Genomic DNA, 60,948 nt, shown 5'->3' with positions numbered 1-60,948 from the left:
TTTTCGTCTCAAGTGGACTATACTCAAGGAAACAATGGTGGTTGAACACGGTACCATTAAAAACTTTTTAGGGTGCACCTTGATTTTCTCTATATTTTATTAGGCACTTAATTTATTGATAACTTCACGTAAGTTTGAATGAAGAGAAAAAACAATTATCAGCTTGATCTAACCTTTGTGGCCCACTAATGGTCAATCATCATTGTTTCCTATGGTACGGTCCACTTGATTATTGGATCTGCTTCATTTTTTTTTTGAATAATGTCCTAAAATGATATGAAAAAACGGATGGATGGGGTGGATAGTGAATATAGTTGTCATAGTTCAATCACACAGCGCATATCTTAGTACAATATACAAAAGAAACCTATTATGACCATTTCTTTTTTCAGATTTTATGGTTTAAAAGTGTGTATTAGGGTCTTTTAAAATAATCCCTGAAGTTTCATTGAAAAAATCAACAATTATCTTAATGTTTCCCCATGTTTCCCAAAAGTGCGATAAATTATGCGATACAAACGATATATCCCATGCGATAACTGATACATATCTGTATCCCAAGGGTGCGATACATTGTGCGATACCGATATTTCGAACACTGGGTAGACCCATGATCAGAAACCACCCACTGCGGTGTTACCCGAGCAACACTTAATTTGCTCCCGTGTATTCGACGCACATCCCTCGTTTCCTTCCATATCAGTAGCAGTAGATAACAGAGCTACTTCCCTCTCTGCTGCCATGGCCTGCCCAGCTCCTTCCTCTCTCCTCTCTTCAAACCCTACCACCTCACTCTCCCCCGTGGCTTCTCTTCCTCTTCTTCATCCAAAGCCCTTCTCTTCCCAAACCCTCGCCATCCCCAAAGCCTTCAATGGCCTCAGCAGGTCGTCGCTGCCTTGCTCCTCTCGGATTCTCTCCTCCCGCACCAGGCCTTCTTCTTCTAGAAGGAGCTTTTCTGTGAATGCGGTAAGGATAGGAAATTAGACCCATTTGCCCCCTATTTACATTATTCTTGCAGCTGGTTTTTTAACGTAGGCTGAGTCGATTGTGAAATGCGTATGAGAGATCAAGAAATCTACGCGTAGGAGAGATTCAGGAAGAAGAACAAGCAAATCATCAATGGGAAAGAATGTTATGATTCTTTAGTTAACACAAGCCCATGGTGTAAGCTCTGTGTATATAACCCAAAACTCTAAACTGTCATAACACAAAAGAGGCGCGCTCCAGTGGTAATACAGCCCGCCCATCAGATGCATCAGAGCATTTTATGTCCATGGCACAAAATTGAGGCTGATCCATGAATGAGGTGGGCCACACAACAGGGAGCACGTTGAGAGGGGATGCCCAACATCTTGTTTATATGGAATCAAGGCTGTTCAGACCCTTCATATGTTGTGGTTGAAGCTTCTGACCAAACTCAGGCTGGTTTGCAACTTAGCTGGGCCTCGACACAATTCAAAGGTGGGCGTTCCCTCCCAACTTATTCCCTTCTGTTTCCCACCTGAGTTATGGATTGATCTTATTTTCAGCACCTGTTGGTAACTGTGGTCATGCATATTGAAGCGATTAAAACCACTGCCGACCACTCGATGCGACTAAACCACTGCTAACCACTTGATGCGACTAAACCACCGCTAACCACTTGATGCGACTAAACCACCGCTAACCACTTGATGCCACTAAACCACTGCTCAGGCAACACACTACCAAAATCAAACACTCCTTTGATTCCAATGGTACACGGAATATGCGAGGATCGTATGCAATAAATAGAAAGAAGATAATGGAGAAAAGCCCAAAACCACAACCGCACAAGAACGCACGATATACGTGGTTCACCACTTGGGCTACATTTATGGGCAATCCGACAAAGAAAATTCCACTATATCAAGGAGAGACTACAAAGAAACAAGGAACGGAGTTCCTTCTTCAAGAATACAACAAAACCCCCTTGAATTCAAGCTTCAAAGAAAACCTTCCACCATTGCAATGCTTGCAATAAATCTTCTCACCTTGGATACCTTGAGAAGAAAACCTTGAGCACCTCTTGGAAAACCTTGGAGCCTCGAATCAAGCCTTCGAGAAGAAAACCCCATTCTTTCAACCCTCCTTGTGCAAGAGAAAATCCCTCTTTTACTCTCTAAAATTTGTAACTCTCTCAGCCCCCATATAACTTACCCTACAAGCCCCCCTTTGACAAGTGAAATGTCAAAAATACCCCTCCAAGGGTTTACTAACACATGGCCCTTGTTAGCATATAAAACATGGGTTGTATGGGCTCAAGAAAGGGAATAAACCCATAGTGATTTTGACGTCACTATTTTAATACATGATGGGCAAGTCGGATGTGTTGCATGCATCATGTGGGCCCCACGTCTTCCTTGTACCACCATAAGCTTACAGTTGGGCTAGTATGACTGGAGCACACCCCAACACAAAATAGGGAATAACGGTGCCAGTGAGCATATTGGCTATGCTCAGAAACAATACAATATGGGGCGCATATCATACTCATATTGGAAGATAAGATCCTGTTTTGGCCAATTCTTTTGGCTAAAAAATCTTGAAAGATTATTTGGGAAAAAAGGAAAAAATTCAAAACACAAGAATTTATCATTTTTCATGTTTTCGACCTGTATTCAATGGTGTATTGGACTATTCTTTGATAAGAATGTTGATTGTTGACTTGATCTGTTGAAAGTCAATGAAATGGCATAATTGGCCACAAATCAAGCATGATTTAATGGCTCAGGTTAGGGCCCATTACATATATATAACAAAAAGAAGATGAAAAAAATGAAAAAAAAAAGTGATATTTTTCCCTTCCAATATTTATCAAAATGGTCTATTCCACTCCAATTTGTTGAATCCCACTCAAATTTTGTGTTTTGATTCTCAAAATGGGTTTGTATATGGTCCAAAATTAGTTACAAAGTTTCCATGGTTGAAATGAAGAAAGAAGTGGAAACAGAGTACTAGAAATACAAGTTGCAGGTAGTTGACAGAGGTATGGTGGAATCTTTCTGGGGGATAAAATCTTTCAATTGGGTGTCAGTTGATGCTTTAGGGTCTACTGGGAGAATTTACTCTGTTGGAATGCTGATAAATGGAAGAAGGTGGATTTGCTTGCGGGTTCTTTCTCCTTATTTGCTTTGCTGAGGGATGTGTCGAATGGTTTTCAGTGGTTTTTCTCAGCAATGTATGGTCCGTGCTCCTATAGTCTTTGGGATTAGTTTTGGGAAGAACTTGATAGTGTTTGTTAGAGGTGGGTGGATTTGTGGTGCATAGGGGGAGATTTTAATGTGGTTAGAGTTTCTTTTAAGAAATTTAGAGGTGGCAGAGTGACTTGAAGTATGAAGAAATTCTCAGACTGGGTGGCTCGGGATGAGCTGGTTGATTTTCCCCTTGGGGGAGCCAAATACATGTGGTCTAATGGGTAGTTAGAGGTGAGTATGTCAAGTCTAGACAAATTTTTGATTTCTTTAGAATGGCTGGATCGCTTTCCTTTAGCTAGTCAGCGGGGTCTGCCTAGGTTTGCATCGGACCATCACCCAATTGTTCTCAAAGTGCCTAAAGACAATTGGGGCCCCAGACCTTTTAGGTTTGAAGATGCATGGCTTCAGATTGATGGGTTTGTAGATCTTATTGCAGAGTGGTGGTCCTTTTCCGTGGATGGGTTTGCTTGCTTTCGTTTGAGTAGGAAACTTAAGCTTCTCAAAGATAAAGTCAATGGCTGAAGAGATCATGGAACTTGATCTTTTAGAGGAAAGTAGTGGTCTTTCGTCAAAAGGTAGAAGTAGAAGAGAAGAATTGTCTATGAAATACGCTCAACATTCCAAAGAAGAGGAAATCAAGTGGCGGCAAAGATCAAGGGCCGTGTGGCTAAAAGAGGGGGACAAAAATACCCGTTTTTTTCATAGTATTGCCAACGCTAGGGCTTGGGCTAACAAAATTTCTTCTCTTGTAGTTAATGGGTTGAGAATTGAGAATTTCATACAAGAGTCAGATTTGCAAAGCTATTGTTCAATTTTTTTCTGGTCTTCGCATGAGGGAGAACTAGAAGCGATCGATATTGGAGAGTATTGATTTCCTGCAGCTTCCCTTTGCCGATGCTTCTCTTTTAAAAATGACTTTTTTGGATGAAGAGGTTTGTGCAACCTTGCGTTCTATGTGCGGAGATAAAGCGCTAGGTCTCGATGGTTTCCCTATGTTATTCTATCAAAAGTTTTGGCATATTATGTTATGGATTACTTAGCGAAATTCTATCGTTGTGGTCGCCTATATAGAGAGCTCGGGGCGTCGTCTATTGCTCTTGTTCCAAAAGTTGAAGGGCCTGCTCAGCTAAAAGATTTTAGGTCGATTAGCCTTATAAGTGGCCCTTATAAACTTTTGGCCAAGATTCTCGCTCTCTGTTTAAAAGTTGTTCTTGTTAGAGTTATTTCTGACTCTCAGGGTGCTTTTGTAGTGGGAAGACATTTTGGATAGTGCTCTCATCCCATGAATGTATTGATTCAAGATTCAAGGAGAAGAAATGCGGCATAGTGTGTAAGCTAGATGTGGAAAAGGCATATGATCACGTTGATTGAGATTCCTTAGACCATATGCTAAGATGATTGGGATGCAAGAGGTTGGATGAAGGCTTGTGTTTAATTTGCGTCTTTTTTTTTTTTTTGGTCAAAGGCTCGCCGAAAGGCTTTTTCTAGGCATCTAGAGGTCTTAGATAGGGAGATCCTTTATCCCCATATTTGTTCGTAGTTATTGGGGAAGCTGATAGTAGGATGCCTTGGAAGGGAGAGGAAAATGGGCTTTTCAGTGGATTTAAGACATTGGTGAATGGTTATCGTATTAGTCATCTTCAGTATGTTGATGACACGCTTCTTTTCTGTGATGCAGACGATTGCTCTATGGATAATCTTCGAAAATTAAATGTTTGTTTCGAAGCTGTGTCGGGTCTAAAGATTAATGCGGCTGAATATGAGATGTTGGGCATAAATGTTTCTGATGGTGATCTTCACTGTTTAGTGAGTATTTTTGGATGCAAATCAGCGTTGTTCCCGTCGACTTATTTAGGGCTCTCCTTGTGTATCTGGAAGCCGGCTAAGCGCCTTTGGGACCGAGTGTTAGAACGGATATACACGAAGCTTGCTTCTTGGAAATGTCGCTATCTTTCTATGGGGGGTCGTCTGACCCTAATTGAAATATCTTTTTCTAATGTGGTACAGTGCTAGTTCATTTCATGTTGTTGCTTGTTTAAATGTCCCAAGGAGTTGTTGCATGCCGTGTCAGTGCCCTTGGTGTCCATGCAGAGATTAGGTGGAGAGGAGAGCGGGTTAGGTGTGGCCCTAGCCTCGCCCAAGACGGTGCAACCCTTACTGTGGGGCCTGCCTTGATGTATGTATTCTGTATCCACATCGTCCACCCGTTTTTCCATATCATTCTAGGGCATGAGTTCAAAAATAAAGTAGATACAAATCTTAGGAGGACCATACTATAGGAAACAATGGTGATTGAACATCCCACCATTCAAAACTTCCTAGGGCCCGTCGTAATGTTTGTTTGCCATCCAACCTGTTGATAAGGTCAAACTTGGATGAAGGAAAAAAACAAATCCAAAACTTGTGGCCCATTATAAGTTGTTAATGGTCGATCACCACTGTTTCTTTTGATATAGTTCACTTGAGATTTGGATCTGCTTCATTTTTGGGTTCATACCCTAAAATGATCTAGGAAAAATGGATAAACAGCGTGGATATAACATACATGCGTCAAGGGGGGCTAATGGGCCCCACAGTAAGGGTGGCACGGTGGCACCTAATTTGCTCTCGAGGGAGAGGGACTCAATTTCGGTAGTGACCCCTCCAGTACCGAGCTCGGTGCTACTTGATGCTAGAAAAGCGTTGTGGGCCCCACCATGATGTATGTGTTTTATCCACGCCGTTGATCCACATTTCTAGCTCATTTTAGGTCATGATTCCAAAAATGAGGCAGATCCAAATCTCAGGTGGACCACATCACAGGAAACAAAGGTGATTCAACGCCTACCATTAAAAATTTCATAGGGCCCGTTGTGATGTTTATTTGCCATCCAACCTGTTGATTAGGTCACATAGACTTGGATGAAGAGAAAACATAAAGATCAGCTTAATCTAAAATGTTTGTGACCCCCAAGAGGTTTTTAATGGTGCGCGTTCAATTACCATTGTATCTTGTGGTGTGGTCCACCTAAGATTTAGATGTCTCATTTTTGGTATCATGGCATAAAATGAAATGGAAAAAAAAAAATGGATGGACAATGTGGATGAAATACATACATCATGGTGGGGCCCATAGGGAACCTACTAATACCAAGCTCGGTACTGGAGGGGTCACTATAGAATTTGAGTATGATAGGGAGAGGGTTGTCAGTGTCCATCGGTTGGAGGCTAGGTGGGGCCCACCATTGTGTTTGTGATAAATCCACTTGTCCATATGTTTTGCCAGCTCATTTTATGGCAAAGCTTAAGTGGGTTGCGCGAAAGAAAACAATGGAGATTGTACACCCACCATTGAAGCATTCGTGGGGCCACAAAAACTTTAGATCAAGCTAATTTTTTCGTACTTTCGGTTCATCCTAGTGGGAATGATCTTATGAAGGGTTGGGTTGCTTTATGAATTGTTTGGATTGCATATAAACATCGTGGTTTTGCCCATAAAGGTTTAAACAGTAGGTAGCCCCTGTCCATTGTTTCCTGTTGTGTGGCCCACTTGAGTTTTGGATCAGATTGATTTTTGGTCTCATGCCTCGACATGAGCTTCCAAAATGAATAAACAGGGTGGATTTCTCATAAACATCGAGGTGGGCCCCACCTGCAGTGGAGGTTGGCACTCTCAATAGGTCATTTAGGCCTCGACGTCTGTTCAGAGAGAGAGAGAGGGACTGTTAGTGTCCATGGGTTGGAGACTAGGTGGGGTCTACCATTGTGTTTGTGATAAATCCACCAGTCCATATGTCTTGCTAGCTCATTTTATGGAAACAATGGAGATTGTACGCCCAAAGCTCAAGTGGGCCACACAAAATAAAACAATGGAGATTGTACGGCCATCATCGAAACCTTCCTAGTGCCATCATGATGTTAATTTTCCATCCTACTTGTTGATTAGGTCACTCAAACCTCAATGAAGGGAAAACACAAATATCAGCTTGATCCAAAATTTTTGTGGCCCCTAGGAAGTTTTCAATGGTAAGCGTTCAATCCCCACTGCTTCGAGTTTTGTGGTCCACTTGATCCTTATATGTGCTTCATTTTTTTTTTCTCATGCCCTAAAAGGAGTTGCAAAATGGGTGGACGGTGTAGATAAAACATATCCATCATGGTAGGGCCCATAGAGCACCACCCATTTACCAGAGCGTGGGCAATGTCACAATGCAATGGGCGTCCTTAAATCGGGGCATTCTCGCCATTTAGAAAATATCCATAACAGATGGTGGGCATTCATATGACCAACTACTTAAAATCGTAGGCACTGACATGAAAATAGCCCAAAAGCATGCACTTATTTGTCGATAGCCCAAAAGGTAGGCGGCTGTACATCAATAACCCAAAAACAAAAGATGGTTAGGATAAAAAATAATTACAATTTTAAAGTCAACATAACGATGTCCATTTACTGGAATCAAAGATTGTATAACCAATCCAATTTTCAGGTTGTGTCCAATCTAAAATGGTCGTATTGGCAGGGCTAAAAAACAATATGATACGGGGCATTCTGGAACTGTATCAGATGATACAGGCCCAAGTTTTTTTTCTTTGCTCAAGTGATTTGGAAAAATTCTCAGCAAAATAGGGGAATTGTAAAACACTGGACTCTATCATAAAAAAAAATGTTTTTAGCATGTAGTCGTTTGTGTATCATACTATGCTTTGATAAGAATGTTAAGTTCCACCTTGACCTACTGAAAGTCAAGCAAATAGGCCCTACTCAAACATATAGATCAAGCTTGCTTTGATAGATTATGGCACTTTTAGGGCTAGAAGAGCTTTACGATGCGTATTTGAATGGATAGCGAATGGACTGCCGGCAACAAGGAGCTGGACATGTATATCCTGCTAGCCCTTTTAGGGCTGTAGTTCGGCTTCTGTTTTTTGCTTGTCTGTTTTGCTTTTGGTCTTGTATTCTTTTCTGCCTTTAGGCGGCTTCTCAATAAAATCATTGACTTTTTTCTTCTTTTTTTTGATTAATTTTTTGTTAGGGTTCATTCCCCCCTTTTCTGATTAAATTTTTTTTTTTCTCAAAAGGGTTCATTCTACTTCAATTCATCAAATATCACTCAAATCTTGTGTTTTGATCCCAAAAATAAGCCTAGATCTAATATGAAATGAGTTTTTAAGCTTCCTCCATGGTTGAAATGAAGAAACAAGCAAAAAAGCTAGAGAAAGTTGGCTTTTGTGTGTGTGTGTGTGTGTGTGGGGTATGGGCCTTTGTGGCCAAATCTGTGCTGATACGGGGTGCATTGGTTGATGGAACCTTTTTTTTAATTATTTTTTTTACTTTGTTAATGGACCAGTTTACCCCCGTTTCGCATAACAGGGGTGGCCGATATAGTTATGATGTGGGTGTATCATAACCAATTTTCAAAATCATGCTCTCTCTCTCTCTCTCTGTATTCTAGGTTGTGGGGTCACAATGATTTAGGTAACTCTAGCACTCTGGATTGTGGGTTGTGGGGGGTGTATGATAATTTAGGTAAATCGAACTCAAACCAGAAAACACGACCTTTTGTTTCTCACCATCATTAGATCTGTAATGTAGTACTAGTGTTGGATCTCATCATCATGGCCAAAAACTTCGAAGAGGCAAGGAGCGAGTACCCTCAAAATGGAAAGTGGAAAGAAATCCCACCTGCTGTCTCCACTTTTACCTTCCTCATAGAAGCTTCTGAACTCGATCTTCAAAAGAGATGTTTTCCTTTTTCACTTTTAAGCTAAAACAGTCAAGTCTTGGTTGAGTTGATTTGACCAATCTTGATGATTCTAGGCCTAGTCCTTCATCGAGTTACAGTAGGACTATGTTTGAAATATGGTCGAGTCAAGTTGACTAGGCTGATTTTCAAGTCGACTTATGACTCCTAAAACTGTTCCATCATGTCTTCAAGACCTCAACCTTGCTTCCCCTTCCCCCATGAGTATTCCATTACCTGTTCATTCCATTTTTGTGATTCTATGGCACAATCTTATTGCCAATGATTCAAAATGTATCCATGAAATTTCTGTGTTATGAGTCCAAGTAATCAATGAGGGGCATTTCATCTAATACAAAATTAAAATTGAAAACAGGAAACAGTGGTATATCCTATATGAAGGACGCGGAGTCAATTGATCATTTTTTCATTTATTGTCCATTTGCTTCGGGACTGTGGGAGCACTTTTTGGGTCTTTTCAATCCTGCTTGGGTGATGCCGGAGTCAGTGGTGGAGTTCACGTAGGCATGGCATGGGGTTGGAGTTGGCAAAGGCGGTAAAGCTTTGTGGAGATTAATTAGCATGGCCATTTTTTGGGCAATTTGGGGTGCTAGGAACGGATGTTGCTTTTGAAAGAAGAGAGTCAGTGTTGTAGAGGTTATTAGGAAAGTTAAGCTATTGGTTTCATGTTGGGACGTCTATGTTAAGGATATTCCCTCTGTTAGTTGCTTTGTCTAGACTAGCTTGGTTAGGTTGTATTCTTTTCTCGCTTTTGCGAGCTGCTTAATAAGTTTCTGTCATCTCTCTCTCTCAAAAAAAAAAAAAACAAAAAAAAAACAAAAAAAAAAACAATGATATATCCAGAAAATGCACATGTTATCTCATCTACAGGACACTTATCTTTATTGTGATGTTTTCATTATTAATTGTTTCACCTTCCATATTATGTCTTAAAATCCTTAGTAAGTTTTCCTTCATTAAGCCATCGAATTTATATATTTTCCTTCTTTTGTTGTTTTTTTTTTTTTTATAATAAAAATCTTCACAGAGTCAACTTCCATTAGTCGGCAACGAAGCACCGGATTTTGAGGCCGAAGCAGTTTTTGATCAGGAGTTTATTCAGGTAAATAATACGTGTGGCTTCAAATTTAACTTGTAAGCTAAAATGTCATATAGCCTTATTTTGCCTTTTGTTATGTGCCCTATCTTATTTTTAATGATAATAAGCTGTGTATTAAAAGAACTATGGATTCTTTCCCTGCTGTATATGTTGCCATATCACTAGATGGAATGGATTTTTCTTTGCTGTATGTGTTGCCATTTCATTGCAACTATGGAGCATGTTGTCAGTTAGTTGACATTTCTTTATGCATGTTTGAAGCAGCTATGGAACATGTTGTCAGTTAAATTGACACTGTGTGCGTGCATGCTCTCTCTCTCTCATGACTAGTGACCAATGAATTGTTCATCCAAGTGTCAGTTCAAAATGTTTGGTTCTTTACATGATAAAATCTAATCTGGATTGGAAGGTTGGGGAGGGAGAGGATGCTATGTTGACCCTTAACTTTCACTCTTATGTCAAATTATACTGCTGCTCTTGTTGTATGATGCAAGGAGCTTGTCATCTGCACACAACTTGTTGACATACAACTCTGTTGTTTTTAGCTACCTGAGAAGCGGGGAGCCAACTAATTTGACTGGGAGTCGGGAAGCCAACCATCTCTTCCCAGCGATTCTCCCTGCAACTTGGGGTTGGCTTTTGAGTGCTAAATTGGCAAAAGTTTTACCAGTGGCTGCTCACTGGAGATCAGACTTCCTCTTTTACCAGGGTTCTTGGGACTGGCTGTGGCAGAGGTTCTTGTTCCCTCCCAGTATTGGCGCCCTGCCCAACTATGGCATGCATGCCCCAAAGGGTGGGCAGTAATCTTTAGTTTATAAATATAAAAAGAAAAATAGAAAAGTGGGAAAAGCTTATTGATGTAGCCTAGAGTGGGAGAGTCAAACATAAAATGGAATCTTCTTCTAGAAATTGAGGTTTTGTAATTATTCATTCACACTCCATTCAGAAATGACAATAGTTCACAAGACTTCCAACATGTTCACTGGTGTGTTAATGATGGGATGTACTGAACTATCAACTCAAGAAATCCATAGCAAATTGAAAGTCCAACCATCAACCAACCAAACTAATTTAAATTAAACATAAGAAGGAAAAAAAAAAGAAGAAAAGAAATGGTGAAAAGGAAAAGTAGAAAAGAGTACATCAATAAGAACTTACTAAAGAAAAAGATGTGTATTGGTTGCAATGAAACTCAACAACTAATCGAAAGAAATCAATGGAACTGAGTAGAGTTTGAAGGAAACAACAAAAGAAGAACGAATGGTCTTCCATCTTTTTCGGAAATATGTTTTCTATGTGCAAACAGTGGAATTGTAGTTTCCTGTGGAAAACTATTTTCATCAAAATGGTTCCCTGGTTCCTGTGCAGGCCCAGGAAAATTCTCTGAGAACTAAATGCGAAGAAATCCTGTACTAACTAGGGCCCTACCCACAATGGAACCTTACTTAAATGCCTTTTGCAATGGAGCAGTTCTATCATCCAATTTGCGTCACTTTTTAGCTCACCTAAGGGAGGTATTGTAAGTTGCCTGAGATGGAGCTTACATAAGTAATTGGGAATAAGCCCTATGTTATCATGCCCCACAATTACCATGGAAGTGGTTGTAAGTTGCATCTTTTTTAATGATATTCTGCCAAATGTTAGAGATAATAATATATTGGATTAGTTGCATGATCTTTCTAACTGGGTGCGCTCTCACATCAAATTGCGCTTCAGACTGCCGCTCCTGCTCCTGCTTCTGCTTCCGCTTTCTACCAGTGTATACTTGAAACAGATGCTTACCCACTTCTGTACCTGAATCTATTGCCGCTTCACTTCATGCTTCACGTAATGATAGGACAGCCTTACTCGTTTTCCTCTGCCTAAATTGAAAAGTAAAATAAAAATTGTGTGGCTACTTTACTACTTTAATATTGGAGTGATCAACAAAATCACAGTTCTGTCTCAACTTCTCTGCCCAGTATTCCTCACTCATCGAGTTAACGGGGTATAATGATTTTGCACTGGGCATTGACCTTTTCACTAATTTCAGATGCCTATCCATTTTGCCTTCAAACTTTTAATATGCAGATATTTATCCTTTTTTGTAGTTTCCTGCCCGGTATTCGCTTTAAATGTAATGCCATTTATTCACTCTTTTGGATGATGTGTTGTTTCACTAAATCACTTGTTTGCTTTGTTCTGTACCTTCTTGGATGCATCTATTTGATGTTGACCGGTGTCCATGTTTGTACATATACTTCATCCAAGAAAATTATCCCAATTATGTGAAATATATAAAAATGAGGTTGTAATTATGTTTGTTGTAAATCTACTCGACTGAGTCGCAAACTGTCTTTCAAAAATGTTATACCTGTAAATTGGAGAAGGGTATATTTCGAATTTCATTCTCTGAACCCTGGTAGATGCATTTAAAAGTTCTCTTGGAATCTGATTGTAATGCTAATCAACAGCCTCTTGCTACAGGTCAAGCTCTCTGATTACATTGGAAAGAAATATGTGATTCTGTTTTTCTATCCACTGGATTTTACATTTGTTTGTCCCACTGGTAAGATGAAGATAAACTTGGTCACTAATACTGAATAAATGATAGTTCAAAGAACAAATGTACTTAAATTCTGACATTCTTTTTTTCCTTTGCAGAGATAACTGCTTTCAGTGACCGATATGCAGATTTTGAGAAGTTAAACACAGAAATATTGGGTGTTTCAATTGACAGTGTGGTTAGTGATTCTTCCTTTTCACTTTTTGTATGGAGTTTGGTGCCATCACCCTTTTGAACTAAATGTTTTCTGGGCACATTGGACATTGTGTTAGCTTGACAGCTTCTTATTGCAAACAATTAGAAACTGACCTGTATATCTTGTAGCATTCACCCAAGGTATACAACAACAGTCACGTAAATGCGATACAGGGTCTCCTTTTGGGGGTCTTTTTCATTTTCCCCTCATTTTTCCTTCTCTTTTTTATTTTAATTTTATTTTATTTGCCTCTTGAGACTATTTTTAACCAATTTTCGACAAGATATGTGCAATTGATAATTAAAATACAAGATTTAACCCATTTTCAAAGAATCGAAGATTCGGGGTTGAATTTGGGGAAAATTACCTTTTTCTTGTTTTCTCTTTGCTACAAATGCATTGATTCAACATTATATTACTAAATCAACAAAATCTTGCTAGATTTGTGTTCGATTTGGTCATGTTTGTATAATTTTTCAATTTTTTGTATTTTTCTAGTTTTTATATTATTTCTATCAATTGTAGTTTATATATATATATAATGTGTAGATTGTTCAAATGCATTAATGGAGTTTAGATCTACACATGCATGCACTAAATCAATGTGTTTTATCCTTTTTTTTTTTTTTTTAGTATTTTTGTAATTTCGAGTCATTTTTGGGATGAATAGTAGTGTGGATTTTTATTTTTATTTTGAAAAATTTTTCTTCAAATTTCATGAAGGGAATGATGTCAAATGCTTAGGGATATGTATTAGTGAGTATACAAGGGTTTACATGAAATTTGGCCCATTTTGAGGGATTTCGAGTGGTCCTTAATTCGCCTGGCACAATTCATACGAATGTAATTTTAATTTTTCCTCAAATTTCTTGACGGAAGTGGTGTCAACTGCCAAATGGAAATGGTTAGACATATGTATTAGTGGGATAAGTTCCACATATTGTATGAATTTTGGCCTGTTTTGGGTCATTTTTGTGTACCCAAATTGGCCTAAACACTATTCATCCAAATTTAATTTTTAAATTTCCCCCCAAAAGAATAATTATTTAATATTAGATATCTAAAGTATTAAATATAGGAGTTTGGAAGTCGGTCTAAGCTTCCCAAGTTAATAATATCATCAAGTAGCCCAAGACAACATTCTTACCAAAGAATGGACAGTTATACAATCATAAACTTGTTCAAAACTAGAAAAGAATACATATTTGGAATCCTCTCATTTTCTGAATGTTTCTAGTATTTTTTCACAAATTTCTTTAAATTAAAAAAATAAAAAAATCAACCATTATAGCGTTTAGGAGGCCATATAGCTTGTAGCATAACGGTCCAACAGTCGGCCCTTACCGTTATTGAATACCTTGCATTCATCTCTTTCTCTACAAGTCGTGACTTCTAGAAATCATCATCATCATCATCTAGGCCTTATTAGGGTTGTACATCGAGTCGAATCGAGTCGAGTTGGCCTCAGCTCGACTTGGCTCGGCCACTGGCTGACCTTAGCTCGAACTCGGCTTGGCTCGGTCCTCGAGCCTGACTGGCCAACTCGTCTTGGTTCGGTCAGCAGCTCGGGCCAGCTCGGGCTGAGTTCGAGCCAAGATCGAGCCGAGTTCGCCATTGAGGCATTTCCACAAACACCTGAACTGCAACTTCAAAATCCTACTGTTTTACAAACAGATGCAATGATTTTACAGGTATTTTATCAAACACCATCTAAGCAACATAAAAGCCAAGAACAACAAAGAGAAAAAGGGTATTTGTTTCATGTACATACCTTCCTTGCCACCAGCCACATTTCGTTGAGTCATTTTATCAAACAGTTGGTGAGCAACATCAATGGCAAAGTAACTGAGTCACCAAACTGGTTCGATCCGAGCTGGATTCGATCCGAGTCGAGTTGAGCTAGGGCCTGCTCAAACTCATTTTCTTGCTCAAAAAATCATCTCGACTCGGCTCGAACTCAGCTTCGAACCGAGTTGAATCGAGCCTTTTCGAGTCGAGTCAAGCGAGCTAACTGAGCTAGCTCGGTTCGTGTACACCCCTAGGCCTTATCCCAACTAATTGGGGTCGATTTCATGAATCCTTTTATGCCTTTCCACTTTATCAAGGGCCATAACTTTAGTTAGACCATAGATCATCTAGTCTTCTCTATCTCCATCCATGTCCTTTTGGGCCTTCTCCTTGCCCTTTTGATAGCCTTCAACTCGTAGCAACTCACTCCTAACCAGCGTGATTATTGGCCTCCATTGTACATGACCATGCCACCAAAGTCTACTTTCCCTTATCTTATACCTATTGGTTCTACTCCTAAGTTCCATCGAATGCGTTCATTTCTAATTCTACCGTCTTGTCACTCATGCATCTCAACATCCTCATTTTAGCTCCTCTCATCCTATGAACATGATGTTCCTTAATTGCCCAACATTTTGTCCCATAAAGCATGGCCAATCTTATGGCTATCCTATAAAATTTCGCTTGCAGTTTAAGTGGTACGTGACAATCACAAAAAACTTTGGAGGAAACTCAAAGGAACATCTCCATTTCTTCCACTCCCCCTGAATTTTATGGGCAAAATATCCTTCTCAATCTAAGAAAAAAAAAAAAAAATCCTTCTCAATCTCTTTATTCTCATCAATTATCGACCTAAGATATCAACTATGGTCATTTTAGGAAACTTCTGGGTCAACCAACTTAAACAAATTCCCCGTTCCCACTCCTATTCTTACTAAAATGACACTCCATATACTGTCTTAGTCCAATTAATTTTTAAATCCTTATGATTCTAAAGCACCCCTTCATAAATCTAGCTTTGTGTTTATCCCTTGTCTTGTCAATCAAAGTTATGTCATATGCATACGACATACACCATAGGATCTCTTCCTACAAATGCCTCGTTTACTCATCCATAACCAATGCAAAAAGGTATATAGGCTCAACGACGACCCTGATGTAAGCTAGAGTAACTGGGAACTCACTTGTCTCTCTGCAAGTTGTCCTCACATTTGTTATCGCTCCCTCGTACACATATTTAATCATGTCAATACCCACAAAATTAACTCTTTGGGGATCCTATCTTATGCTTTCTCTAAGTCAATAAAGACTTTGTGGAGATCTTTCCTCTCCCTATATTTCTCAATCAAATTTCTTAAGTAGGAAAATAACTTTGGTGGTAGACCTCCTAGGCATGAAACCAAATTGATTTTTTGATGCTTTCGTTTCATGCCTTTCTTTGCTCAGTCATTCTCTTCCAAAGTTTTATAGTATGGCTCATAAGTTTAATCCAACGATAGTTAGTGCAGCTCCACACGTCTCCTTTATTCTTATAAATAGGTACCACGGTACTTTTCCTCTATTCGTCTGGCATTTTCTTTGATATTAAAATCTTGTCGAACAACTTTGTTAGCTAAAATTACTTGGTATCTCCCAGACACTTTCAAAACTCTATTGGTATACCATCTAGTCTAAGGACCTTTTCTATTTCATCTCTATCAAAGCTTCTTTTATTTTAGATTTCCAAATCCTAAGAACATTTATGGTCTTCGACGTCATTTGAGTTTATGGTTCCTTCGATGTTTGTGATCTTAGAGTGGTTGTCATTTAATAAGTTTTTCATTGATCTCATTGCCTTTCAGTAATACCCTCTTCTCATTGCTCTTAATGCATCTAACATGACCTAGGTCCCTACCCTTTCTCTCTCTCATTTTTACAAGTTTGAAGACATCTTTTTCACCTTCTCCTCCTGTATCTAATGTAAAGTTCATTATAAGCCTTACGATTAGCTTCACTTCTTTCTTAACAGCCTTTTTGGCATTTTTATATTGTTCAAAATTTTCACCATTTCCAGTCTCTTGCTAGGCTTTGAAACATGAACATTTCTCGTGAATATTGTTAGAAATATGTTTCGTTATTCTCCTTTTATCCTTTTGCAATCTAACATGCATTTTGAAGTACCCCAAATCAACATTTGGTTGAACATGTTAGTGGAGTCACTTATTTTGAACTCGCTGAGCATTCAAGACTGTGCAGTTCAACTTACAAGTTTTTTGCTTTCTGCTCGAAATAACAATATGCTCATTCATTCATCAGTTGAATGAAATGAAATATGCCTTTGGACTTCATGTCTATATTTAAGTACCCCAGTTCAGTGTTGGAAAGGATGGAAAAATTGAGAAGGAACTTTTGGAAAGGAAATATGGAAGGTAAAAAGTTCCATCTTCTCAGTTGGGGGGAGGTTTATAAACCTATTTCTAAAGGGGGAGCTGGAATAAAAAATTTGGGGCTCATGAATATCTCTCTTTTGGGGAAGTGGATCTGGAAGTATGGAAATGAAGAATTGAAGAGGGCAAACTTTGGAGGGAAATTATTGCCAGCAAGTACGGGTCCCAAGGGGAAGGTTGGTTTGTGAAAAGAACCTCTCTTTGCCAAGCATTTGCTTTATGGAAAGCTAGCATCAACAAAACATTTGGTTCGTAGAAATATAGCCTTTGTCTTGGGAAATGGTAATGGGATCAGATTTTGGACTAATGTGTGGTGTGGAGAGAGACCCCTTCAAGAGGAATTCCCTAGAATTGCCGCCCTTGCCCCGGATCGTGCCATTATTGTTTCTTAATGCTTTTCTCTTTGCGGTATTCAGATTGTGTGGTGTCCTCCTTGTCGTAGGAATCTTTATGACGAGGAGGCCTCGGAGTTCATCGGTTTGTTGGATCATCTCAAGCTTCTTATTCCTTCAACCTAAGACGACGATTCTATGATTTGGAAAGGAAGTCGATCAGGGAAAATGTTTGTTCATTCTTTCTTCAAACTTCTGTCATCTCCAGATAGAGACTCCGTTCCTCCACATCCGTTAATGAAGCCGAAGTCCCCCAAGTGGCAGTGCTTTCGAAATGGCGGGACTTCCGTGGAGAGAGTGATGTGTTATTAAAGATCTTGTTAAGAGTTGCGCTCCTTATGCTAATGTAGTCAACACTGAGTCTATTTCTTCCTTTTTGGCTTGTTAGTGTTTTTGTTTTGTTTTATTCTTTTCCTGCCTTGTGGCGGGCTTCTTGATAAAGTTACTATTGCCTTTAAAAAAAAAACAGAATGAAATATCAAATTAGTGGGAATTGATTCTGCATCTGATTCCTATGGTAATTCTAAATGAACCCCTACCTATGGGGTCTGTTTTTCTCTTATTATCTCTTACTATCTTTAATCTCTCTTCTTTGAATATGTTCCAACCTTTCATTTTGAGTTTATGAGATCTAAAAAGTTTGTTTAACAAGCTATGCAAGAAGGGTTGCACGTTATGGTCGTTATGTACCGGTACCGGTAACGGTAACGGTAACGGTGGGCACCGTTACACATTAGGAGGTTGTACTGGCCATTACGGAAAAATGACCCATCACGGTCGTTATAGCCTTATAGGTTGAATTTTTGAAAAAGTGTAATGGTCGTTGCAGGTGTTGTAATCGTAATGGTAACGGCGGTGGCCGTTATGGCTTCCCTTACCATTATTGAATGCCTTGATGTGTAACAAGTAATATTAACAGAAAAAAGGAGGGGGAAATTTAGTTGAAATTTGGTATATATAATTAAAAAATCGTGTCAATAAAATGGTTAATTGAAGCAATCTAAAACAAATCAAGATTAAAATTAAAAAAATAAATAATGCAAGAAAAATAGGGTGTTGTATAAAAGCAAACTTAATGGGAATATATTGGAATTGATATGGATAGGTCAGAAGTTGTAAAAGGGGCATAACTTTGAGCTTGAACGTAAGTTTGTAGTGATCTTTAGTCATTTTGACATTTTTTTCGGAGATCTATGACACATTGACACTTTCTTTTAATTTTCTATATTTCAAAATGTGGCCTAAAATTTAGTAATGAAAATAGCAAGAGCTTCAAAGAATTTTGAAATTTTTTTTTAAAGGCAACAAACTAAAAATGCATTGAACGAAAAGAGAACGGAAACAAAGGACGAGAAGAAAGAAAAAACATTTAAAAAAAAAAGAAAAAAGAAAAAAGAGGGGCCCATCTGCTGAGATAGCAGAAGGCACTTAACCACCTAAAAAGCTAAAGTCCACTTCTTTCAGAACCTTTACATTAACAACCCATTCAATCACCAATTTTTTTAGCCCTAGAGCCCACAGACTTAACAGAAGAAGAAGAATTGTTGAAACATCCGTCGTTCCTTTCTTCCCAAACAGCCCACCAAATGGCAAGGATGGCCATATGCCATATGATAGTCTTCGATTTCCCAAGCTTGAGACCATTCCAAGCGACCAGCGAGTCAGCGGCTGAGAAAGGAGAACACCAATTGACCGAGAAGCATTGACAAAATTCTGCCAAAATGGAGGAAATGAAAAAACAATGAACCAACAAATGATTCACAGATTCTGCCTGACGCATACAACAGAAACAAATATTGACAATCTGCATGCCTCTCTTAGACAGATTATCAATGGTAAGAATTCTATTACGACCCACCAACCACCCAAAACAAATGTATTTAGGGGGGACTTGATTCTTCCAAATAAACGGCGTGGCGTCACACTGAGACTGCATAGCAGGATATATGAAGGAATAAAGGGATTTGACAGAGAAAGAGGCAGATTTCTCCAACAGCCATGCGATGCTGTTAGGCTGGGAGGGAATAATCGTTGATTGGGAAATGTATTCCTGAAGATTCGTGTACTCTATAGCTTCGCTTTCAGAAAGATTTCTAATACATCTGATATCCCAAACTGTATTCGCTGACGTAGAGTAGCAACATCTGTTAATAAGGATTTCTGTCTGGAGCGAGGCGGTAAATTAGAGGGAATAGAAATCAGAGGGGATTTTCGCCAATCTAAAGATCTTTCCAAAATCGAATTGAGGAGCTGTTGCTCAGCACATAACTACTATTTTCAATAATCGACTGTTTGACTTTAAGAATTCCTTGCCAGATATGAGAGGCCTTATAAAATGAGGACTCCCTAGGCCACCATCTTTCCCTTTAATTGTCAAGACCCATAGAGCTTCCTTTTCAGAAGCGAATCTCCAAGCCCATTTCCCCAACAACGCCAAATTCATGAGCTTGAGATTCTTGACATTTGCACCACCCTCCCTAAACACTTTACAAACTTCTTTCCACTCAAGCAAATGAAACTTCTTCTGATTTTCCTTCCCAAACCACAGAAAGTCTCTTCTAATCTTGTCAATACGCCTGAGAACCGGCCCTAGACATCTGAACATCGTCATAAAATAGAGGGGGAAGGCTAGAGAGCGCTGATTTGATCAATGTCAGACGACCGCCCAAGGATAAATACCTGCATTTCCAAGAGGCCAGGTATTTCTGAAATTTTTTAATGACCCTATCCCACATACACTTCGGCGGAGCTCCCACAGAAAGGGGCAGACCAACAAAGATTGTTGGAAAAGACTCAACATGACACCCAAGGGAATCGGCAAAATTCTGGAGAGAGAGCAAAGGGATATTAATACCAAGGAGCTTCGACTTGCTTATGTTGATCCTAAGACCCGAGACAGCTTCAAAACAACACAAAGCAATGAGGAGATTATCGATTTTATCATTTGAGGCCTCAGAGAATACAAGAGTGTTGTCTGCAAAATGAATGTGAGTGAGAGGATTCGCCAAGCTCGGCATCGCAATGCCGCGAAGAAGATTATGCTCCTGACCTTTCTTCAGCATTTGGGACAGAGCTTCGCCAACGATGAGAAACAGGAAAGGGGAGAGGGGATCACCCTGCCTCAATCCTCTCGAGCTTTTGAAAAACCCTTTAGGAGACCCATTTAGGATGATGGAAAATTGGGCCGACCCAATACACGCAGCAATCCATTCTCCATTTGACCTCGAAACCCATCCGAGCTAACATGTACAGAAAGTCAATATGATCGTATGCCTTGGCAATATCCAACTTACAGAACGAGGTTTGGGCGAATGGTCTTCACCGTAGGTTTGCTCCCTATAGGTGAGGGTTCGATTCCCGTCCTTGGCTTTACCTGATACACGTGGTTGTGGGTGATTGCGTGTATCCGTAGGGATTAGTCTCACTTCAAAAAGAGGTGGGGACGCCCTGTGTCTTCAAAAAAAAAATTAAAAAAATCCAATTTACAGAATATGGCTTGAGACTTTGACTTGTGACACGAGTGGAGAACTTCGTTAGCAATAAGACCTCCATCCATGATCTGTCTCCCTTTAATAAAAGCATTTTGATTAGGCGATATGAGGGTTCCAATAACTCTGGAGAGCCGAACAGATAAGACTTTCGCAAGAATTTTATAAGGACTTCCAATTAGACTGATCGGCCTATAATTAGAAAAGGAAGAAGCAACCACCACCTTCGGAATAAGAGAGATGAAAGTGGCACCTAGCCCCTTTGATAATCTGCCTCTAAAATAGAATTCCTGGAAGAAAAGAAGAACATCGTGACAGACAACATCCCAGAAATGCTGATAATAGCAAATCGGAAATCCATCAGGACCTGGGGACTTATCCCCACCTAGAGCGTCCATGGCTGCCTTGACCTCTTCTTCAGTAAATTGGGACTCCAACAGGTCAGCTTCTCCTTTGTCCAATCTGCTGAAGACAATGTTGTCAAGGCCCGGACGAACCCAATTATCGAGAGGACAGAAGGTCAGAAAAGTGAGAAATGGCGAGCTCCTCGATCTCCTTCTTATCCTCTATTCTGTTCCTGTTTTTAGAAATGCTGAAAATGGCCTTAGACCGAGCATGCATATTGGCCATATTGTGAAAGAACTTAGTATTTTTGTCCCCCTCAGCAATCCATTTAACTCTAGATTTAATCCTCCAGGAGGCTTCGTCTTCTAGGGCTTTATTCGAGAGGATCTGAATGATGGAAATTCGCCTGGATAAGAATTCTTTCGACATTAGGACTCCCTCAAAATCGGAATCCATTTTCTGTAGCTCGGCAAGGAGCGCATCAACTTTTGCTTCCCGCTTAAGAGCTTCCTCCCGACGCCATTCCTTAAGCTTGGATTTGAGAAGACGGAGTTTGCCGAGAAGTTTGTGACCCGCATAGCCCTCCACCTGAAAAGACGCCCACCAATCGATAATCTTCTACCGAAGACCTTCTATTTGAAGCCAAGAAGAATTGAACCTAAATGGTTTTGGGCCCCAGTTGTCTTCTTACACGCTTAGAAGAATAGGGCAATGATCAGACGTGCTGCGCGGAAGAGCGATTTTTTTGGCAGTCGGAAGGGTCTCAATCCAATCAAGAGAGACTAGGAATCTATCCAGCCTAGACTAAATAGGAGCCGCATGACCATTGGTCCAGGTGAATCTAGCACGCATAAGCGGCAAATCAATCAACTATTCACTCTGAATCCATTCTGAGAATCGATTCATAGCAGAGGAAGGTCTTCTTCTTCTGGAGTGGTCCTCCGCAAATCGAGTGACATTGAAGTCACCCACCACACAAGACGACCTTGAAAATAGACGTCTGGCCTGAATTAACTCGTCCCAGAAAAGAGCCCTAAGAGAATTATTGTTAGGTCCATAGATAACCGAAACAAGGCATTGAACAGAAGAAAACTTATCTTGGAAAACAACCGATAACGAAAATGAGCCTCTGGAAGAAGATATGAGGGCCCATTTGGACGATTTCCAAGCGATAAGAATTCCCCCCGAGCTCCCCACCGCATGCAAAGATAGCCATTTAGCATCCTTGGCCCTCCACAGGGTAGCCAACAAACTGTCCGTAAAACGAGGAACCTTAGTCTACTGAAGACGGACTACATCGGGGTCTTTTCTATTTAGAGAAGCTTTGATCGGGCTTCTTTTATGTTTGGACCCCACCCCCTTGAGGCCCTGACATTCCAAGAGACTATCTTCATTGGCTCACTACGCTTCCCCGGTTGCCTTGTCTCCTTGATTTGGTCACCGAAGCCGAAATAAATCCTGGACTGGCTTCAAGTCGTTGAAGCTCGCGGGAACTTGATATCTTAGCCAACTGCTTTCCTGGAGTTCTACACTTCAAGATAGGTCTGCCTCTATTTTCTATGCACTGAAACAATGCAATGTAGTCCTCCAATCTATCTCCAAAAGACAGGCCGAGGGACCGCCCCACCTTACCTATGGCTTCTCTTATCCAATGTTTCTTCTGGATCTTAGCTAGCAGATCAGACCGATTCGTTTCCGAAGTGGACGGGTTGATCTGAGAGTCAGCTATCATCTACAAGGGTTCTGCCATGAGGATGTTAGAAGACAGATTATCATGAAAAAGCGTAATCGGGCCCATCTTCAGAGCGTTGACCGAGGGGATAGAAGAGTTTGAGGTGGATAAGGGAGAAGAGGATTGAGAGAGATAATCTAAGAGGCTGCAATTGGATAGAGGAAGATCAGCCGAATCGACCTGAGGCTCAGACTCTAGAGATTGGTTGGAAGGATATAAAGGATTGAGGGTAAGAGGCGATGAGATCGCAAGAGGAAGAGAAGAGGATGAGGGAATGATGGGAGAATGAACGGATAATGAGAGATTTGAGTGATTTGGATCCAGACCTGACCCGGATCCACTATCCCGAAGGCGCGAAAAGAGGGGTGGTTAGGAAATCTACCACCTGACACGTTATCCCCTCGAAACCCTCCTCCTGTTCCACGCGTCCCATGTTGCGTGTCAAGGAAGGAGAGAGAGATGGGCCCATTAATGCAGCTGACTGAGATCGTTGACGAGAATGACTATTAGCCGGCTGCGCCTGGGTAATAGGGGGATTCGCTGAATTATCTCCCGGATAATTGGCTGCTTGCATATCTGACTGCCCGATTGTATTCGCATACGGACCACGCGTCAAAGGCTCCAAAGCCATCATCATTGCGCTCGAGAGACGAGGGGGAGACGGTACAGGAGAGGGTGGCCGAGACAGTTGAGGGGCTCCACGTGGCTCGCTTAAGGTAGGCGTTCGGTTGATTCGTTTGCTAGCGGTGTCAGGCTTCCAAAACGGAGCTTCGCTGGAGCATGGAGAGTGTGCACCTTCTTCCATATGCGAATGTTTCAGCGACGACTCCGGCGAAGGGCCTTCCCTTACCCGCTAAAGATCGCCCCACCGAGGAAACGGATCGTCCTGAGCTTCCATGATGACCGGAAAATCAAGAGACTGATCGTCAACAACCACCTTCACCGACGATGGCGAAGCAACGCCCTTCTTCTGTCTAACTCTGACTCTAATAACCCCGACCTCCTCCCCGAGTTTTGTCTTCGCATCCAATTCCAGGAAGGAGCCAAGATAAGCAGTGATAGCAATAAAAAAACTCGTCATACCATAGTTCCAGTGGAATGCTCCATACCTGATACCACACATCCTCTATACCAAAGATCGAGAAATCCTCCCATCTCATAACTCTGGCGACCGGCCCTGCCGAATGAAGATGACCAGCCATAAGCAACATTTCTGGGTTAATCCTTGGACAGACCTTGAGCCATAATTCATTGTATTCCAGCGGTTTAATCTTATAATTTCCCGGACGGAATCCCGTAGTTTCTGATATCCAATCCCTCACCTGTGACAGGGAAGCACCTTCTTTACAGACAATAATCAACGAATCCTTACGATCGTCCTGAGCCTTACGAAAATTCACCATATTAACAGTAATGGGAACACCCATCCTAGCACAGAAAGGATCGGAAGCAGGGAGTGAGCATGGAGTAGGGGGAGTATTAGATATAGAGGGTAAAATGAAGGGGCTATCCTGTTGTTGATGTTGTTGAAGAAGGACCTCCTTGAAAGAAGGAACCTCCGACACGCGGGGGGGGTAGATGAGGGAGGAGGCGGAAGGACAGGCTTGGGTCTATAAACCTTATGGGCTTTAGGGAGAGGCTTGAGAGATGAAATGGGATTGGGTCCGTATCTAGCCCTCTGAACTAGAAGCGGGCACCCCGCGAACTTCACTCCATGTAACATGTCAACAGCTCGAGCTAGCTCTGCCTCGGATGACATGCAGACTAATGCAAAACCTCTGTATTTACCAGTATTCTGATCTCTTGGCATAACCACGTCCATGACCGCTCTAGCACGCCTGAAGACTCTTTCGATGTTGAGAGGGAACCAACCCATCGGGAAACCTTTCACAAACAGAGTTGGATAAGCACTGCGATTCCTCGCTGCAGCAGCCATAGGAGAGTTTTTCCAGTGAGGAACCTCCTGCCATTCCTTCTCGTTCAGGTTGACAGTGTCGTCTTCACTTGAATGAGGGTTCGGCCGCTCTACGTTATTGACTCCTCTGATTCTCGAATCTGAACTAGAACCCTGTGTTTTCCTAGATTCATCAGTTGATGAATCTCCCCACCGCTGTTTGAGACGAACTTTCCGCATCGATTAGTCTGTCATTATCTACCCTCCTCGTCGTCGTCGTCGTCAGCTCTCTCGTCTCATTATCTACCCTACTAGATTCTATTTGAGTTTTTAACTTTCTATTTAAATAATTAGTGGTTAGAATTAGAAATTAGATTGCATTTCTTTGAAAAAGTTGACAGTTTTTTTCTTGTGAAATTAGTTCTCTGAGGTAATTAGGTTAAATCCCTAGAGACCTTCAGGAATGTTAGTCCTTGTTTCTTATCTTCTCCTCATTCGCGGTCTTTGATTATTTCATTTGGTATTAGAACTTACATTGGAGCTTGCATTCAATTATGGTTTGGAGTTGTGAGTTGTAGTTTATGTTAGTGATTTGACATCACTCATGGGTTCCAAAAGAGCCTCGTCCTATAATTAGAAAAAGAGAAGGATGGAAAATATGGGGATCTAAGGGAAATGAAATGCAATTTGACATCAAAACATGCTCAAACACAAAAGCAAACCCTCTCATCCCAATTCTCTCAATTTCCAAAACAAAAGCTAAAGCTACATTGCAATGCATATTTATACAGCTATTACAACAAATTCCTAAGTTCTGACTTCCACAATTAATCATCTACTACGCTTAACACTAACTAATCATGGCGATTAGTTGGTAAGCACAACTAACCCCTAGAAATAGCCCCAAGATCCAAAATTTACAAAAATGTCCAAAGTATGGCCTACTTGACCGCATTTGTCTTACATGGATTGTGGGGCTAGGCCACAGGTAGCACTCTCTGAACCATCCAAATAGGTCATGGCCTTGTGTCCACATAGCTTCCCTTATTGGAGAGAACTCGTCCTCTAGTAAGTGTTTGAACACTCGAATGTTCTATGGTCACGCAGTGCTTATTGGCATCCTCCTATGTTGAATAGTATGAAACATCATTCATTGTCACACAATCTCATTGTGGGTTGTGATGTTTTATGACAATTGCTTTTACGACTAGAATTGAAGAGTAGTGCCAATCCATATGTCCAGGTTGGGGCGTGCAATTTTTTTTTTTGTTGACTTTCTAGAGGCCACCTACTAGACCATGGTTGTGACATTGACAAGGGTAAATGACAAGATGATGTCGTCATCATCCAGTACCCTTTATCAGTTGAAAAGACTCACTTTGGAGTCTTGAGCAATAGGAGGGCCCCAAATGACACTAGCATCTTGTGAACTTGCATCCTCAACAATTGGTACTAATGGAACGATTGCCCCATAATGTACACCGTGCTGGCCATCAATAAATGAGACACAACACATCCCCATGGTTATGTTGTCATAACATAAAGATAAGATTTATTCTCCCTTAATGGAAAATTTACGAGGATGGTCCAAGAAAATTACCGAAATGCATGTATTCCACAACATAAGGGGGCCTCTATCGGTAGTTGCTCATTACCCATGCTCTCTCGAGGTTGAATCTTGCTTATAATGGATGGGCTCATATCGGCTACAATTGGGATACAACCTTTAGCGAACCACAACGGCTTGCATGGAACTCGTCTTACAATCGCATTAGGTGGAACCATGGTGGAATCATCTCCTTCAGGGCCTTCCTTTATCTTCCCGTAATCACATTCGACTTCCTTGGAAATGCTTGGCTTGAGATGCTCCGCACCAAGTATTTTTTCGCCTATGACATCACGAGGTTCTACTGGCCCCATGATATAGATCAGTTCTCTTATGCCATGTTGTGAATCTACATTCATATCATCAGCCAATGTTCCAACTAGGCTTCAAAATCGATCATCTCATCTTTAGGAATTGACTTTGTCGGGCATCCCAAGATCCTCATGGGAACCCGCTTGACCAATGGCGCCATAACTAGGTCAAATTTCCACTAGGAGCGTGGCTCATGCCAAAATCTGACTCTCCAACACATCTTCCTTGCCATTTCTTGAATGAATTGGTGACCAAGATCTACATGCCTCCTGTTGTTGCTGGGCATGGAACCCATGCGGCTATCGAGTTGCCAGTCCATCATTGTGCGGAATGGTTGAATTGCCTTCGCTGGCAGCATGATGATTGTGCAATCCTGCACTGTGCTGAATGGCTTGCTTGCCCACATTGCATCATACCAAATGGTCCACTTGCCTTCGTTGACTGGTGTGAGAATTGAGCGATCTGGTACCATGCTGAATGGCTCACTTGCCTTCATTGACGGGGTATGGACCAAGTGACCTTAACTGTACTGAATGGCTCAGTTGAGTGCTCTCCCTGGCCGGATTTCACACACTTGAGTTGCCAAAAGACTTGTATATTATTTAACACATCTTTAACCATGTGGGGAATCTGAGCTTCCCTTGATGCTCTCTTATATGGGGGTTGTCTTTCCACCATGCCAATGCTATTCCCTTGAACCGAGAGGTCACCAGCTCGACAAGTTGATCTTCCGGTGCCTCATGAAGATCAATAGCCAGTTCGATGACGTCAAGCCACTCTTCTAGATCATCAATATAGAGCTCTCCTTAGAACAACAGGATCATGAGCTTGACACCAAGATTGATGAAACAAGCTTCTTCCTGCCTCTCTTATGCATCTTGTTCCTCACGCCCCACGCAAAGGCATGCGATGGTGAGAGGAGCATCCAAACAATTCAATGTTTCCGGTTCCATGCTTCTGTGAAACAATGACAAATCACGCGCATGACGCTTTATGTTAGTATCGTTTGGGACCCCTATATTGTTCAAGGCTCGAGGGTGAGTCCTTTTCGACCGAGATTGAGGACCGTCGGATGGAGACGATGTCATCCATCATTCACATTTTCCGGTGTCCTAACCACGGCCTAGTGGGCGATGCACCTCCAGAGAATTAGTAAAGAAATATTGTATTCGATCTTGGAGGGCAACGAAGGCCATTGTTGGGTCCTAAGGGCAAGGCTCGACACAACTCCCATGATTGTTAGGAATGGAATCATAGCTGCTATTGAGTTTTTGATCAATCATGTTGAATGGCCCAATTGTCCTCGTTGGTGATGTAATGATGGTGTGATCTTGCATCGTGCCAAATGGTTTGCTTGCCTTTGTGGATGGTGTGAGGACCGAGCTACCTTGCACCATATTGAATGGTCCACTTGCTTTCGTTTAGTGTGAGGATTGAGTGATCTTGCACTGTGCCGAATGGCTCACTTGCCCTCTTTGAGTGTGCAAGGACCGAGCAAGCGAGTACCCTCCCTGTCCAGATTTCATGTGCTCGAGTTTTCCAAACACCTTGTACATCATCTGACACATCTTTGCGCACGTGGGGATTTTGGGCTTCCCTTGATTCTCTCTTGCATGGCAGGTGTCTTTCCACTGTGCCAACTCTCATCCCTTGAACTGAGAGATCACCAACTCAATTAGCCAATCTTCCAATACCCCATGGTGATTAATCACCTGCTTGATGGCGTCGAGCTGCTCTTTAGATCATCAAATAGAACCCTTTTTAGAATAACAGAATCATGAGCTTGACAATAAGATCGATCTGACGAGCTTCTTCCTGCCTCATGTGATCTTCCTCTCCATGCCCTGTGGAGAGGCATGTGACAGTGAGAGGAAGTACGGAACCCCTTAGCTTGTATGCTTTGCTGGTATAAGCTGGCTGCCTATTTTTTGTGTTGTTAATTTTAATATTTTGATTTACACGCATTGCCGAAGTTATCTTTCTGTGTTCTTATGTACTAACTTGATATTGTTATTTATGTAGTTTTCCCATCTTGCATGGGTTCAAACAGACCGGAAATCTGGTGGACTTGGTGATCTGAAGTATCCATTGATTTCTGATGTGACCAAATCAATTTCACAATCTTATGGTGTTTTGATCCCACACCAGGTACAGTTTTCAACACTTTCGCTAGCATTTTTCCTGGAACATTTTTTTACTGTGCACTGTACTAAATCACCATGAAAAAATCTCTTACTGGTTGATAGGAGCAAACATCAAAATCTTTAATGATATATAACATGATTCTGAGACAATGACATCATGGATTCTTCTCAAGACCAAGGTTGTTAATATTGTTACTGTACCGGAACCACAATAATTCTTCTCAAGATGGATGTTGTTGAAAACGTTACCATATTGAAAACTGTGGGAGTTGAATCGTACCAAAGAGATTCTTTAATACCTGTTGCAACTGATACTTCTTCTTAACAGTGTCAGTCATCAATAGATTAAGCACTTGGAACAAATTGGTGATTTGGGCCTCATGGCCATATGGAAAGGTTGGCTTGCCTGCTATGACGCCAAACAAGGAGCCTTGTATTTCCATGGCCAAACCATATAGCTGGTGCAAATGCCTTTTGTATTGAATGTTCTCTCCAACAACAGTAGCTTTGAAAACATTGTGAAACGAAATCTTTTCTAAATGAGAGGACCAAACAATCATAGCAACTGGCAATTATAAATATTATAATTAAGCTTTCCAAGCCCTTTGCCTTTTGTTGGTGAAATTGGGGACTATCCGACAGATCGAGAGGAAATAGATAACAGGAGCGATTTGTCTATAAATTTGTAATCAAGCATTCCAACTCCTCTTGCCCTTTTGTTGGTAAAAGTTGGGTGCGTCTCTGAGAGATGAAATAGATGACATAACCTTTAGGCCCTGTTTGGTAGACACTTAAAAATGAGGTAATCTCAGTTTAGTTAACTATAATTTTGTATTAGAGACTTTGATCTCTAATACATAATGAGTTCATGTTAACAAAAATTATATATCAGAAATCAAGATCTCTAATACGAAATTACTGTTAACTAAAATAAGATCGTCATTTTTAGGCATCTCTATCAAACAGGCCTTAAGCTAGTATTATTCTAATATAGTGTTGCCTTTTATGAGCGCTTTAAGATATTGGACTAATCTTATAACGAGTGTTCAATCCGACAGGGGATTGCATTACGAGGACTCTTCATTATAGACAAGGAAGGAGTGATTCAGCACTCAACCATTAACAACCTCGCCATTGGCCGCAGTGTTGATGAGACAATGAGAACACTTCAGGTAAGCAATGAAGAAAATATGACATAAAGCGGACTCCATCTCTCTCCTTCCAGCTTACCCAACTTCCTTTGTATTATGTAAATGCCGGGGTTTCTTCTTTTACATGTCAATGTGTTCTGTTTGTGTTAACCTTGCAGGCTTTGCAGTATGTCCAAGAAAACCCTGATGAGGTGTGCCCGGCAGGGTGGAAGCCAGGAGATAAGTCCATGAAGCCAGATCCTAAGCTCAGCAAGGAGTACTTCTCTGCAATATGAAAGTAATCCAAGAATATCTACTGTATTGTTGTTTGAAGCGCTCCGAGGGAGTTTTCTTTCTCTTTGCCTGTTGAGTTTCATAGAAAGTGCCCCCTGCTTCCGGAATAATTCAAGGACATTTCTGTTTTTGGATAAACACATGCATATCTGTGCAAACCTCCTGTTAGTATTTATAAGAGCTATGCAGATGTGTTCAAACATTCCTATCCGGCGAGGTAACAGAGGCCGCTATTTTTCTCAAAGCTTAAAACTTCCCAGTTGCATTGGAGACATGCTAACCTTCTTCCTGTTTTCCTCATTTATCTACTCCTGGCTGGCAAAGACAGCACTTCCTGGCAGTTGTGAATTCTCTCTGAATGTTGCTGATTGCATTGAGCCCTACTAAGACTGAACTTGGATTCGGGGTCAACCCAAAGCTGATTGACCCATGAACTCGGTTTGCAAAATGCCAACCTGATTTGAATTTGGGTTGAGCAAGTATGGGGTAGTTTAGGTCGGGTTGGGAATGATCACATGTATTTAGGTCGGGTTGTGTCAGGTATGGAGGATTTGGGTTGGGTGCTCTTGACCCAACTCAACCCACCTGATTGGCACCCCTAAGCCCCACCAACAGATGAGATACAGTGATGGTTTAAGAGTCGAGTCATTTTTTGGATCTAGGAGTATTTTTAGGGTTATGTTCAGTTTTCCAGGATCTGTGTTGTGAGATTGAAATTTGGCCAGAGTCTGCACTGAGAAATTGTAATGGATTGGTGTGATGGAAGTTGGAGGAAATATTAATGCTAGGCTGGCAATTTTACTTTTTGGATTGGATCTGTATCCGTCTATGCAGATTGTTGCATGGAAGGGGGAAGACATCTAATGGCAGTGATGAAATGATGAGAAATTTTAGCTGGGGAGCGATGGCCTATTCGTTTAGGGCTCAAATGGAAATGCAACAGGGTCATCCTGGTCAACCAATCTTGTTTCTTAGATGTTTGGCAAAATCCAAATTGTCCATTTGGGTCGGGAATAATTTGGATTGCCTAATTGAGGCCATCCTCATTTTCGGAAGAAGAAATATTGAAAGCAATTTCTGAACTAGGAAGTGACAAAGCTCCCACTCCAAATGGCTTCCCTTTTGCGTTCTATAAAAAATTTTGGGATCTACTCAAAGAAGACGTGATCAATTTTATTAATAAATTTCATTTTAAAAAATAACGTTTCCTTCCAGCTGAGAAATGTGCCATTTTTATCACTTAAAATTTTTTTTTTTTAAAGAGTGAAAAGTTTGAGGGATTTCCCCCATATTGATCTGTTTAGCAGTCTTTACAAGATGATTACAAAATTGTTAGCATCCAGGTTTCAGGTGGCGGCTGTAAGTGAAGTGATCTCCAAATAACAAGATGCATTTGTGATTGGTCGGCAGATAGTGGACAACTTCATGATAGCGAATGAGTGCGTTGACTCGTGTAAAGGGAAAGGATCTAAAGGGGTAGTTTGTAAACTGAACATAGAAAAAGCTTTCGATCATATTGATTGAGACTTTCTTGATTATATGCTTCATCACCTAAGGTGCAGGGTGAAGTGGAGAGCGTGGATCCGAGCATGTGTAGAAGTGGTGAAATTTTCAATTCTTTGACTGGTTCCCTGAATGACTATTTTAGTGCATCAAGAGGACTGCGGCAAGGTGACCTGTTATTGTCATACCTCTTTGTGGTGGTCATAGAGGCATTAAGCAAGTTGATTGCCAAAGGCATGGAGTTGGGTCTTGTAAGTGGCTTTAGAGTGGATAATTCTTTATTTTAAATCTCTCACCTTCAATATGCAGATAATATATTACTCTTTGGCGAGGCTCACAAATCCAAGATGCTAAATTTTTACAAGATCATAGTATATTTTCAAGTAGTCTCGGGTTTGAAGGTAAACAATGCAAAAGTGAATTGTTGGGAGCAGGCTTATCAACAGAAGAGGTTGGAGCCTTTGCTAGTATCTTTGGTTTTAGAGTGGATACCTGGGATTACCACTAAGCCTAGGTAAGGCAGCTAAACTTATTTGGGAAAAAATTTTATAGAAAGCCTCAAGAGGAAACTATTGTTTTGAAAGAGAAGACATTTATCATTAGGAGAAAGGCTAACGCTAATCAAAGCAATACTGTTCCAATTTACTTTGTCTTTATTCAAGTCCCAAAAGTAATGTTCAACAGAATGGGAAAAAAAAAGATGGGACTTCTTATGGGAAGGGGGCAACCGATAAAAATAAATTTCATCTTCTAAACTAGGAGGAAGTTTGCAAGCGACAAAAGCATGAGGGAGCTGGTCTTCAACTATCGGGGGATATGAATTTAGCACTTCTAGGCAAGTGGGTTTGGAGGTTTGGAGTTGAAATGGAAAGCTTATTGAAGGGTTGTAGTAGAAAGGAAATACAGGCTTCAAGAAGGTTCGTGGTGAACAAAAGATTCTTCATTGTACAAGATCTTATCTATTTGGAAAGATGTGGTTGCTCTTAGATCCAAGGCATGGGAAGGCATTGGTTTCACTTTGGATAGTGGCAAATATATTAGATTTTGGGGGGATATCTGGTTAGGAGACCAAAAGTTGAGGGAGGTATTCCCTAGGCTAGTAGAAGTCTTGGTGGAAGCTAATTTGAAGGTGGCCATATGCTCCTCTTATTGGAGAAGAGGTCGTATGGGCTGCTCTGTGCAGAAGGAATTTGGAAGCTTCCGAGGTTGACGAATTCTTGAATTTATGCTTAGTAAGGCTGGTCCGTCACCAAATGGCTAGCAGACAAATCTGGGAAGTTAACAGTGAAATCATTTTATAACAAAATCAATGAAGAATCCAATGTGAATACGATTTTTTATACCTTCTTTGGAGATATGCTGCTTCCCTCAAGATGGCAACTCTAGCTTAATTGGTGGGTAAAAAAAGGTATTCATGGTGGACAACTTGTGTAAGAGGGATATGATTCTCTCAAACATGTGCCTTTTATACTTCCAGAACGAGGAGTGATTCTCTCAAACATGTGCCTTTTATACGGAATCAGCAAATCATCTATTCATTCGCTAGAATGAGTATTCATGTCCGCCTCCATTGAATGTTTGCTTCTATGATCTTTAGAATGAGTTTGGAGTTTTTTTTTTTTTCCATCAAATTCGGTATCCAATGGTCTTGCTAGCCTCCATTGAATCTTTGCTTCTATTGGGGGATGGGGGGATAAGGAATTGGTCAAATATGGAAAGGAATTAAAAAGATGGCTGCTGATCTAGTCAAGGATTGGATTGCTGATTCTTCAGCTCCGTCCAGCTTCCAAATTGTTGGGCTCTTTGTTTATAGTTTTCTATCTTTCTGTTTTTTTCTTTTCTGTTTGTTGTTCCACCCAAATGACCCGATCAATTTTTTTTTTTTTGGGTTGGGATTAGGCTCAAGCCATTTTAGCTTAGCACAGCCCAACTTTGTATGTGAGTTTTAAATCCATCCGTCTTGAATGTCAACCGTTGGTTCAATTCCTCAATGTTTATTTCTTTGTGCATGTGTAGCTCACTGTGATCAATCGACAGAATAGACATGGATTGTATCCTGCCCCTGCCAGGATGGACTTGGTCTAGAGAAGGGCTCCATGGGACCACCATGATGTATGTGTTTTATCCACACCATCCATCCATTTTAACATTTTAGGGCATGAGCCCAAAAATGAGGCTGATCTAGGCTTAAATGGACCGCAGTGCGGATTGAACCCCACCATTAAAAACTTACTGGGAGCTGCTCGAATTGATTTTTTTTTTCTCTTCATCCAGATCTCTGTGACCTTATGAACAGGTTGAATGGCAAATAACAATCATGGTGGGCCCTAGGAAGGTTTCAATGATGGGTGTAATTATAACCACTGCTTCCTATGATGTGGTCCACTTGACCCTTGGAACTACCTCCTTCTTGGGCTCATGCCCCACAGAGCCCATGTCTGGACTGGCAGGGGATGCACGCAATCCACGTTAGGATAGATTAGAATAGGAGCATTCAAGTAGGAAATAGTTTTTAATTTCTGGGCTTGGTTGGGCCTTGGTCTGGCCTGGACCAGCCCAAAACCCTGTCCATTGCCACCCCTACATGCAATACGCTACATTCCTATTCACAGGTGCTCTCTTCTTCAATTCAATAATACCAAATAAAACAGTTTTATGTATATAAGGAAAAAAAAAAGAAGCAAACAAAGGGAGGCTACTTATAGGGCAGGCAACCTGGCTCACGCCCAACCCAAACCCAACTGATCCCATCGAATCTTTACTCGAGCTACGTTATGCTGGGCTGGGCTTGGGTTCTGCCAATCCCATCTCACATGTGCAGGCCTCCACTACGGCACTATGGGACCATATCACTGGTTGGAAACATGACTGAGATACCGCCGCACTAGTCAACCACACTCCCAATCTCATGAAAAATATTAATATTAAACCCTCTTCAATCTCACCTGCCTAATGCCAAGATAATCTTAAAAAGACAGATATTTCTTGCTCGTCATAACAATCGCTAGTCGCAAACCTTATGTGGGGCTAAAATCACCAGTGGAAGGTTTAGTTCAATGTTATACTTGAAAGTGCAGTCAATGATTTGGAAGTAGCCTTTTAAGGATGTAGATGTCGCTATTTTCGACACAAAGGGGACCATGTCTTCGTTCCAAAGTTGTTGGGAGGTGATGAAAAATGATATTGTGGTGGTTTTTAGGGAGTTCCATGATCAGGCATATACATGTAAATCACTGGGGGCTTCCCTCATCTCTCTAATCCCAAAGGGAGCTTAAGTTGTCTCTGATTTTAAGTCGTTCGCCTTATTGGCAGCATTTACAAAGAGATGCTAAAATGTCGGCTGGGAGATCACAGAGGGTGACTAATAGTGTAATCTTGACTTCCCAAAGTCCCTTGATGGGCCTTTCATTGCTAACACATACATAAATGAATAAAACAGTAAAAGGCTAGAGGGAAATTTATATAAGGTTGACATGAAGAAGACTAGCAACTCTGTAATTTGAGAGTTGCTTGATTATCCTTTAGGTTATATGAGTTTTGCGGCAATGTTGGATCAATGGTTGTTTCTCACACTTAGTTTTATAATGTTATTGACAGAACCCCAAGGCTACTCTATATTGTTATTAACAGAACAGGCATTTGGCGAAGGGTATTAGATGGGATTACATGGGATAGAATTGCATTGCGTCCTGTGCAAATTCCACCTAGCATTTGGGGAGGATGAGAAAGGTTGAGATTAGGTGAGATGGAATTGCATTGGGTCCCGTGCAAATTCCACCTAGCATTTGGGGAGGATGAGAAAGGTTGAGATTAGGTGGGATGGAATTGCATTTGGTCCCATGCGGGATTTTCATGGATTTTGAAATCCACCACACATGGGCCCCACATTGATGCATGCTTATCCATGCCGTCCATCCATATACACCGTTTACACATGACATTCTGGTTATATATGTGTACAAGTTAATTCTCAAATCCGTTGTGAATTTGAGAGTTGCTTGATTATCCTTTAGGTTATATGAGTTTTGCGGCAATGTTGGATCAATGGTTGTTTCTTACACTTAGTTTTATAATGTTATTGACAGAACCCCAAGGCTACTCTATATTGTTATTAACAGAACAGGCATTTGGCGGAGGGTATTAGATGGGATTACATGGGATAGAATTGCATTGGGTCCTGTGCAAATTCCACCTAGCATTTGGGGAGGATGAGAAAGGTTGGGATTAGGTGGGATGGAATTGCATTTGGTCCCATGCGGGATTTTCATGGATTTTGAAATCCACCACACGTGAGCCCCACATTGATGCATGCTTATCCATGCCGTCCATCCATATACACCGTTTACACATGACGTTCTGGTTATATATGTGTACAAGTGAACGACATACGTTGTGAATTTGGTCCGTTGATTACAATTCCATAGTCCACCAAACAGGATTTTGCTTAATCCAATGTTTTCCCATAGCAAGAATTTTATTCCAAACATGGGATTGGAAGGCTAAAATACCATGGTATTTCCAGACATGCAATCATTGTGCAATAACGATGTTAATCCCATCTAATACAATTCAATATCATTTTATTCCAAGGACCAAACAAGCCCTAAGGGCTACTCCAAGGGTGCATGTGGTACAAGCAAAGCGAGGGTCAAGGCTACTTCAGAAGGTGGCTAATGCTAATCATCGGATGTATGATTGTGGGCAGTTGGGACATCAGAGGGATCCATGTTGATAGAACTTATCTATAGATGGCTTGATTCTATGAGGCTCAGATGTTTGAGAATATATTGCTCTGCTTTGAAGGCATCTTAGACCTGAAGGTGAATCTCTCTCTAGGAGGCAGAATAACTTCAATCAAATCGGTTCTGGCGAGCTTGCCAGCTTTTCCATTGTCAATCCTTTTATATCTGGTTATGTAGCTGCCAAAAATGAATCCATTCAAAAGAGATTCGCATGGGACAATAGTAAAGACATGCACAAATTTCATCTAGTGGTGTGGGAAGATGTTCGCAAGCCAATCAGTGTAGGTGATTTGAGCCTAGGAAATGTTTGGATAACTAATTTAGTGTTGTTGGGCAAGTGGTGATGAAGAATGGAATTAGGGAGTATTCAGTGCTCTTAGGAGCATTTTAGTTGCCTGAGTACATAGTCAAAAATGAGTTGAATGTGGCCTGTGCATCTTCCTGTGCTGGATCTTTCATAGGGAGAACTATCTTGTGGGCTCAACTTTTATGAATCAATTCAAATTATAGAGTTAGCAATGCAGTCAGTATGTGTTTCTGGGAAGACTGTGTGTGGGAATTTTGAATTCCTGTATTCAGTAGTTGTTAACAAAGGGGCTACTGTCCATCACTTCTTTCAGCATCTGGGTAGCAAAATAGACTTAAAAAGGATAGCAAAATATCTAGTCTATTGCAACTGTTGGAGTTTCTGAAAAATGTTTATTCTCCCCTGGTGGTTTTGATAGGCGATTCGGGACTTGGAATTTGATGGGAGGTCGTGATCTGTGTAGATCCTCATTTTCGAGAATTTGGTCAATTGTTGCTCCACCAAAGGTCGTGTCTCTTAACAAGATTTAAACAAAGATATGAGCCGAGAAATGACGTTGCCTTATCGATCTTGTCTGTATTGTAATAACAAAGAATTGATTAACTAGGGCTGCAACTTGGGTTCAGGTCAACCAGAACCTGATGACCCAAGGTTGGGTTGGGCTCAGGTCAACCAGAACCTGATGACCAACAAAACCTGCCCGAGTTTCACCCCGATGGTTAACTCTACTGATTCACTGCCAGGTTGCAAGAGAGAGATGGTCAGCAGTTATCTCCAAAATTGGCATGGAATGGGTCTTTCAGTGGTCTGTTCTAGACATAGTTGAAAGCTCAGAACTGTTGCATTGGCTATGAAGCAAGCAGGTGCACACTACACTATAGTCAATATGGCTTGAAAGAAATAATAAAATTGATTGGAAAGGTTTTCCTCAGTGCATTAGTTTTTCAGACTTTTAACAGTGGGCGAGAAGGTGAATTTGAGATTCAGAAGATCCTGATGCTGATTTAAAATTAAGAGGGGTTATTCAGTGTCAGAGGAAAAATGCGGAAGTGGTTACTGGCTGTCAAGCTCCTACCCCAAGCAGTTACAAGGCAAGCTTCAAAGGATGCTGATTGGGGAACCCTGGGTTAGCAGGGGTTGGCAGCTGATTGAGGTCTGGGTTCCATTGGAATCAAGGACTCGATTATGTAGAAGCAATTATTCTGTTGCAAGCTATTAAAGTGGCTGTGGATTTTGATTTGTTTTTGGTGATAGTTGAAGGCAATTTTGGCAATTCGATATCTTGGGCTAGAATCGGATCACGTTCATGGAGCATAGTTTTCAATATCAGCATCGTAACAGTCGACAGGTCGTATCCTATCTGCATTGGCCTGATACGATACATGATATAGGACCGAATCAGCCCTGCCTTGAAAAAAAATATAAAAAAATAGCCCGCATTGGCACTAATCCGGGCCAACATACACAAGGGCTCAATTTCGATTTTTTTTTTTTTTTTTTCTTCAATAGTCTACTCCATTTTTCCTTGTCTTTTTTCATTTAAACCAAAAGGAAAAGGGAGGAAGCTTATAAAGTTATTTTAGGCTAAATCTAGACCTATTCTGGCATCAAAATAAATGAATTAAGTAGGATTCGACAAATTGAAGCATAATAGACAATTACGGGGAAAATGAGACTTTCTTGTTGATGTTTTTACCGTCTCATCTTTTTGGTTGTATTTCAATGTAATTGGCCCTATATTCACCAAATGATGTTTGACTTGTGTTTAATTATGGCCCATTTTCTTGACTTTCAACAGGTCAAACTGACCAACTACATTCTTATCAAAGAATGGTTTGATACACCATTATATACATGTCTAAAATATAAAAGAAGAAGAAAAAAAAGAAGGATAGATTCTTAAATATCTTATTTCTCCTTAATTCTTTGGCTTTTAAAAAAGAAAATTGACTGACGGGACAATACAGATACACAATGCCCGTAATGCATTGTTTTTTGGCTGGGCTGATACACCCCCTGGTAACGCTATTCAGAACCATGCCATGAAGGGTTGAAGAAATGGTGGAAGAAGCCCAGGATATGTGCGGTCCTTGGCCAATAACCCTTTCACGTGTTCCCTGGTGGAGTGTCTTGCAAAGGGTCATTTAGGTCTAGGTCTATCCTTGTCAAAGTTAGGAGATGAGAGGTGTCCCTGAGCTGGTGTCGATTTTGTTTTGTATCTTCATTGTATGCTCGATATTTTGTGATGGCAAGCTCTTCCCGTGAGCCTAAATTAATATTGTTTTTTCTCCTTTTTCTTATGGATAAAACTTTGGATTATCAATATTTAAAAAATGAAATATTGTGCGAATTTCAAGCCTCACTAGTTATAAAATCTTCACCAATGCAGAATTATTGCATTAAAATTTGAACTCATGCATATAAAATAAGGGGATTTTCACCAAAATTCCTCAAGAACGTTGATTTTATCAAACAATTCCTTTCGACCTTTTTAAGTCTTGGAAAGTGCTTCTTGGAGGATGAAATGACATCAATGCCTGTCTACTTTTCCTGAAAGTGATGGAATCAAATGTTGTGGGCCCATGTGGTGTCTGATTGACATCCTACCCTTCCAACACACCCCACCATGACAATTACACTAATGAAAACACACCCCAACCCTTCCAACAGGTGCACCCCACCATAACGGTTAAACTACAAAAAGATAATGCCCATCAAACCATCAGGGGGCCACACCATACAAAAGCAATGTACGGTACCCAAAAACATCTAAAATCACATGTGGTCCCCATGATGACTGGATTGGCCTGCTTTATGTTTTGGCCGATCATCGTAATGGGTGCACTTGTTCAACACGTATTTCATACACAAATCCGTTAGTCCCACAATTCTCCAACTCCACCTTTTAGGGAGGAAAAAAAGGATGGGGGCATTGCAGTCGTGCACACCTCTGGAAACAAATTTTTTTTGGTGACATCAACATTGTTCGGGAATTTTGCCATAAAAATCCAATATTTTAAAATTAGTTATTAATTTATAATAAATGTCATTATCTTTTATTTTTAGTGAGATTTTTCTGATAACATTCCAAGAAAAACCTCGAACCTGAAAATCCCAACAAATTCCCAAATCGATAAATTATCAACAATGGGATCCAAAGGAGACTCAATCCAGGGCCATGCCTCAGGAGAACCAGTACATTAACAAGCAAGCATGGCTCCATGGGGTGTCTCCATGATCGCATTATTCCATGATTGATGAACCCATGGAAATGGAAAGGGATTTTTTTAACTCAAACAACACAGCTCAAGATGGACAAAAACAAAAGAGACGATGTCCGTCAATCGCTATAAACACTTTTATTCTTTTAAAGGAAGCACACATATCATGCAGACTTCAGAAAATCAACCGAAACGTTTTCTAGAAAGCATTTACATCCAGTAACTTCAAAGACTGTAAATCCCCATTCAGGATATAATCTGAGACATTAGTCAGAGAAAGGGAGCTCTTACTTGAAAAGGTGGGCCAGATCAGGATCATCCAAATTCAATTCCAACCATCCATTAAGGCGCATGTACTCAATATAATGGTCAGGTGGTTTTATAGCACGTGGGTTCTTCGGAGCAAAGTCATGCACCCTTTTGACATCTCGAGCAAGCCACCGAACAACTGCCTGGTCCAGCGGAGGCATAGCTTTTACTAGGATTTCTTCTTTGTCTTGCTTCGCAGGTTTGTTTCCCATCTCAAAAGAACCAGGCCAACCTCAGAGAACCAGTGTATGCAACCAAAAGAACCTGGAGGATTTTAAAAAAAAATAAAAAAAATAAAATTAAGAAAATGAAAGGAACAGAAAGGACAGCCATCCAACAGTTTGACTAACATGAATGCCACTTGCAAGCACCCATCCGCAGATAGTTTGGGCCATAGTTCTAAAACTCACTGACTCAACTCGAGAGGGGCGAGTTTTGAATGTGTTCATTAGGGCAAAACAGGATGTAATGGACTGGGAAGTGCAGCAAATTATATTGCTATAAATCACTTTCCTGTCTCGTGGCAAGAGTTGTAACTGGGTTTCAGTGTTTTTATTTTCCTTTGTAATTTTTTGGCTTCGGCCTTAAAGTTGTTCATCATTTCAAAAAAGAAAAAAGAAAAAAGAAGAAAAAAAGGTTGAAATTCAGCCAAGTCAACTCAAACTCAATGAGATTTGGAGCCGAGTCACTGGTAAACTTGAATCTTTAGAGTGACTCAGTCCTGAGAAGAGTCGTTAAGTGGGCTCTCTAACTCAGTAGCCTCGACGCAACAAGCTCTTACTTGGGCCAAGTCACTTTCCTTGTCAAGGGTCTTCCTAATTAAAAGTAAAATAACAGAAGGCTGAAGTCGAACCCGCAACCTCTGTCAAAGATGCGGTGCATGCAACTAGCAAGCTATGCAAACATTAGCTGCATGGTTTCTCATTTTACAAGACGAAACTCTAAATTTTCCTTTCTATTCATACCAACTTAAATTTAAATTGATTGTTATTAACTACCAAGTTGAGTTGGGTCAAGTTTTGAGTCGACCTGACCTGAATGAATATCAAGTCGAGTAGAGTTTTTGGGTTTTAAACTATGGTTTGGGTGCAGGAGAGGGTGTCTGTTTGAAAATGTAAGCAAATATGAATAGCTAGGAAATAAGAGTCAGAGCAGGGAGCGGGATTTTGAAGTGGAAGCAGCACCCAAGTAGAAGCTTGCTGCAACCAAGTGCCAGACACGAGCACCCCATGTGTACCAGCATGGTACATGAATAAGAAAACTGAGCCACTGTTTGCCTACATGGTGAGTTAGCCCTAGCCAACAAATCAGACTGGTCCATTCTTCAGGTGGGCAGTGGGCCACAAGTCTGCCGAAAGGTTGATGATCAAAGACAAAATAAATGGTCCACATTCAATGTAAATGCCCGGCTGCATTATGAATTAACCAGCCATATTATTGGGATAGGGCACAGTTACAAGAAGAGTGTCACCATTGTCCCAATTATTTGGAAAAATTATATTGGCGCTTCAGATCTTGACAAGGTAAACTAGGACAGAAGCTTTAGAATTCACGGTCTTGAAACCTTCGGTGTCAGACTCCCTGAATGGTCAAATGCAAATGAACAATCTCTGGCGAGTTCCTTGCAGGAAGGCATTTATGGCACCATTGCAATTTCCCACTTGCTTCTGAGTGTTGAAACTTTCATGAGGCCCACAGAATATTCACAAACATCCTCATTATGCTGTTTGGGGAGATTATATCCTGAATGGATGCGGCATTCTCTATGATAGATTTGTGCCTCAAAATGAGGTAATGAAGAAAAGTCAAGGAAGGCGAAACCCACCTATCCTTGATATCTTTAGGAGCTTTTGAGAGATAAGGCATTCATTACCGTCACAATGGTAAGAAGGTGAATTCTTCCTTTGGATGAAGCACTCCTGTTAGTGAAAAAATTGTACACAAATCCCTCCAATCGACCTCTCAAAGGCAAAGAGGGCCCAATGGGAGGCCGAGCATGGATTAGCTGAAGAATAGGAAAGAAGAGAAGGATGATTGCCACTATGGTGGCGGCAACGGCTTTCCTATGGCACTACAGTGCTCCTTTGAAGGTAGCGGCTTTTGGTTGGCTAGTAAGCAGGAACAAAGTGTTAACGATAGAAAACCTTGGCAAGTGGGACATGTATCTCCCAAATGTTTGCTTGATGTGCTTCAAAGACGTGGAATCTGCGGATCACTTATTCATTCACTACATATTTGCTAGGGAGGTTTGGGGTTTGCTCCTCCAATCTTTTGGGGTTCTATGGGTGTTCCCAAAGTCAATGAAGGAACTTCTCATAGCCTGGCATGGCGGGGGGAGGGGGGGATAGGGAAAGAAGGGAAAAGGGAATGGCAATTAAGTTTTTTAGCGTCCTTTTAGGCGATATGATGGGAAAGAAATCAAAGTTGGTTCAACAACAAAATGAGTGGACCAGTGCAAGTGTTCGATAGGGCAATTCTTAATATGAAGGATTGGGGGGCAGCTTAGATATTTCAATCTCCCCTTGTGGCTTTTGAGGGGAATTTGTCCAGGGGTTGTTATACTTTTGTATATTTGCATATTTGTAGGTTCTAGCTTTGGTTTTTTTATATCATATCATCATTGTTCAAAAAAAAGATGAGAAGGATGATTGGCCAAACAATTGGATACCTCCCTAAGAAGGTGACCAACACTCCAAAAAAAAGATGACATTTTGGATGAGATCTAGAGCTGCAAAATGGGGTTTCAACCAATCCAAACCCGATTAATCCGACCCAAGTTCAGTTCAAGTTGGGTTGGGTTGCCAAGCTCCTCCGGTCGTGTTCGAGTCAGAAAACAATAACACGATTTGGAATCGGGTTGGTTCGGATTGAGCAGTTCAAGTCAAGTTGGGAATACTCACATTTATTTTTGGGACGGTTGGGTTGAGTACAAAAGAATTCAAGTTGGGCAGCTTAGGTTGGAATAGGAGTCAGGTCAAGTTACAGGTGGGATCTTCTTCAGATCGAGCTTCGGTTGAAATTGGGGTCATGTAAGGTTACGGGTTGGATCTTCTTGGGGTCAAGCTAGGGTCATGTTGACCTAAACCCAACCCAACATGCCCAAGTTGCACCCCTGTTGAGACCTACCAGGCGGCCTGCTTATGTTAGTGCATTGATTTGTGCATCTTGTTTGTCAATCACGTGAGTCCTTGTGAGTCCTTGTGTCATATAGTCGGTTGAGTCTTTGGAAGCAAAAGACCGAAGATGGACAAAAGCATCAAGGAGCAAAGAACAGATAAAAGATATGCATCGGTGACCCTAACCCTTGACCCAAAACAACCCTTGAACCACTATATGATATTTGCTTAATAGGTAAACCTTGTTGATCATCCATTAACCTTAGAAACCTAATTAGAATATGTAAGTAAGGCTAGAAGAGGTGCGAAGCTGCTATGGAATCATATGCCCAAAACGGCATATTTCGAGTGTTGCTCGATCCCATCGAGTAGACCTTGAGAGATATTCAATGGCATCGAAGACCACTCGATGGATTCGAGTAGGTAACTCAGATATGTCCAGCAAGTTATCGCGAGGAACATTCGATGACATCGACGGATATCTTCAATGCCATCGAAGACCACTCGATGACATGACATAAAAGTGTGTAAACTGTCCAGCAACAATTCAGCTGGAAATCCATTTTTCTCAATGCCATCTATGACAGCCAGATAGGTACCGGGGGGGGGGTGCGTATGTACATGACCAAAGAGACTCAGGAATAAAATAGGGGCTGTGAAAGGGTTTTTATTGGGAATCCCAAATTTTAGTACTTGATTGTCAGGCAGCCACCTTTCCCTTATCTTTTCTCAAATGCCTTCCCATATCCACTGAATATCCAAAGTTCTGCACACTCCAAAAAACTAATTGCATGGCCAAATTGTATTCGTGGCCAAATTGAATTCCGTTAGTAACGTTATATATAGTATAGGCTATTCATGGCACTTTTTTCTCCTACACAGGAAAATTGACATGAAAAGTCAACGAATAATCACGCATTCAAGGAGGCTTTCAAGAGATGATATGAAATTTACAAGTGCATTTGTAGCTAAAGGGGGGTAAAACATTTCAAATGTATACAACTCAATGATTTATATGTTTTAACATGTTACCACACATGTGCATAGTATCTAATTTAATGTAAGGATAAACTCGCATAATTAAGTTGCCACAACAAAGGCAATAAATCTTCTATTTGTTAAACGATGCAACGTTGAACCTATAGGCTTTTAAATCCTCAAGCTTGCAAGTGGAAGATTCATATTTGGCACTTGAAGATGGGGGGGCTTCAAAAATAGCATTCCGCAGCAAAAAAGAACAAAAATCACATTTACCGAGGTAGAACTGTGTAACATATACGCAAAATTTGAACTTTCCATCAAATGGGCCCCACCAATAGTGCAAAAATAGGCAATCCTCTATTGAATGACCACTTTTTTTTACACACACTCACACCCTGCCACACACTCTCGCGCACTCGCACCACAAGGGATGCTCGAACCTGTGACCCCATGTTGAAACTCCAGAGAGTCTACCACCAAGGCACGACAACAAGTGCAATGACCACACAACATCAAATTATACCATCGGCAGCTCGCGTCCAAATCATCTAGTTTTTTTTTTCAAATGATCCAAACAATTGATATGATAGACTTGACATTGAATAGTCCACAAATCAAAAATCTTTCACACGACAAAACCTTAATCTCCACATATCAAAAATCTTCCGCATGGCAAAACCCTAATCTCCACACATCAAAAATCTTCCACATGACAAAACCCTAATCTCCACACATCAAAAATCTTCCACATGCAAAACTCTAATCCTTCAACTGGTTGCCAAAAAAAAAAAAATAGTTAAGAAACAAAATATTATTTTCCATTATGTGAGATTTTTAGTCCATAAAGCATCCATTTGCGTCTGATAAGAACCAAAAATTTGGAAAGGAGGTTAGTTAATTTATCTATTGCCATTTGAACCTAGATCTAAGTTTATGAAAAAAGCAAACATTACTTAAACCCTATGAAGAGACCATTAATCTCCAATGTGTGTGCATTCCTCCTACCAACTACCAAGTAGAAGGAAAAAGAATCCTATTGCTTCCATGCAAACTTTTAGCATCCCATGTTACTTACAAAGATTGAATGGGTGCAAATATCAATGCGTACAAAAATGTGCATGCTTGGACACCGAAAAGTGCATTATCATTATCTAAGCCTTATCCCAACTAATTGGGGTCGGCAACATGAATCCTTTCCGCCATTCCACTCTATCAAGTGTCATAACTTCAGTTAGCCATAGGTCATCAAGTCTTTTCTTACTACCTCTACCCACGTCCTTTTGGGACTTCCCTTTACCCTTTTAGAGACTTCAACTTGTACCAACTCACTCCTAACCGGCGCAATTCTTGGTCTCCGCGGTACACCACCAAACCAGCTAAGGCCCCGTTTGTTAAATCTGAAGTCTAAAGACCGAATATGAAATCTAAAGCCTGAATCTAAAATCTGAAGTAAAAAGACTTGTCCGATAATTATGGTTGAAGTCTAAAAATTAAGTAATGAATCTGAAACAAACTGTTTGTTAACAAACATCTTAAATGTCTGAAATATGTTAATTTGACACATTTGCCCCTACCTCTTGTTTGGAAATGTTTTACAGTATAAAGAAATTATTTTTTATTAAATGAAAATAAAATTATTATATTTAATTCAAATAAACTAAAATACTCAATAAAAAACTAAAATATCATCATAAGGCCCTCAATTCCTCTTAGCGGGAAGATTGTCATTATGTGTTGTATAGGATTGTCACTATATGTTTCATCTATGCCGTTCATCTATGTTTCTAGATCATTTTATGGTATGAGACCAAAAATGAGGTATATCCCAATCTCAAGTGGACCACATTACAGGAAAACAATGTTGAATGAATGTTGACCATTAAATAATTTTTGGGGGCCATAAAAGTTTTGGATCAAGTTGATCTTTGTTTTTTCCATTCATCTAGGTCTATATGACCTAATCAACAGATTGGATGTCAAATAAATAGTACATTGGGCCTAAGGAGAATTTTAATGGTGGATATCCAATCACTATTGTTTTCCTGTGGTATGGTCCACCTGAGATCTATATTCCTCTCATTTTTGGTATCAAGCCCTAAAATGATCTTTAAAAATGGATGAATGGAATGGTTGAAACACATACATCATGGTGGGGCATAAAGAATTTTCACAAGTTAAAAGTTGATTTTGTATCGCGCAAACAATTTAAGGAGAAAAATTTGCCGTACTAACTTGAAAAGGGGTAATTTTGGAAGCGAAAATTTTTGTTTAATGAAAAATTCACTAAGCACATTCCGCATTCACCATTAAGCCAGACTCCTATCACGGAAAGAATTCAGTGAAAAACCACTTAGCGCTTTCCTTCTTCCGCGTTAACGACGCATTAACAAACACCACTAAACACGGAACATTTTCCCAATTCCGCATTAAGTGCAAAAATTCAGCGTTAACAAACAGGCCCTAATTCTACTTTCCCTCATCTTGTTACCTATTGGCGCTACTCCTAAATTCCCTTGAATGCATTCATTTCTATTATACCCCTCCTTGTCTTGCCCCTCATCCATTTCAACATCCTCATTTCAGTAACACTCATACTATGGACATGTTGTTCCTTGATTGCCCAACATTTTGTCCTATAAAGCATGGCTGGTCTTATAGCCCTCCTATAAAATTTCCCTTTTAGTTGGCCATGTTGTTCAGATTCATATTGGAATTTTTGGCATAAGTTTGACAATAGCTGCCAACCTGGAGCAACCCTCCTGTTTCCAGGGTGGGGACCGGCAATTAGAGCATAAAACACCAAAAAGTATATGTGTACATAAATACAAACACATGCATCTCTCCAAATGCAATGAGTATGTATGACCAACAACACACAGGCAAACACAAATAACAATAAGACAATAATGGAATTGCACAAAAATAGCCAAGAGAATCTAGTAACAATCATATAGAAGCTAAGGAAGCTGAGTCCTAATGGAAGTTGAGAAAAAAGGAAGAAATTTGCATTGTAGCACCAATTCAACAGGCATCTAATGTTCAAACAGTCCACACTTCCTAACAACGAAGGTTTCAAAATTCGCATGAAATAGCCATGAAGAATTTGATAAGGATTCCTTTGATCTTTGATGGGTTTTATCACATTTTTCTCAAAATCCTAGATTTGGCATATACACAAATCAATTAGACATTGACGTATCATCCGCACATTTGACTTCACTTCTTGTTCTATTCCATTTTATTTTTTTTCATTTTCTATAGTTTCTAGATGAATCTCCTTGTCCAATCACCAGAAAACATAACAGGAAAGATACCTGCAACACATCATTCCAAAAATCATGAAGAATGTAAATAATGCATTTAATGTGCTAAAACAAGAAGTATCAATGCTACTTATGGTACGGGCCTGTTTGGGAGTGTGGATTTGGAACCCCCTGGATTTGAAATCCTCCTGTTGTGTTTGGCACCCTAGATTCAGAATCCCTTGTAATCCAAAAGTAGTTGTGCATGGTATATTTATAGGGGTTTGAATTTAATTACTAAATCAACTTTAATATCTCTAATTAGTGTACGCATGTAATGTTTGACACAATGGTTGTAATAAGTGATGCAGGACAATCAATCACTTGGTCTAAAAGCTCGAACTGTTAGAGTATGGCGAATTAATCCCTTTATCCCATAGCCCGGGCCCCATATCTCATGGGTTAGGACCTCGGTCGAACCCCCTTCGTGGGCCCTAAATCATATAGGCCGCCCACCCCGAGTATGTCCCCGCATCCCACGAGCTACTCCACTCGAGCCCGGTGTGAAATGCGCATTACTCACCCCTGATAAGGAGTCTCGAACACGAGACCTCCCCCGTGGACTCCAAATCGCATGGGTCACCGACCCCGAGTGTGCCCCTGCATCCAACAGGCGACCCCACTCGAGCCCAGTGTGAAAATGCCCCTGCATTAATCACCCCTGGTGAGGAGTTTCGAACACGAGACCTCCCGCTCTAATACCCAATTTGATGTAGGACGTGAATTTAAATATGATATGCAAGATTTCAGGCTTAGATCACACCAATTCAGAAATAATCACACAAATTCCACATCCCACATCAAAATCCAAACATTCAATTAAAGGGGAATCTATGCGGGTCCAAGCCGACACAGGCTAGGACTGGACCAATAAAAATTATAAACCAAACGATGTCAAAGGGAAATAAAATCAATTACTCATGCATAAAAATCAATCCATAATCCAAGGGATTCCCTAATTTCAATTCAAGGAACCCTAAGGTGATAAAAAGGGGCAAATCAATTAGGGATCATGTAATCTAGGGTTAGGATTCATGAAAAACGGCTATGAGAGGATAAAAGAGGATAAAAACCCGACCCAAAAGATGATCCCGCGTGTGCACAGCAACAATGGCCCAGACGGATGTGCGTGTGATCCCGGCCGCACATGTGTGGGGCCCACTATTCAGAAAAAGGCCACCTTGGCCCTATTCAGCCAATGATGGACTCCAAAATCCCCAAATCTCAGCTCGATCCAATGTACGGTTTGTGCGTGGTGCTCCGCCGAAGTTTCAGCTCGCCTGCGGGCCGAAATCTGGAAACCTGCTGTAATGAAGAAATCTAATGCAACAAAAGGACAAATTTGAAGTACGGATGGTGAGGGAAGATGGAAAAAAAATGATAGAAGATGGGGATGAATTGGGATCGATGTGGCTTCGCACCACGGTATTTAGCCCTTCGAAAAGGGAGGGCTTCGCACCCACTTTTGAATTCTTCCACAACTCACGAAGAGAGCAGAAAAATAAAGCAGGAATTTTTTATTAACTTCAATCATTCAAAAGAACTACAAGGGGTTCCTATTTATAGGGAAAATCCTATACCCGAAAACTCGCACCATGTGCGCAACCTATTACTTGGCGATGAAGTAAACTAAAATAAAAACCAAATAAAGAAATCTAAAGCGTTCACGATGTTCTAAATAATAACAATAAGCAAAACCTAAAATATGAAATCAATTTGACGAGTGGGCCACGATCATGAGATCCCATGATGGGCTTTTCTTGACTATCGGGCCCAATCTTTTGAACCAAACTTCGTCTTCTAGGTAGGAGACCCTCCCTGGACGTCGTCATCGAGCTAGATCGATGGTGGGGCCCTCTTACTCTGTGCATACGTGCGTAGGTGGGGTGGCGTGCATGCGCGTGTACGCGAGATGTCCTCATCAATTCTCCTCAGCTGCAAAGATTTCGCCACTGGCGAAATAAAACTCTTGAACCGTTCCAGGACGTCAAGATCAAGTCTCTGAAGCTCCTCCGCAGTGAGCCACGTGCTGTCTGAAGCTGGGCGTGACTTCCACTTGATCAGATACTTCTGAAACCCGACGTCCGACGTTGAAACTATCTGATGGTCCAGGATATCCTCTATTTCCTCTCTAGGTGTGTGATGGTTAGGTATGGGAGGGAGAGACTGAGAAGAAATGTCAGGAAGAATAGGTATGGGAGGTAGAGGCTGGAAAAATTGGTTGGGATGGGTAGGTATGGGACGTAGAGGCTGGGAAATTGGGTCGGAACGGGTAGGTATGGGACGTAGAGGCTGGGAAAATGGGCCAGGAATGGTAGGTATGGGAGGTAGAGGCTGGGAAATTGGGTCGGGAAGGGGCCTTAGTTCAAGGGATAAATATGGGGAATCAGGATGGGTGGGCGAAGGGCCAGACAAAGTATCAGTGGTCTCCTGAAAAGTAACTAGATCCTCCACATCAAATGTGAAACTAATTCCCATGTAAGGTGGAAGATCTACCTCATACACGTTGAGACCGTTTCGTTTTATAATTTTGAAGGGGCCAGCGCTACGCGCATGTAACTTACGAACGGCCCCCGGAGGGTACCACTCGGGCCAGATGCGGACCATCACAGAGTCCCCAATATTGAATTCTTTGAAACGTTTATGTTGGTTTACAGAAATTTTGTAATGTCCATTACTATTAGTGATCTTCTGCCTGATTTCTTGATGCCATGAATGAATGTGATGCGCAAAAGACTCTGCAGGCTCTGACGCCCTATGGGATAGTGACATAGGGACAAGATCAATAAGTTTCCGAGGTTTATAAACAGTAACGACTTCATAAGGACTGATACTGTGGACCTATCGACAGAACTATTAAACGCAAACTTGGCTGTAAGTATTACGGTGTCCCATGTTCTGGTGTGTTATATCCCTCCTAGGGGACTCATCCGGTAGATCATCAGGACAAACATCACGAAACTCATCCACTACCGGAATGACCTCAGTGGATAATTCTACACTAACATTTGGTGCACTCTCTCCAATTACAAGGCTGCACATGTTGTACCCCTCAAAATAGTGGTCTTGATGTCCCTCATGGGGTGGGTACACGGGTGCACGCCCATAACTGATTTCTTGGCCAATTCCATTCATTGGTCTATCCTTCAGGCCACCTGCCTAAGATTGGACATCTACCCCAATGGTGGGGTTTGTCCTGGCGATGGTCTTTAGTCGGGCAATGCGTTCATCAAGCTGCTTAAAGCATTGGTCCATTTCCAAGCGCTTAATCATAAACTCTAACTTCTGGGATAACTTGCTTAGTGACTCTTGCAATTGTTCCATGTTTAGTGTAGGGTGCCAACCAAAATTCAGCAATATAGTTGTCAAAAGATAAGAGATTTTTATTTTTTTTTGAAAGAATCGACCTAGTTTCTAAAAAACGAAAAAGGAAAGGAAATTAGTTTCTAAAAACAGATTAAGAAAGTTTCTAAAAAATTAGTTTATAAAAAAACAGAAAAGGAAAGTTTCTAAACCTAGAAATAGAAAACTAAGTTAATTTCTAAAATAATTCAAATAAGGGGATAATAGAAAATTTCAGCAGCTTATTTCAGGGTTTATGGACATCTAAATAGTCATATATGATGAGAATTGATGCGTAATGAACATAAACAACCAAACCCTAAACATGTAATGAATTCCCCTACAAGAACCCTAGGCTCTGATACCAAATTTGATGCAGGACAACCAACCACTTGGTCTAAAAGCTCGAACTATTAGAGTATGGCGAATTAATCCATTTATCTCATAGCCCAGGCCCCATATCTCATGGGTTAGGACCTCGGTCGAACCCCCTTCGTGGGCCCCAAATCACATGGGCCGCCCACCCCGAGTATGTCCCCGCATCCCACGGGCTACTCCACTCGAGCCCGGTGTGAAATGCGCATTACTCACCCCTGGTAAGGAGTCTCGAACACAAGACCTCCCCCGTGGACCCCAAATCGCATGGGTCACCCACCCCGAGTGTGCCCCTGCATCCAACAGGCGACCCCACTCGAGCCCAGTGTGAAAATGCCCCTGCATTAATAAGCCTGTTGAAATATATACTTTGCCTGAAAATGATGAAATTCCAAGTCTCGGATGGGCCACAAGCACAAGATCACATCCGAGTCACTAACCAATGATTTTTAAGGGCCTGTTTGGATGCCTGTAAGTTCTTTTAAGTTGTAAGTGACTTACCTGTAAGTCACTTACAGGTGAAAGTTACTTACAGGTAACCTGTTTGGATGTAAGTTGTAAGTCACTTACAGGTAAGTTAGTTTTTTTGTTTGGATGACCTGTAAGTTACTTACAGGTAGAAAGCTAAATATTCACATCGAGCAGAGCTTAGATTGGGGAATCATTCTAAAATGTTATAATCATATAAAAAAAACGTGGGATCATATATGTTATTTTGTTAAGCCCATCAAGATGAATATTTGAGATAATTATTAAGCTAAACCAATCATCAAGTGGGCCCACGAATTCAAAATATCTATAATATGGAGTAATAACTCAATTTAAGCATTGAGAATAAACTTAAAAACATTAATAGAAAATCTACTAATTAAATTACATTACCAATGTCTTCTTTAACTATAGAAATTACATTTAAAACTTTTCACTTGGGAATCATCGTCTCCAATCATTCATTCCTTTGAATAGGACTTATTCCAAAGCGTATATCAATGGCCCGCATTAAATTGAAGAAATGCTATCCATGGTCAGCCTTACTGCGGCCTATTCATCTGGATTGTTGAACCATGGCTCCAGTTATAGAAATCAAGAATCAAATGTACCGTGGATATTTGCAGTTGAACAGTTATTAATGATCAAGTGAACAATTGGGACATGGTCCATCCATAGTGGGTCCATTGGAACAATGGCCTTGGTTGCAAGGGCCATAAGAATAAATAGGATTTATGTACCAGATACATGATGCATTCATGGTTTTCTGATCCAAGCCACTGGTCCATATAAGGGAAGTGTGGTTGCTGGCCAATGAAAACTTACACAGTAAGCATACGTCCCACCAATCAAATCTCAATGGGCGTCTACTATGAATGGAAATGCCCCACAGTCCATGCAAAATAGAAAATCCAAACCGTTTAGAAATGTCAAGCAAGGTGGGCCTAAAATCCCTGATAGAGAAACTGCAGAATATTTTAACATATCATTTCTTCCTCTGTGAAAAACCTGGCAACACAAGCAAGGTGGGCCTAAAATCCCCGATTGAGAAATGGTTGGGCGGAGTGGATATATAACACATCATCAAGGTGGGCCCACAGCAGGGGTAACACCCACTACTGTGTTACCAATAACGCAATCAGACTGCGTACTGAGTTGCTGCTATACTTTTTTTTTATACTAAGTAAATTCAGTTGGGCCCACTGTAAATGTATATGGTTTATCCAATCCGTCTATCCATTTTTTCATCTAGATGTAGACGTTGAGCCATAAATTTAAGAATATCCAAAGCTCAAGTGGGCCATACCACAGGAAACAGTGGAAATACTGATTGGATCGTTGAAACCTTTCTAGTGTCCATAGAGATCTTTATTTGTCATCCAACATGTTCATAAGATCACAAACGCCTAGATGAAGGAAAAAAAATAAAATCATCTTGATCCATAACTTCTGTGGCCCCCCAAAAATTTTCAACGGTATACACTCAATTCACAGTATTTCTTATGTTGTGGTCCACTTGATCTTTGGATATAGCTAATTTTTAGGATCATGACTTAAAATTAAGTATTAAATTGGATGGACAGTGTGGATCAAATACATGTATCATGGTGGATCCCACAGATTTTACGGAATACTCAGCACGCGATCCCTTCCGTTTTCAAAGGAGGAAAAAATAGGGTAGATGAAACTCTACCGTTTTAGGAGGAGAAGAGACGGAAGGCGGTAACTGCAGCGAGAGATTGCAGAGACGGAGAGAGATTGCCGTTTTCAATGGTTGGTGCTTCTTCTTCATTGGCTGGAGCTTCATGGCTATAATGGTGGTTAGTGGGTTGGTGCATTTCTCCCTCTTCCCCTCTTTTTAAAAATCTGACCATTTAGCCTGTAAGTGACTTACAGGGAAGTGACTTCCCACCCCCATACCCCTGCAGTTTTTTGGCAGATTTGCCTGTACGTGACTTACAGGTTGTAAGTTACTTACAGGTGATTTTTCTCCCCCAAACACCACCTGTAAGTCACTTCTCACTTACCCAACTTACAGGCATCCAAACAGTTTGCCCTAAACGTTGATTTACATGGACAATGTTTGGACGGCACAGATCATCGTATTAAAGTAATTATAGTGATGCAATTGATAATCTGATTGTTTTGGGATATCATCAATGGGCCATGTGCCCAGTAGATTAATAGCCTAGTGACACATGCTACACATGCAACTCTTGGAGGGATTTTAGATGTAATCCAAGCTTTCGCCTTGGATTTCAAACCCCCTCTTTGAGGGGATTTGAAACCCCAGTTACTTTATGGTGCCAAACATACCAGGGGATCTGACCCAAAAAAAAAAAAAATCCATGGTGCCAAACGACCCATAAAGGCCTGTTTGTACACACTTCTGTAAAATGGGGTTTCATGAAAGGGGTTTTCACGCCTGCTTTTTCAGTCGTCTCCAAGAAAACCAATCCGATTGGTTTTCGTCTCGTCTCGGCTTGGTAGCACATATTTTGCTGACCAGGGGATGAGACAGGGTTCATGAAAGTGCATCCAAGCACACAATGCGAATATAGATTTGGCTCAGAACGCCATTTAGGCATCAAATGCCCCTTTTGAGGGCCCAAATAGGCCCTAATTCTAAAAAATACAATTGATTCGTGCAGTTTAAATCATGGCTGAAATGGGCAGCGCAAATCGGGTCCAAATGCAAGTTTCAAATCATGGAGATTTTTCGAACATGGTTTGTCCAATGTGGGGCCGGGCAGATCAACGGTCTGGATGGACGAAATGGCCACAAAGAACAAAAGCCCAAAAAGGAGGAAAGGGTAGACCTTTTACTCGCTCCAGAGGCGGTGATTGTCTTCTTCCTTCCTTCCTACCTTTCTTTCTTTCTTCTTCTTCTGCAATGAACTGATGGTTGTGAGAGTGAGATAGGGAAAAGTTGGACGGTGGTGGGCTTGGAGAGGAGGGAGATATCAAAGGTTCGATTTGGAGGAAGGGCTTGAGGAGGAGACGAGCTCTATCGCATGCAGGTTTTCCAGTAAAAACCGGATAAGAGGAAATGCAATGCGCGGCTGAATGTGCGAAGGAACACGTGTAGATATGGACCATCCAGGCGGATTGCATGTGACCGCTGTGTGGGTCCACAGAGATGTCCGTGACAAATCCACTCTGTCCATATGTTTTGAAAGAACACAATAGGACAGGATTCCAAAAATAAGGCATATCCAAAACTGAGCTGAGCCACACCAACAAAACAGTGGAAAAAAGCAACGTCCACCGTTGAAACCTTCCCAGAGCTGACTATGATATTTATATGCCATCCAAAGCGTTCGTAAAATTATTATCACTCAGATAAACGGTAGGAACAAATATCATCCTGCTACAAAACTTCTGTCACTGCAAGGCGACAATCCCCACTGTTTCAAGTGGTATATGGCTCACATGAGTTTTGATCTGTATATTTTAAGAATCCTAGCCTATCGTGGTCTTTCGGACGGAGTCAGTTTGTGGAGGACATCTCTGTGAGCACCACACAGCTCCCCCACTGTGATATATGTGTTTTATCTAAGCCTACCATCCATTTTGAAATATTATTTTAGGCCATGATCTCAAACTCCACTGGACCACACCGAAGGAAGCAGCGGCGACAATGACCCCACCGTGATGTTTATTTTCCATCCAACCTATTCATAATGTCAGACGGGTCTGAATGAACGAAAAACATAATTACCAGCTTTGATCCAAAACTTTTGTGGCTTCCATGAGGTTTTAGGCAGTAGCATTCAATCTCTACTTTTTCCTGTGACACCCAGATCCATAGCTCATGTGGTAGATTGAGTGAAAGATACCTCGTTTCAACACTAGGGTCTACTTATCGATTCCCTACTAGGGTGGCTAACAGTGAAGTGTGAACTGACAGTGAGTGTACTAACAAGCTAACAAAAAAAAAAAAATTCTCTACTTTTCCTGTGGTGTGTCTCACTTGAGTTTTTGATCTGCCTCCTTTGGCTAACTTCCTAAAATGATCTTTCAAAATTGATGGATGGCCCGGATAAAATGCACATATCACAATGGCCCCATAGAGCCCCTTACTGGACCGTCCGTATCTAACTAGTTCATTTGGAGGTATTACCCAATCCACCCCCTACAATGATATCTCAACTTTCCATTCTATGAAGTAGGAAGACACAATTTCAGGCTCCCTAGGACCCACCGTGATGTCTGTGTTATATCCAAACTCTATGCATCCGTTTTCCCAGCTCATTTTAGTTTGCCAAGCTCATTTTAGACCCGAGCCCAGAGATGAAGGGCGTGGTACTATCCCCACCATGACCTAGCTAGAGACCAACGATCTTACAAAGTGTCTATGAGACTTATTGTGATATATGTGTTTTATCCACGCCTTTCATCCATTTTGAAATATCATTTTAAGATGTTGTCACAAAAAGAGGCAAATTGAAGGCTCAAGTGGACCACACTAGAGGAAGCAATGGTTACAATGACCTCCATTGTTGAAACCTTCATAGGGCCCACCATGATGTGTATTTGCCATCTAACCTATTCATAAGGTCACATAAACCTTTTGTGATGGGAAAACATAAATACCAACTTGATCCAAAACTACTTCTGTAGCCCCAGTAGTTTTCTCAATCCCCACTCTTTCATGTTAGTCCTCTCCAATTTTATGCATGTCTTCTTTTTGGGCTCATGTCTTAAAATAATATTTCAAAAATAAATGGGTAGCTTCTTTGCAGCGTCACTAACTGTATCCACTTGAGTTGCGCTCGCTTGCTTAGACTTAATGTGCTCGATCATGATGTGAAGTTCACAATGATCTTTCACAAGAAAAAAAATTCTCCAAGTGGTGGCAGTTTTACTATGGGACTTTATCCAAGAGAAAGAGAGGATTTGAAGTGGTTGATAAGTTCAAAGAGCCTCTCAATCAGCTCAGACGACATAGCTTCTTGTATCCCCAAGCGTATGATTGCTTGAATTTTATCTTTAAGTTGTTCAGCTCGATGGAGGGCATATGAGACTTGGCTTGGAGGATACGGTCAGCATCTAAGGATATTCGACTATGTATGTAGGTTTTGTGTTGACGACCACAGTCTCTAAAGCATGATGAAGATGAAGGGGTTTGTTGCTTACTGTCCATTTGGATTCGATAGTTTGCACCTTCGGTGCCTTGATGATATCGGTCGTTTGTTCAACTCATTGAAGCACTAGTTCTTGAACAACTTGCTTCTCTATGGTCAATACCTCTAGAGTAACTACAACAAGAGTGGAGTTAGAAAGAAAATGATGAGAAAGACATGAATAGGTAATAAAATGAAAACAACGTCCACCTAATTCGGAAGGGATAACGATGGTGATGAATCGATTATCCATATACTGAGAATTTCTTAAGATATTTTCCATCACTCGAATAGAAGTTGGGAATGGTGGCAGATTGGTGTGATATATTTTTCGTCAAAAGAGATATTAGGATCATTCAATCTCTCCCTATCACGCCACCATTTTTATTCAAGCATTGATTATAATATATCTTTGTGATGTTTAAGGCCTTTCTCAACTTCCTTGGCACAGTCTTCAACGAAGAGCCCTGGCCAGTATTTGGTTTTGAAATATGTTTCAAAATAAGACACTGCTTTGGCCGAGGAAGTACCTAATTACTCTTGCCCGTGTGTTGTGATCGACATTGGTTGACTCTTTAGTGTTGGTTTTGGAGTTGAGCCAATGTGAGCAATGACTAGAGTAGGAGGTTGTGGTGCTTGACCGAGAGGAGTTCCCAAATCGAGAATTCTCATGGTAGCGGATGAAGATAGCTGAGGTGGAGATTTTTGGAGAACATGTCCTCCCATCATAACTTTTTGGATTTTTGGTTTCAGAGCTGTCTTGGTCATAGGAGCTAGTGCAATTGCGACATCGGTTGGCATATTCTTCAGTTTATTTGATTTTCAACTGGAAGTCGTAGCCAATTGATATGCCGATATCTTCTTTCACAACAACTCCATTGAGGAATAAAGCTAAGCAATACCAATGTGCTTGGGAGATTTATTAACCAATCGATTGTAATGGCTTTCCCACCAGTCAGAGAAAGTATTTTTTTATTCGAGGTTGGTTTGGAAAGGTGGGAAGCTCAAAAGCCATTATAGTATAATGAAAAGCAAAATGAATGGAGTGATATATATATATATATATATATATCAATTTGATCAATAATCGGTGGAGAGAAAGAGGGGTGATTGTACATTTTCTGAATGAATGGGCAATAAATGCATTGGATGAGACTGAATTGTCGAGTAAGCAAATTCAGATAATACTGCTTGATTCCGACCTTGGCATTTTTGCCAGTACCGCCATGGTGAATTTTCCTGCATATGAGGTAACTTTCCCAGGAGAGAAGCATTTGAGATGTTGATTGTTCATCATTATCTTCATAATGGCCTGTGAACCAAGTTGGGCAGAATTCTTTGAGGTAGAAAGGGGTAAAAGTTCGGTTACATTTAACTTTATTGAGAGGAAAGAATAAGGATTCCATGTAACAAGAGAATGTGTGGATCTCTAGTGGAAAATGAATAACATGGTGACCATAAGAAGTATAAACAATATCAGAGGGGATGAGAGAATGTACTGGAGTAGAGCGGAGGTATTCATAGATCCACATTTGAAGAAGTCATACTAGTCCTCCACTAAGAAATAGACCTTTGGTGGTTACTTTATAGATGCCTTTGTATAGGTGGCTAAGCACAAAAGGCGCAAGAGCAAGTTTTCAACCCTATGTGAGCGCCTCGGCCAGTTGGACATACTCGGTAGTGATTTGGGGAGCATTCGCATAGAGCAAATGATGGCATATCTAGAGCAATAAGAAGGTTATGTGTTCTTCATGCTCTACTCGGCCTTAATGTTTGTGGTATGCTTGCATAAAGTGTGAATAGACTTTGCCAACCTTATTAGTGAAATGTATTGGTTTCTTCTAAGTGAAGCCTTGGAAGATTGCATCACTGAAGGGAAGAAGTTGGGTGAGAACAGAGATATTTAAAATTGTAAGACTCATAGGACCACATCCGAAGAAGAATGTGTTGGTGGATGGGCTCCAAAATGTTGACGTTGTGGTAAGAAGAGGAGGATCCAATGGATAGTCATATAATGATGGTTTGATGCATTCATAGATGTTGGACTCTCTCCAAGAAGTTTCATGTTGGGTGGCGATGCGATTAAACCAATCTCCCCATCCTAGCAGGGGTTTCAGTCGGGATCATGGATTCTTTAGAGCATTAGAGGGTTCTAGGATTAATTCAAATTAAATTAATATTGTTCCTCCAAGGTAGTTTTGGAGAAGAAGGGATCTAGTGAGCGGGTTTCATCAATCTTGACTGTAGGAAGGAAAGTCGGTCTCAAGTAGTAGTAAATTTTGATTGGTGATTTGAAAATAATTTCATTGGAAAACTTCTCGGAGAGGCCATCTAAGACATACCAAATAATCTTGTTGGAATGTTCGAGGAGCAGAAGACGAGAAAGCCACCATTGCTGGAACGAGAAGGTGAACTTGAGTCTTGGAGATGAATGAATAAGGAATAAAGCAAAAGGAGTGGATGAATGTTTTAAAAATAAGGTATATATTGGCCGAAAGCCTAGTGCATTAATTATGACATCATTATTTTCTCGTTTGGTACAATGCATGTACACTCATCACCACGGGAATAGCTCTTTATTCGAAAAGGGTAAATCGGAATTGACATTCGGAATTATCTCAGTCATAGATGGTAGCTGAAGCGTTGCCAAATGGTTCAAAGGACGACTACATTTATGAGGGGTCATACGTCGCTTTCACTTATTACCCAAAGGTGAAGTGACTAGGGGGGGCAATGTTCATCTCTATTTATGTCAATTCCTACAAGAGTCAATTAGGAAAGGTTGCATGTAATCAGGAGGGAGCTGCCTGGTGTACTTGAAGATCTTCATAGGTATATGGAGAGAATTTTGCTGCAATACAACTGGTGTTTATCGAACAGTGCCACGTCATCCATTAAGAGAAAGTGATCGAGCGAAGAGTGCTCGTGCTGAAGTGGTTATTAGGACAGATGACAGGTTTAGAAGGAAAGAAATTAGTACTAAAACAGTTATAGCAACTATCAGAATGTGGGAAGTATCTAGATGAGCAATCTAATGCTATAAATAAATAAAGAAGTCAACATAAGAAAGGGTCTCATGCCAACCAAACCAAGCCAAACCAAATATAATTTTCAATTATTGGTCAATTACATTCCTTAGTGTAATCTTTACTTTTATCATCCATTTACATTCCTGAGTGTAATATGTAGCAGTAATAAAGTAGTTGTTAATTTTAGTTGTAATTTGAGTATATGCTCATACACTGGATTCAATTCTAGTATCAAGCAAAGTTCTCAATTCAGAGAAGTGTTCTATAATTGTTCTCCGTGACCGATTGTAAGATTTTTTTTTTCCTGCTTGGCCTGTACTGAAGAGAAAAAGTCATTTCATACGGAATGTAGAGGTTCGACCCATTTTCAAAGGATAAACCCTACCCTTTGACTATAGCATGATCATCTTAAGCAACCCTATGAAAGTATAGGCGGCCAAATTATTAGAACTTGGTCATATACGGTCGATTTATAACATACATGCCTATCTTGGTGCTTGGGGTCGTAGTTGTTCAGTTTGAATTGAGCCGCACATTCAATTATGGCACACCAACATTAATCATGTGACCCAATTTGAAATCGAACCACAACACCAATTATCAAGCGAACCATATCATAAAAAATAGTGGTGATTGACCATTAATGAGCCACAAAAGTTTTGGATCAAGCTGATATTTGTTTTTTCCCTTCATCTAGGCTTACGTGACCTTATCAAGAAATTAGATGGTAAATAAACACCACAAAAACATTAAGGT

The 60,948-nt window shown here is 40.7% G+C and overlaps 2 protein-coding genes across 2 annotated transcripts; one reads left to right on the top strand and one right to left on the bottom strand.

Moving 5' to 3' along the window:
- The first annotated feature begins 638 nt into the window (after positions 1-638).
- On the top strand, positions 639-30,552 carry LOC131252362 (2-Cys peroxiredoxin BAS1, chloroplastic-like). Its single transcript, XM_058253070.1, has 7 exons — positions 639-966; positions 9,987-10,061; positions 12,525-12,606; positions 12,702-12,781; positions 28,805-28,930; positions 29,985-30,098; positions 30,236-30,552. Exons 1-7 carry the CDS (start codon positions 742-744, stop codon positions 30,350-30,352), a joined length of 819 nt encoding a protein of 272 aa, XP_058109053.1. The 5' UTR covers positions 639-741; the 3' UTR covers positions 30,353-30,552.
- A 9,690-nt stretch (positions 30,553-40,242) lies between these two features.
- On the bottom strand, positions 40,243-55,092 carry LOC131252346 (uncharacterized). The gene is made up of 2 exons (XM_058253069.1): positions 54,857-55,092; positions 40,243-40,696 (listed from the first exon to the last, which is right to left on the bottom strand). The coding sequence occupies exon 2, from the start codon at positions 40,642-40,644 to the stop codon at positions 40,411-40,413; it is 234 nt and encodes a 77-aa protein (XP_058109052.1). The 5' UTR covers positions 40,645-40,696; positions 54,857-55,092; the 3' UTR covers positions 40,243-40,410.
- Positions 55,093-60,948: the final 5,856 nt, after the last annotated feature.

Source organism: Magnolia sinica, chromosome 1, assembly GCF_029962835.1.
Source record: "Magnolia sinica isolate HGM2019 chromosome 1, MsV1, whole genome shotgun sequence".
NCBI classification, from domain to species: Eukaryota; Viridiplantae; Streptophyta; class Magnoliopsida; order Magnoliales; family Magnoliaceae; genus Magnolia; species Magnolia sinica.
Note: the sequence above shows the minus strand (reverse complement) of the source record. Positions and strands in the feature narration are given on the sequence as shown.

Excerpts from the sequence above, each read along its gene's own strand:
- LOC131252362 (XM_058253070.1), top strand. The coding sequence starts at position 742 with ATGGCCTGCCCAGCTCCTTCCTCTCTCCTCTCTTCAAACCCTACCACC. Across the intron at positions 967-9,986 it reads GGAGCTTTTCTGTGAATGCG|AGTCAACTTCCATTAGTCGG; the intron begins GTAAGGATAGGA and ends AAATCTTCACAG. Across the intron at positions 28,931-29,984 it reads GTGTTTTGATCCCACACCAG|GGGATTGCATTACGAGGACT; the intron begins GTACAGTTTTCA and ends TCAATCCGACAG.
- LOC131252346 (XM_058253069.1), bottom strand. The coding sequence starts at position 40,644 with ATGGGAAACAAACCTGCGAAGCAAGACAAAGAAGAAATCCTAGTAAAA.